This window comes from Phoxinus phoxinus, assembly GCF_949152265.1.
Source record: "Phoxinus phoxinus genome assembly, chromosome: 2".
Classification (NCBI taxonomy): domain Eukaryota; kingdom Metazoa; phylum Chordata; class Actinopteri; order Cypriniformes; family Leuciscidae; genus Phoxinus; species Phoxinus phoxinus.
The window spans coordinates 31,534,620-31,606,708 of record NC_136877.1 but is presented as its reverse complement, the minus strand read 5'-3'; the positions used below and the strand labels follow the sequence as shown (position 1 = coordinate 31,606,708).

Sequence of the window (72,089 nt, the reverse complement as noted above, 5' to 3'; positions counted from 1 at the left end):
AGGGGGTCCCAACTCACGAACATTGCTCCTGTCAACACAGCCCTCCAAGCATGGGCAACCGCCCAGCCTGAATACCTCACCTGTGTCCAAACCTGGACCGCAGCGGATACTGTCGTATCTTTCCAAGGTCACCGACCACGCACTGACACTCGTCTTGGCCTTCACCCTGTGCCAGACTCAACGAGATGTGAACATCCACAGCCAAGCTCACAAAGCCGTGTCGGCGGTTTCTCACAGAACCCCACACCATCGACCACCTCAACCTCATGTGGGCTGAACCATCAGCCCAGCAAACCACCTGTCATCCATTGTGCTAAGTTGTTGTTCGATGAAGTCCATCCTCTGACTTAATCGAACAAAAAGGGGGAATATGTAGCAACAATGACTCTCTAATACACTTCATTCGTTGTGTGACCAGATGAGAGCGTTGTCTCTTTCTCCATTACAACACACACACACACAAAGAGACATGTAACGTGACACTCACACATTCCGTTGAGACTGGAGCACACACACACAAGAGACTTTTCGTTGAACGAATCATATTTAAAACATTACCAAATGCATTCTGTGTTGCTATTTATGTGTCGTGACAGATTTGGGTTTAGTTTACAATTATAGCATGTATTAATTAAACTTTTAAATGTCTATACTAATGCATAATAATCAAATGTTGTATTCCTATCAATGTTAATATGATGTGTTTCGTACCTTTGTAATTCTCTAAATCTAACGGAGTTGAATCTCGATAATAGACTGCAATGGTATGATTATTTCGATATGAATTCTTGCCAGTCATAGAAATGACTGGAGCTCTGTCATAAACTACACAGACTGGGGTCGTGACAAGACAAAGGAAAAGTCTCCCGCTCTCAAATCACTGAAGGTGATTGGACCATCCACCAGGAGAAGGCGTTATCCTTACATTCCTTAAAAGCCAAACGCTCTTCCTGCCCTCCCCTTTCCTGCTCTTACTACCCGACCTGGTCATGTAAAGTCTCCGATCCTGGAACTCCTTCCAGGAGTTCCCTCCACTCTTTTATTTCCTTTATAAAGTGTTTTTTGTTTCCTTTTTAAATTCTCCTTTGTTCGTTGCCACCTACGAGTCGAACGAACGAAGCCTGAATTCCTTCAGCAACTTCCCTTCCAAAGAGACCTTCTTCAAAAACTCCCGCGAACAGCTTGCTCTGGCAACAAGCACGCACGCCTCAGCACGAGCGCGCGCACTCTGCTCCAAGAACACGCGCAGGCTGAACACAGCTCCGCACAAACGAACTTTGCAAGTATCAAGCTCTACGAGTTTTAATGTTTTAAGGTGTTTTGATTGATGTCTCTCTCAATGGTCTGTGATTTTAGCTGTTCTATGGCCACTCGTGACCATTCTCTCTCTCTCTCTCTCTCTCTCTCTCTCTACAAACTCCACGCGTGCTTCGGCACGGCGCGCCCCTCCTCAGAAATCTCTCTCTCTCAACTTCTCTCTCTTATCCGCTATTCGTGTCTTGTATTGTTTACTGTAAATTATGTACATAGATATAATCGGTGTATAATCAATATGTGTAATCCGTTATATTCTGTAGTTTGCATTTATTAAAACAATATATTCAAGACTGTGTCTGTGAAAAAACGCTCGTAAAACCACAAATGTCAATGAGATTAAAAGATCCAAGAGCTGCCAGAGCTCTTATTATTTACTAGTTTTAATTCTATAAACACAGGAAAATTAATGTTCACGGCCAGAAAATTAATGTTTCTTGGAGTTTATAAGAAAGGATAATTTTATTGAGAAATTAATCACTTAATCTGACGGTTGGTCGCCGGACGAACAACGATTTGATAATTACATTAATTTCCCTTAAAGATTATCTCATAATCGAAGTTAAGTAAGATTATTGATATATGAATGAGGAATTATAATTCGTTGTGATTGATTATTCATATATTCATATAATCCACCTTCACTTTCGACAATTTAATGTAACTGAACTATGCAAAATATTAATCATATTCATGATTAGTTATTAAAATTCCCTATGGATCATTTGAGCTGATTCATCCGGACCCAGAGTCCTAGGCATATAGATTACACTATATATCTGCCTAATTATCTATCTATCTATCTGTCTATCTAATTGCATCTATATCTGCTCCGCCAGACGGACACATTGACGAGAATATCAGTTTTGTACGTTATTTCGTTCTGTTTACCATATTATTTATGAGGATGAATTGCATAACATGCCAATATTATTGCAGAACATATTTAACTTTTCTTTTTGCAAATATGTTAATTTGCATTTCTGTTGTAATTTTCGTTTAATTTTGTTTGTTTTACACTGCAGATCGATCGAACGGGTGTTCGTGTAGGCTGTTAATTGTACGACTTGTTTTGTGAAATCTTCATGTTATTTATAATGAGAGGCAGTATTGCCATTTCTTTTACACAATGGTCTACAGTTTCACACACTTTCACGTGTTTCTTCCATCTGCCGACGGTGTCGCCATTTCTCATTTCACCCTTTTTTATGCGTACACCTGGGTCAGAGCTTGCGTGAAGGACCGCACATTTTCCCGTGAAGTTTGCTTTATTATTGTGTAGAGAGCGGCGTACGCCTTCTTTTGTGCGTATCCCACGTACAATCAACCCTGAATGTCTCTCTCTTTTTCTTAGTGAGACTTTAGCTGTCATGGTTGTCATAATAGCCTTGCTAAAGCAATGCAGAAGAAACATGCACAACCGGTCAAAAGTTTGGGGTTGGTAAAATGATTTAATGTATTGAAGGTTTTTTTTTTTTTACCAAGACTGCATTTATTTGACCAAAAAGCAGTAAAAACAGTACTATTGTGATTGTTATTACAATTTATAATTTTCTATTTTAATATATTAAAAATGTAATTTATGCCTGTGGTGGCAGCTGTATTCCGGCAGCCATTACTCAAGTCTTCAGTGTCACATGATCCTTTAGAAATCATTCGTATATGCTGATTTGCTGCTCAAGAAACATTTCTTCTTCTTATTTTTTTTTTTTGTGGAAATCGTGATACATTTTTAAGGATTCTTTGATGAATAGAGGGTTCAAAAATACAAAATTAGTTTGAAATAGAAAACTTTTATGTTTTATGTGTTATGTATTGTATCACTTCTTCCTTTTGTGAGAATTTCTAATGTTTAATTGTTCAGTGTTTAGATTTCTACTCACTTGATAAAGTTTGGTTAAAAATATCCCAACTAATAACCCAACTATGGATTTGTCACGACTGGTAGCAAGGATGATGGAGACGAACGTGGAATTAATCCTTTCTTTAATAAAGTATAGTCAGGATGCAAAGGAACAGGTGAGACAGCATGTGAAACACAAACAATACCGGACACTGAACAGATAACAGACAGGAACTCAAATACACTGTGATGATGACTACAAATGACAGGCAGCTGTGAGGAAGTGATCAGTGTCCATGGAAACAGATTGGTGGCGGGAAACAGACAAGGAACCACAGGTGAAGACAGGTGACACAGATGATGAGGACGAAGACTGTGACATAACGCCCCCCTTCAATTAGGCGCGACCTCGCGCCGTAGAACTACAAAGGGGTGGGGGGGTGGGCGCCCTGGAGGCTGATGAAGGGGTGGCCGATCTGGAGCAGGAAGCCTCCAGGGCGGAGCAGGACGTGCAGGTGGCCAGGGCGGAGCAGGATGTGGGCGTGGCCATGGCGGAGCAGACGGACCCTCAGGCGTCCAGGGCGGAGCTGGCTGTGGGCGTGACCACGGCGGAGCAGTAGGACCTTCAGGCGGCCATGGTGGTGAGGACCCTTCGAGTGGCCACGGCGGAGACGACCCTTCGGGCGGCCACGGTGGTGAGGACCCTTCGGGTGGCCATGGTGGTGAGGACCCTTTGGGTGGCCATGGTGGTGAGGACCCTTCGGGCGGCCATGGCGGTGAGGACCCTTCGGGCGGCCATGGCGGTGAGGACCCTTCGGGCGGCCATGGCGGTGAGGACCCTTCGGGCGGCCATGGCGACCGTGTCGGAAGGGCCTCCACGATCCCCTCAGAGGACTTATTGCCCCCCCCCAAAATTTTCTTGGGGAGGTCAGCACTGGACTGGACCCGCGGCGAAGAGGACTCTGAGCTGACCGGGGCCAGCGGCGAAGGCGGTCCTGGGCTGGACGGGACCAGCGGCGAAGGCTCTGGGCTGGACGGGACCAGCGGCGAAGGCCCTGGGCTGGACGGGACCAGCGGTGCAGGAAGCTCTGGGCTGGACGGGACCAGCGGTGCAGGAAGCTCTGGGCTGGACGGGACCAGCGGTGCAGGAAGCTCTGGGCTGGACGGGACCAGCGGTGCAGGAAGCTCAGGGCTGGACGGGACCAGCGGTGCAGGAAGCTCTGGGCTGGACGGGACCAGCGGTGCAGGAAGCTCTGGGCTGGACGGGACCAGCGGTGCAGGAAGCTCAGGACTGGACGGAACCAGCGGTGCAGGAAGCTCTGGGCTGGACGGGACCAGCGGTGCAGGAAGCTCAGGGCTGGACGGGACCAGCGGTGCAGGAAGCTCTGGGCTGGACGGGACCAGCGGTGCAGGAAGCTCTGGGCTGGACGGGACCAGCGGTGCAGGAAGCTCTGGGCTGGACGGGACCAGCGGTGCAGGAAGCTCTGGGCTGGACGGGACCAGCGGTGCAGGAAGCTCTGGGCTGGACGGGACCAGCGGTGCAGGAAGCTCTGGGCTGGACGGAACCAGCGGTGCAGGAAGCTCAGGGCTGGACGGGACCAGCGGTGCAGGAACAGTGGGCTCTGGCGCAGGATCAGCGGGCTCCAGTTCCTCCCACTGCAACAGCGAAATTTGGAAGCCACTAAGCTCAGGCACCGGCTCCTGAAGTTCTGGAGTGACAGGAGAAACTGTGAGGGAAGACCCATACATCAACAGGGCTTTGTCCAAAAAGTCACAAAAAGGTAGATTCAAGTCTCCCAATAGCAGCAACTGGTCCCGGGGATCGTCCAGTCCGCACCAGAAGCGCTGCTTCAACTCGTTCTCACTCCAGTACACATCTTGATGGAGGTGGAGGTACAACTCAACGAATTCCTCCATGGAACACCCATTCTGGTTAAACAGAAAGGCATCCATAGCGTCGTCCTCCATTACTTTTTGGGTCCGGTATTCTGTCACGACTGGTAGCAAGGATGATGGAGACGAACGTGGAATTAATCCTTTCTTTAATAAAGTATAGTCAGGATGCAAAGGAACAGGTGAGACAGCATGTGAAACACAAACAATACCGGACACTGAACAGATAACAGACAGGAACTCAAATACACTGTGATGATGACTACAAATGACAGGCAGCTGTGAGGAAGTGATCAGTGTCCATGGAAACAGATTGGTGGCGGGAAACAGACAAGGAACCACAGGTGAAGACAGGTGACACAGATGATGAGGACGAAGACTGTGACAGGATTGGTATAGCACATTCCCAACTGTGGGTTATTTTAACCCAATGCATTTGGTTAAAAGCTAGTTGGGTTAAAATTAACCCATCAGTTGAGTTTACTATCCATTTTTATTTATGACATTTATTTTAATAGCCTAAATAAAATACACTTTGATTTCAAATGCAGAATGTTTATTTGTGTACAACAATTCATACGTTTTAATAAACATATTTTTAAATCACAACCTAAGTAATAAAATTCAAAACTATGCAAAAACAGTACACATTTAAAACCTACACAAAGCATTTACATAGAGTAAACGTACATAAAAATTCTAAATGAGTACTAAATTTAAAATTACACGACAGTGTACAGTACAAATATTAAATTCAAAACCTATATAAATATGACACAAAATACACAAATTCATAACATTAAATCATGCAAGAAATAAACATAACTGTATTAAAAAGTCTACAATCTACTTTATCTGTATCTTAAGTAAAACTACAAATACCTGTTGACTACTGAACCTAATGATGATGATCAAAGATCTCTATGAGACAGAGGTCTTGAAATAGTTTTGTCATAGATGTAAAAAAAAAATCTGAAACGCATCCATTGCTTGAAATAAAGTCTGTTGATCAACTCCACACTGAAAATGATAAAAACTTGCGAGTTCTCTTTGTCCCCAAGCTTCAAGTCTTGTCTTGTCTTGTCTGGCTTGTCTCACTGTTCATAGTGCACCATGTTAGTTCCAACCTTAAAAGAATAAATAAAGTTCACTTGGCATGCACTGAGACAACATCATGTAAAAGTTACACAGAAGCAGTGCTGTAATTAAAATATAATGGTCACTCTAATTAGTCATTATTTGTTTTGTTTATGGCATAAGTCATTTCAAACATTGGAATAGGAAATCTATCTCTCTCTATCTTGCACTTATCTGTTTCATTGTGCTTCATATTTTCTGCTCCTAAAACATGCTTTTTTATCTTTATCTCTCCATTGATTAGCTCTCCAATTTCAGCTATGTGGGAGAGCTGAGAGTGTTGTAACAAGTGAGTTGTAACACCATCAGTTTAACCAATTAGAAATGAGCTACAAGGGTGAATTAATTATCATACATGACAACCATCCTCCTGAGGTGACAGTAGAAGTTGTACATGAAAAACTAATGGGAGAATAATGTGTTTTAAAAAAAGGATCTAGAAATATCTCTGTGCAGATGGTGAGACTTATATAATAACACACTTTGTGAATTGTGAGAGTGACTTAACATGTTTCCTATATGTTTCCCTTTTTTAATTAAAAGGTAGAGTTGCACTATTTGGACATAAATTTGAAGCTGATAAATATTTGAATATTATTAAAATAACAGACACGTACTGAAAAATGAGACATGAGAACAATGTGCTTTAGTGCAGTAATTTGTATTTAAAAGCCCCAATTAAATGCCAGATTTTCACATAAGCAATTTGGAGAGAAAATATTTATTGATAAATTTATATTGATATTTTATATGCAGGTTTATGTGTGCCTGCAAGGTAGTTTACATGTTCTCTCTTATGTTCTGCTTATTCCAAAAGAATGCTCAGTTATCAAAAGCACAATGAATCACATCTTTGTTCAATATATTGTCCTGAGATTTCAGATAAAACATATTTGTTTGGATTCATTATCAGTGGTCAGTCTTCATCAGATCTCATAGAAAACTCTTTAGGCATTTTACCAGTATCTCTGACAGGAGCAGTTGATCCTGAGCTTTTTAGCATCTTTAACAATAGAACATTGAAATGATCAATCTTGATACAAATAATAGATTAATGAGAGATAGCACTGATCTGTTGCAGGATCAGTAAGATAGCAGAAGGGTCAAATGTAGCCAATACAGTAACTCAAAAGGTTATCCAATTACACAGAATACACAGAATGAGGAAAACACTGAACATATGCAAATGTCAAGTCAAGTGAACTTTATTTATAGTAGTTTATACAATACATATTGTTTTATAGCGGCTTCACAGTGATACACAGGAAATGAATGATCAGTGATGAAAATATAAAAAACATTATGAAACTACTGGTACACAATATGAGCCTATGGGTATAGGTGAATGTAAATGTTTTATGGAGAATGGAGATAGGCCTGTCACAATCATGAATTTTGTGCTGACAATTGTCATACAAATAATTGCAATTAACAATTTAATGCTGTTTTGTTCACACTTGCAGTGTAAACCTATGCATTTGTTTTTTAATTGGAATCGTATATATAATAATACAAATTATAATAAAATAGGCCCACATGACTTACTTTGATGCTGTAAAAATGTATAACCCAATATGGTTGCACTTTAGATTAGGGTCCAATTCTCACTAACCAGTAGGGAACCGTCAGGGCCCTCAAGGCCCTCAGAGATGGCCTAAACTATTGTATCTTTTTTTATCAATCTTTTAAATAAGTTAAAAAAGTATAAACTTTCATCAGTTCTAATGTCTTTTTACTAGGCCTAATTTACATTATGACAATAAACATCTAAATCTTATTGAGGAAATAAACCCTTCAAATCTGCCGATTCAGTGTGTGTTGTGTTGTTTTCTCATGGTCTGTCCGTTTTCTCCAGCATATTTGGATTTTTCTGCCTATCGCTTTCAGCTCTGTGATTGGTGATCCAGCTGTGAAATTACAGAGGGCCAAAAGGCGAATTTCAAGTGACTGGAAAATTTACCAATCATATTGTTCTTTGTAATGGGTGTGACTTGTGATCGTTTCGCTAAGATTATTGCTGCGTCTCAATTCGACTACTTATACTACGCCCTAAAAGTATGTACTCTTTTTGTGAAGAAAAAGTACATACTTTTGATAAATATAAAACGGATAACATTAAATAAATATATATTTTTTATCAGGTTAAACTTTGATTAGTCACTCAAACCTTAATCTAACCTCTCACCGTGGGTCACGCATATCCTTTCACGACTCTATATAAATGCCTCATTCATTCATTCATTCATTCATTCAAACAATGAAGACTAACGAGGAGAACAAGGGGGCGGGGTTAAGTGACGGGACAACACAAGCACACAGCCCAAACAAAAGGCCATGTGTTTGCACACAAACCATGGGTCTGTCATGATCCTGCCTCAAGACTAGAGAAAATCAAGGACAGGAGGGCAGAATCATGACATATCTGCCATGTTTTGTAGTTTTTTAACACTTTTTACACTTTTTTGTGTTGGTAGTTCCTCCTCCAAAGCACAATGGGTTGTGAGTAATATTAGCCTTTAGAGTGTGCACAGATGCACACTTCGAAAATCAACCGGAAACAGTAGACCATCTGGGGACTTCTGGCATACTCCTTTCAACATACTGCTTTGGGACACACTTATTTTAATCTCACATACTGTTTAGGATGGATAGTATGCACATTGAGACGCAGGTGATTTCATTTGAAATAGGTGAATTATTTGAATAATTTGCAGGTGAAACAGATCATTTGCTGTTTGGGGAAGTTATTTAAAATCTAATAGCTTGCGTGATTTTATTTTGCCACCGCTGCCACTGTTTTATATGTTAACACTAGAAGTGCCAGAATTCCATAACTACTAGAACTGCCACAAGTGGTCATTTTGACCGCTAGATTCCAGACTCTATATCTTTAATGATAAATACCCAATTGAGAGATTAATGCATTTATTGGATTAGGATATCTTTTAAAAACAAAACAACACCAAACTGTACATTTAAACAAGTTTAATTATACATTTATAAATAATAGCCTAATATCATTAGTAGCCTACCGTAATTCTCGCATATTCACAACAGATAGGCTATATTTCCATATCCATTCAACATAACTCAGAACAAGATAATAACAAATAAAAGTATCTTATTTAATTATAAAACATTTTATTTTAATATAATAACAGAGAAAATAGTCTAATAACTCGTATATATGCCTAATAGAGAATATCTACGTAAATAGATAACGTAGTCAGGTATTATTAGCCTATTTCTGATAAACAAATTTAATCTAATGTACTTTTTGTTTGTAGAAATTAGCATATATGCAAACACTCAGGACCACTACTGACATTTTCTGTTGACAGTGAGAAAGACAAAGGTCAACCGCGGGAAAAACAAAAGAATAACGCAAAATTCAGTGCAGTCAATATGACCGTCTATGGCCGAAATATGTAAATATGTTCTTTTTTTTTTTGCCTTACGTGTAATTCATATGAAAAACATTTATGAAAATACAGACACTTTTAGGAAAAGTCAGGTACCAGCAGGATTTTTATTGAAGTTATTGCAGATATAAAATTCAAAACAATCAAAATGACCGTCATGGCCGTTCTAGTGTTAAATCAAAAGTTTTATGTTTTATATGTTATTGGTACCGGTATATATTTATATTGAAATCTAGTTCTTTAAATCTAATCTATTATGTTATATACATTGACTCACTGGGTACTCTAACCTGCAATATGCCCTTTACAAGTGAGAATTGGACCCTAAACTAAAGTGTTACCTATAATATTATACAATATAATATAATATAATACAGTCTGTTTAAACCCACAAACTTTTTTATTTTATATGAAGGAAGACATTGGCTTTGACTCTCTTTATGTATGGTCAACGCTTTAGTCGTGTCGGTCTTTCTTTATTAACAAACTAAAAAGGAAACAAAAACCTTTGATCTCTTGATTCTTAGGATCAAAACTAGAACAACAACCAACTAAATCTGATGAGAAAGGACATGGAACTGGACAAAACCAAGGCTATAAATATGAACAAATCAACAAAATAAACAACAGGTGTGAAAAATAACTAAGTCAATGAGAAACCATGGACACAAACCGTACGTTATTGGAGACGTACTGTAACTATTAAGCAGAACAGGTATTGGTGTAGATAAACCTAATGAGAACATGTTGCTCTGACAGTGCTTTAATTTTATAGTGTGTAGTTCATCTGATTCCCCTCTGGATCTGAGTTGACAACTGAGAACATCTGCCTTGTTTGACACACACACACACACACACACACACACACACACACACACACACACACACACACACACACACACACACACACACACACACACACACACACACACACACACACACACACACACACACACACACACACAGTTAAATGTAACACTGGATCACAGATAAAGTGTGTGAGAGAGTGAACAAGCTCCATTTAGATATCTTGCTCATTCTGTTGAGTGTTGACCCTGAGGCCTTGACAGTTCAAAAACCCATTAAATGTGTAGCGGTTGCCAGAGCTAAAATGAGAAGCCAGAGGCTATTCTGGATAAGGTGAAGTGAGAAAGAAAACGCAGGTAGGAATATGTCATAATACAACACTAGAGGTGATGCTACATCAGCTTCTGTTTACTACATAATATGCACATGAATGTAATGAAGGCAATACTGTGTATTAATCAGCCATACCAACAATATTCATTGAGCATGTTGTGTCCTAAAAGCCATGAAAAAAGTGCTTTTGTTTGAGCTTGTTTTGATGAAATGTGATTGTGTCGTTTGCCCGTTGGCCATGAGCACAGTTGAAACATTAGAGACTGGAGAAATCTATTCACTTCTCATTATTCACAGTAATACATATTTCCCCCATCTGTGGCACAATTGCATTTGCAGTGTTTATTATCTTTTTGATTGTGTTCATTGATAGCTCTGTTTCCACGGCTTCATTTGTTATCTGCGTTTTGTTTGGAGCTGTATGCGTTCTGCTCGGGAGCAGAGCACAAGTCATTTGGAGCATCCTGTCAGTTCTGCTGTGCTTTAAATGAGATGGAGAGACTGCATGAGAGTTAGTAGTAATGGAAGTGGGAGGCAATAGACTGTGAAATAAAAACCAATGCATTTCAATACCAGGCTCATTGTGACCTTTTCCACAAAATCACCAAACAAACTCTCACTGTAGAACTATTCAGGTGAAATCACCCACTTACCGACACATTCTTCTCATCTTTGTTTGGTTGTTCTGTAGGTTTTCTTTATGTTCGGTCGAGGGTCCTTTTCCCAAAATCATAGTTAACTTAAGTAATATGAATGGTTTCTACTGTGTACTTGGGCTTAGGGTGATGACACTTTGTTTCTTTTTAGAAGTAACAAAGCACAGAGTTAGTTAAAGTATAATGTTTAGTATAGGGAAAAACTGCAGACCTGGCGACTCTGGTTTGAACTACGTGTGATTTATAGGGTCAAATAGAGCCTGCACTTATGTAGCTGTTTTTAGCTGTTAATGTGTTTATTCTCGCATTAACTTGCCCTAAATTCAACACGAGAGATTTTCTTCACACACCGTTATTTGCAGTCGGACAGGTTTTTCCGCACCCTTTTGATAGACAGGATATAATCGGCCCTGATCATTGTCTGTTTTTAAACAATCGGCCGATGTTATAAAATAATAGCTTTTATCGGACGATTATCTTTTATCTCCGAGTGTCTGTGCCGGAGTGTCCGTGCCGGAGTCTCCGAGTGTCCGTGCCGTTCCGTGCCGGAGTCTCCGTGCCGGAGTGTCCGAGTCTCCGTGCCCGAGTGTCCGTGCCGGAGTCTCCGAGTGTCCGTGCCGGAGTCTCCGAGTGTCCGTGCCGGAGTCTCCGAGTGTCCGTGCCGGAGTCTCCGAGTGTCCGTGCCGGAGTCTCCGAGTGTCCGTGCCGGAGTCTCCGAGTGTCCGTGCCGGAGTCTCCGAGTGTCCGTGCCGGAGTCTCCGAGTGTCCGTGCCGGAGTCTCCGAGTGTCCGTGCCGGAGTCTCCGAGTGTCCGTGCCGTGCCGGAGTCTCCGAGTGTCCGTGCCGTGCCGGAGTCTCCGAGTGTCCGTGCCGTGCCGGAGTCTCCGAGTGTCCGTGCCGTGCCGGAGTCTCCGAGTGTCCGTGCCGTGCCGGAGTCTCCGAGTGTCCGTGCCGTGCCGGAGTCTCCGAGTGTCCGTGCCGGAGTCTCCGAGTGTCCGTGCCGTGCCGGAGTCTCCGAGTGTCCGTGCCGGAGTCTCCGAGTGTCCGTGCCGGAGTCTCCGAGTGTCCGTGCCGGAGTCTCCGAGTGTCCGTGCCGGAGTCTCCGAGTGTCCGTGCCGGAGTCTCCGAGTGTCCGTGCCGGAGTCTCCGAGTGTCCGTGCCGGAGTCTCCGAGTGTCCGTGCCGGAGTCTCCGAGTGTCCGTGCCGTGCCGGAGTCTCCGAGTGTCCGTGCCGGAGTCTCCGAGTGTCCGTGCCGTGCCGGAGTCTCCGAGTGTCCGTGCCGGAGTCTCCGAGTGTCCGTGCCGGAGTCTCCGAGTGTCCGTGCCGGAGTCTCCGAGTGTCCGTGCCGGAGTCTCCGAGTGTCCGTGCCGGAGTCTCCGAGTGTCCGTGCCGGAGTCTCCGAGTGTCCGTGCCGGAGTCTCCGAGTGTCCGTGCCGGAGTCTCCGAGTGTCCGTGCCGTGCCGGAGTCTCCGAGTGTCCGTGCCGTGCCGGAGTCTCCGAGTGTCCGTGCCGGAGTCTCCGAGTGTCCGTGCCGTGCCGGAGTCTCCGAGTGTCCGTGCCGTGCCGGAGTCTCCAAATGTCCGTGCCGTGCCGGAGTCTCCGAGTGTCCGTGCCGTGCCGGAGAAACTTCTAATTTTCTTTTCTTGGTTTCCTAGGCAAGTATTGCCACATTATTATGTTTTTTAATCTTCACTATTGCTTCAATGCAAATGAACAAGCACACCGTTATTTGTTGTGTAGTGATGTGTATGTTCAAGTAAGCCATATGCGCAGATTCTGCACAATACGCTGTATATAATATATCATGGTGACTCACAAGTTAAGTATTTACACTAAATCTGTGCAGATTTGGCTTACAAGAACTTCCCCAGCAAAGTGAGTAAACATGATAAGTTACCCTCCATATTGGCTACTGATTTGACAGCATTACCCGCCACAATGGATTTTTACCCGCATTGGCGGGTTGGTGGGTGTTAATTTCAAACCATGCTTGTGCCACAGAAAATATCTGTTTAAACATGAATCAGGTCAGTACAGATCAGATTTATGGTCTCCTATTAGATGAAGTCTGTGAGCTGAGAAGCTCTAAACTCAAACCAACAGCTCTTTTTAACCAGCCCCATGTGAGTCCTAACAGGTCAGTAGTATTATGAGTATTAGTTTTCTCTATGAGCGCTCTAGGAAAAGTGTAGGACTCTTTCTCAGGACACTAAGGTCTAAAATTAAAATGTACTCCTATTATGACCATCTCAGTCCCCTCATTCCTCAATGCAGCACTGAAAGATGTTAGTAATATGATGATAAAGACTCATAACTATTAGGAAATGAAAGTTTTTACGGTTTCCTGAGTAATGTATTGAAAAGTCAAAACTCAAGACTAAAGATTCAAACTAGTTTTAAATGTTATTTGTATTAAATTAAAGTTCAATATTGTTATTATTTTATGACTGTACTACATCATGAGCTGTCATTTGTTATTATTTGGAATGGATGTTGTGTCTCTGGGGCATCGGGGATCTTTCGTCGAGTCTTGATGTCAGATGTAGTTTTGAGGGTTGGACAAACACTGGGCAGACATCCACTCTCTGTTTGCGATCTTCCGATATGGTGGTCCTGTCCAGAGTGTTTTGATCACAGTGACCTGATTAGTGCCCTTGACCAGAAGGACACTTGTCATCAAGACTCTCGTAGATCGAGTTGGTCTGTACGTGTACAGAAGTCAGTCTGTGGACCCCCCGGGCTCAGAGACGACATTACCCCGTCTCCTCAGATAAACTCACAGAGCGTGAACCATGTGTTGCCACTCAGGAGAAACAAGGACAATGGCACATGAGCATAATGCAAGCAGATATAACAGAATACAGCGGTGCAATACGAACGAACAACACACCTGTTATGTCTGTTACAGTTTGTGCACTCTCTCCGCCGTTTATTCTCCATCCCTGATGACTCCATGGCAACAAGCTGGACTGAATCGTGTGTGTGTGTGTGTGTGTGTGTGTGTGTGTGTGTGTGTGTGTGTGTGTGTGTGTGTGTGTGTGTGTGTGTGTGTGTGTGTGTGTGATGAAGTCAGAATGTCTGAGGTCTGTAATGAGAGATAATGTGTTTATATTTGTGTAATGTTGTACTGATTGCAGTCTCACTGGACCCCGGCTAAATGAAAGCATCTCTTCTGCTCTGTTCACTGGCTCAAAATAATTACACAGTGAATTATTACATTACGACTCACTTTGTTATGACTGAAATTATTCCCATCTAGATATGCAGAGCAATTTGATGGACTTGTAATGACCCTTGATGGCTTTTTGTGATGTTTAATTCTGTAATTCAGATCATTATTAACTTAACGTTTGACTTCTGCCTGTTTTTTGTTTGGGAGTTATGTTATAATGTGTGTCTATTTATTTATTATGTATTTGTTTTTTAATGTCTGTATTTTTGAATATGTGAATCAATGATTTAGTCTGCTTGGTTTTTTTCTGGTTCTATCAGACTTGTGGTGGATTTGTATTCTTCAGTATTGTGGTCTTGTTGCTGTATAGAATATTTTTGAGAATAGGTTTGTTGTGACACATAATAGCTCATCTTCAGCAGGGCCAAATTTTGTAAGACAAAAGAGGAATCAGATGTTTGCGATAGAGAACATCGTCTGTAACATTGTGTTGTATTTTAATTAAACATCTTATTTGTGTATACTACTGTTCCATTTTTTTTACGTTTCTTATGTCACATTTTCGATCCAAAAATACAGTAAAACATTTATTGTAAAATATTTGCATAATTTAAATAAATTAAAATGTCTTTTCTACTTAATATATTTTAAATGTAATTTTGATCACACTTTATATTAGGGTCCAATTCTCACTATTACAGGTGCAGTCTGTAAGAATGACAGCTAGTGGTCGAAATAGGAACTGCATTCCAAATTTAAAATATCGGAGATCGTTGTTTCCCCCGCCCCCTCCTCCTTGGACTCGACGCTCACGCGGGTTGCCAGTTTGAGGACACACAACAGCAACGTGTGCAATTGATAATGAAAGCCGAGGATACTTACACACTGTAAGTTGATGAGTTGATTTATCCGCGGTTTAATATGCTCTAGTTCATAGATATTTTTAGATGGATACCGAGACTTTTTACTTTGGGTATAATCTGCAATCTCTGACCCAGTTTATTCACTAACTGCAATATGCTGTTTGTTTCCTGCCAACTGGCATCCCGGTGTGTCGAAATACTATTGGGTGAACTGGCAGTGGGCGAGATCACACAGACCAAAACAAAAACAGACATTACAATGCAGAACGCACATTTCAAAGTAAAACAACTGGCTGTAGAAGTGTTTTTCAGAGAAACGAGTATTTGAACTTAGCATGTTTTTGAAATATCTGCAAACATATTAAGGTATTTTTATGCTTTAGTAGAGGGAAAAAAGTTATATACAGCACCTTTAACTCACTATTAAAGGGGTCCTATAATGCCCTTTTCACAAGATGTAAAATAAGTCTCTGATGCCCCCAGAGTGTGTATGTGAGGTTTTAGCTCAAAATTATAGCTAAATTATAAAAATATTTTTTTATACCATGTGAAAATTGCAACTTTGAGAGTGTGTGTGTGTCCCTTGGTAATTTTTTCAGGGTTCACGAGTTATAATAAGTGAAATCCAAATTTAATGTATTGTTGCTTTTTCACTAAAATCCTTATTTTATTACTGCTTTATTTTAGTTTTTCTTTGAGCAATATATTGATTCTGCGATTCACTCTTTAGAGACTTTTATTTTGAAAAAAAATATGTTGCTGTCCTGGTGCCATTGGAAGTGTGTGTGCGCGGCCGCGCGCCTCTCTCCAGTTCGCATTGCACCAAGGGGGTAATCCATCCGCCGGAAACGTACTCGGTTACTAACCCAGTCTAAACAAATACGGTTAATCAAACCGATAATATCCTGGCCTGTAAGGCGGGTACCTCGAGGTTATAAAACCTGATAAATGTAGACGGTGAGGCCCAGCCTGCCGCCATACAAATATCCTGTAAGGCAATCCCACTCGACCAAGCCCACGAAGAAGCCATACTTCTCGTGGAGTGCGCTCTAACACTCAAAGGACATTGAATGCCTTTGGATGCGTACGCTAGAGCTATAGCGTCCACTATCCATCTGGATAGGCTCTGCTTCGAAGTGGCCAATCCCTTGAGACGCCCACTAAACGAAACGAAAAGCTGCTCTGTCTGTCTGAAAACAGACGAGGGCGACACGTAAGCTCTCAACGCCCTCACCGGGCAGAGACAATTCTCGTCCATATTCTCCCCAGTGACCGGAAGGGCAGACAGGGAAATTACCTGCGCCCTAAACAGTGTGTTTAGGGATTTTGGAACGTAACCATGCTTAGGTTTGAGCACGACTCTGGAGTCAATAAGCCCAAATTCCATGCACGACGCGCTCACTGAGAGCGCGTGTAAGTCCCCAACGTGCTTCACTGAAGCGAGAGCCAGGAGAAACACCGTCTTGAGCGACAGGTGTTTCATATCAATCTCCTGAAGAGGCTCAAAAGGAGGACCCTTCATGGCATCCAGCACCGTGGAAAGGTCCCAGATGGGAACTGTGGGAGGTCTGGGGGGATTAAGTCTCTTAGCTCCTTTAAGGAACCGTATGACTAAATCATTCCTTCCTATGGACCGGCCATGCGCGGTTTCGGAAAACGCCGCTATAGCTGCCACATATACTTTGAGCGTGGAAGGGGATCTCCCATTGTCCAACAGCTCTTGTAAGAAGGACAAAACCTCTGTCACTCCGCAGTCTGGGGGTGACACGCCACGAGACGTGCACCAGCCAGAAAAAACTGACCATTTAGACGCATAGAGCCGTCGCGTAGACGGAGCTCTAGCCTGTGTGATCGTGTTTAACACTCCCTGTGGGAGGTCAGCGGATACCCGTTGATGGCCCACATGTGATGGGACCATAGTTCCAGGTGAGGATGCCAAATCGAACCATTTGCTTGAGAAAGGAGATCCCTCCTCAGAGGCACTGGCCACGGGGCGGTGCTGGCTAACTGCATCACAGCTGGGAACCAAGGTTGATTCAACCAGAGCGGCGCTATTAGCAGCACTGAGCATCCTTCCTCCCTGATCCTCTCCACCACTTGGGTCAGGAGAGAGACAGGGGGAAAAGCATATAGAGGACGGCGCAGCCACTGATGAGCCAGGGCGTCCTTGCTTTTTGAGAAAAAATCTGGACAGTGAGCGTTCTCTGGAGACGCGAACAGGTCTACTTCCGCTCTGCCGAATTTCTTCCACAACAGTTGTACTGTGTGTGGGTGTAACGACCATTCTCCTGTCGGAACGCCGTTCCTGGACAGTACATCTGGTCCAACGTTCAGGTGCCCCGGCACGTGCGCCGCCCTTAGTGAAAGGAGGTTGCAGCGCGCCCATATCAGGAGGCGTTTGGCCAACCTGTATAATGGCAGGGACCTGAGGCTGCCCTGGTGATTTATATAGGACACTACTGACATGTTGTCTGAACGTATCAGTACATGGCAGCCCATAATCAGGGGACGAAAGCGCGTGAGCGCTTTGCTCACTGCTAACACTGCTAACACCGCAAACTCTTTTGCCAGTTTACTGTGAGACCGAGATTCTCGAGGTGACTCAGCAGCAGGGCTCTGTGCGCCACGATCTCTGAATGAGATTGGGCTAGAATGAGCCAGTCGTCCAAATACAGTAGTTCAGCACTCGAACACCCTGCAGTTTGAGGGGAGCGAGTGCAGCGTCCATGCACTTCGTAAATGTACGGGGTGCTAGAGACAAGCCGAACCGCAGGACTGTGTACTGGTATGCCTGGCCCTCGAAGGCGAATCTCAAAAATCGTCTGTGACGTGACGCAATATGTATTTGAAAATACGCGTCCTTTAGATCCACTGACACGAACCAGTCTCCTTGGCGAACATGCGCGAGGATTTTTCTGGTCGTTAGCATCCTGAACTGACGTTTCACAAGCGTTCTGTTCAGCTGCCTCAGATCTAGTATGGGTCTGAGACCCCCGTCTTTTTTGGGTACCAGGAAGTATCTGTTGTATAGCCCCCCTTCGCTCTGAGCCTGAGATAAAGGTTCAATAGCCCCTTTTCTCAGAAGTTTCTGAATTTCGGCTCGAAGTAGGTGTGCTACATTCGAATCTACCGAAGTCTCGACGCGCGCCGCATGGCGGCGAGGGCGTCGGCGAAACTGCAGCGAATAGCCTTCTTTTATGATGTTTATCACCCATTTTGAGACCCCGAGAAGCTTCTCCCATGCATCTGTACGTGTGGCTAGGGGCTGAGTGAAAAGCGCGCTCTGATCGACTCGCGATACATCGGCTTTCATGAGCTGTGACAGAAATGTCCCGCTCACAACATCTGAGGCCGGGGCCGCGCTGGTGACAGCGGGCAGAATGTCCGTGCTCGACCCCTCGACGGCGTTTAGGCGGGAGAGGGAGGGCTGGACGGGCTCCGTAGGAACCGTGATGCTTGTGTGGGAACGCGGGCACTGGGGACCGGGCACGTTTACCACCTTTATAGCATCGCTCGCAGGAGCGGAGCGCCTGCACGCAGGTTTCGTTTTTACAGAAACTGTGCGATAAACAGGAGGTAGCATTAGTGGGCACTGGGTAGTGGGCACGTGTGCTACTTTTGTGCTACTTGTGCTACCAGAAAATGCACTCTTTAAAGGATTTATCTGGGTAGCCGTGAAAACGGCTGTTGTGTGCAGGCAAGCGGGCAATGAGACAGGCTTGTTGGCTGCAATGATCACTGAAACAGTCACTTTGCTTGGGACTGGACGAGCGGTAAGCTTCGGTGAGGATCCGGCCGCAGCAGGACTTGAACACCGACGCTTTCCTAGCAGTGCTAGGATGTCTTCGGGGGCTCAGGTTTCAACGCTATCTTTGGTCGCGGGCCACGCGGCACGGGGCGGCGACCGGAAGAGCGAGAGCGCAGTCTCGAGCTCTGCGTCTGGCGGCGTTGAGATGAGGAGCTGGGCGGCTGCCTGGGCTGTGCACTCTGAGCAGGCGGTTTCGCACGGCCTGCTGCGGAGTTGGAGTGCTTCGGCAGGAAGTGCTTCATGGCCTGGGTCGCCTTCTGCACCTCAGCATACCTGTCGGTGAAGTCCTTCACCGATGTCCCGAAGAGGCCAGCAGGGGAGAGCGGAGCGTCGAGGAACGCGGTCCGTTCGGCCTCTGGCATGTCTGAGAGCGTGAGCCAGAGATGTTTCTCAGACACGGTCGAAGCGCGAAGAGCCAGGTCTGTAGCGCTTCTCAGATCTGCAACGCAGATCGCATCGGGCCCGCTCTCGTCCAGTTTCCGGAGGAGATCGGCCTGGAAGATCTGCAGCGTCGCCATGGAGTGCAGCGCTGACGCGGCCTGTCCGTTGGCGGCATAAGCGCGACGGAGCAGGGATGACGTCATGCGGCAAGCCTTTGAGGGCAGCGCCATCTTAGCACGCTGTCCAGCGGAGGGCGGGCATAAGTGGGTCGCGATAGGCTCTTCGACCGGCGGGAGGGAAAGGTAGCCTCTGTTCTTAGCATCGTCAACCTCGGAGAACGCTAGTGAGACAGAGGACCTCGTCCTCGTGGAGAACGGGGAATTCCAAGCTCTCGCGACCTCCTCGTGAAGCTCAGGAAGGAAGGGGGCGGGCTTGGAAGCAGGTGCTGACTTCTCCCCGGGCAGAAAATAGCCATCCAACCGGTTGTGGGCGGGCTGCTCGGGCGAAACCCACTCAAGGCCAAGGCTCGCCGTGGCTTGAGTGAGCACGCGGATGAGCTCCGCCTCGATGCTCGCTCTCTTCCCTTTCGGCGTGGGGGCAGGGGGCGCGAGGTCCGCAGAGCTCGCCCAGTCCTCGCTGCCGGACGCCAAAACAGAGCACGAGTCTTCATCTCTCAGCATAGCCTCGATCTCGTCCATGTCGTCGACGGAAGCGGCGGATCAATGCTGAAGAAGCCGGGGATAAAGCTTGCGGGCGCACCGGCGAACTTTGACGGCTTGGAGATGGTTCGGGGTTCCGCTGTGCACGGCGCTTTTTACGGCGCGGCACAACAGCGGAAAACACGGGCTCCTGGAACGACGCCAGGCGAGTCCGCAGAGTCGCCAATGGCAGAAGTTCTCAGTGATGGCAGCCGCCATCCGCAAGAGCGAGAGCCGCGTGTTGCTCACCCAGGCAGGAAGCGCAGATGATGTGGCGGTCCCCGTCGCTGAGTGTAGCTCGGCATGAGCTGCAGGCAGGCATCTTGAAAAAGACGCTGCTCTCTTAGATACAAAGTGTGAGTCGCGCCGGCGAACTCACACACTCAAAACACAAAGGTAAGTGAAAAGGATATAAGCGCCGGAACGCGCAGCTGGAAGGCGAAGAAGGCGGCGGTGCCAGCAGCTTCACGACTCTCCCGCTGAAGTGCTCACTCGACGGCGCAGCTTCCACTCGGATCAGCGATGAGGTGTCTTCGCTGAAGGATTAAAAATCAGAGTTCATAAGCCTGTGAGCAAAATATATAGCCCTAAGCCACGCCCGTTTTGGTGGGACGTGACGCAGGAGGGCACGAAGCGCCCTCATTGGGTGTGACGTCACTCAAGGGCTCGCACGATTGGCTTAAGCATTTGCCGCACAGCAGCCAATAGGCGGGCGAGCTGTCTCGCCTAGGTCTAGGAACTGCAGCTATAGTGTCCTCCTTGTACACAACGCAGACAGAGAGAAACGTAACAGAGGTCAGCTGCAGACTTATATTTAAGTAATTGAATGTGTTCTTGAATAAAGTATTAATTAACTTTTGGACTGTAGTTTACATTTCTGGTAAACATTTTAAAATGGCCGAGTTGCATGCTTTGTAAAGCTTGAACTTGAATATAGAGCTGTTTTACTGTATGTTGTTATAACATATGAAAGACATATTGCAGATGAGTAAATAACAGCCATCATCCAGACTAAAATGAGTATGTAACAGATATATTGCATATTCCAATACACTTGTGAACTGGTGTCAAAACCAGATCTATGTAACAAAATATTTGTTCTAACAAAATCAGTTGAACGATTTTTGATAACCAGTTGTCAGTGCTATCTTATTTGGTATGTATTCCTCTAAAATCCATCTAATATTCACCACTATATCTCTCTGTCTTGCCTGTCTTTTTTATTCAGCTTCATAATTCCCTTGCAATGTTTCTTTTTAGGGTCCTGATATGGCCATAGGTTAACATGCTTATTCATCGGCTATCTAGAGAGGAAAAATCAACATCTGTAGTCTGTATAAGAGCTGTCAGAACTTTGTGATTGAAGCATGGCTACATGCTGTGGTAGCTAGTGTAGAATGCTAATGCTAGCTGTCAGCCAAAGCAGAATTGGTTGGGATAGATGGAAGCAATCTGGCCATGAAGAATGAATGTGTGCTGAAAATGTATGCCAGAGAGACCACAATCAACTCTTTTTCTGCAACTGTCTGCTGAAATAAGCTTCACATGCTGTGGAATTTAGTAGAGATGTTCTGATAGGGAATTCTGAGGTATGAATTTGATACTTAAAGCTTTTCTCATAATGCAGGCTGTTTACTTGAAAATGTTGAGCATGCCTTACATACTGAAGATTGCCACTTCAACACAAAGTCGTATACTGTCAAGAGGAAATTAAGCTTGATATAAACACATGTTGTTTCTTCTATTAAAGAATTGGCTTCGCTTTCAAGTGGATCTCCACGCTGTGTTATTACGTTGTGACACTATGGAAACACCTGCGTGAGCCGATGTCTAAAACACGTGTGGGAAACGCTATTCGTCACCAAGACTATAAATAGAAGCCAGAACTATGCACCACCAGCTTCTTTGTGTGTATGTGGGAACTCTGAAGTCTGTGTCTCTATGTCAGCAGTTTATTTAAAGCCGGGTGCAAACTGCGATTTATTATAGTAATTTACAATTGTTCCATGTCAGACTGTACGAACCTGATCATTACTGTAAGCCATGTCACTGTAAGATCTCAGTTGTCATTTACCCTTTGGGGTTGAGAAACGCGCTGGCGCGTTTTGCTGGATTTTCTTCATAGTAGCAAAATAGACTTAAAATATGCTGTTATTTATTGTCATACAGACAATAGAAATATGAAAAAAAACTTTTAACTTTAAAAGGTCTACTTTTGTATGTGCCCACTTACAATCAAAACATTTTGCTTTTGTAAAAATAAAGAAAATAAACAGGGTGCACTTTCTGCCTCTCAGTGAACTTTTTTTCTGGAGCACATCTCTAAACTGAAACAAAACTCAGTGAATCGTGCTCTTTAAGATCGCTAAATTCGAGGCTTCTGGTCGTACCTAGGATAACTAAGTCCACTAAAGGAGGGAGGGCATTTTCACATCTAGCTCCTAAACTCTGGAATAGCCTTCCTGATATTGTCCGAGGCTCAGACTCGCTCTCCCAGTTTAAAACTAGATTAAAGACGCATCTCTTTAGCCAAGCATTCACATAATGCATCTCATACCTTTTATACTACAGTTAAATCAGATCAAATGCATTCATATTATGAACAGCAGCTACGCTAATTATTTCCCATCTGCCTCCTTTTGTTGTTATCTCGGGACGCCTGTCCCGAGATAACTCAAATAGAGTTCGTCAGCTCCAGTTACGTATCCAGCCCTTCATGGAGACTTCAGATGCCATAAAGAGACGACTCGACGCCTGTGACGAGACGACCCAACGCCGGCGATATGTTATGTCCTAAATTTATGATTAACTAACTGTATTTTTGTATGTACATTTCTGAAATGCATTTTCTGTAAAGCTGCTTTGAAACAATATGTATTGTGAAAAGCGCTATACAAATAAATTTGAATTGAATTGAATTGAATTGAATACTTGTTACACATACATGAGCAATATAGACTAGTGTTTACTTTTAAATGCTGTGTTCGTTGATATCTGCTCACACTTGGATGTTTATAATGTGCTAACAATAATTTTTCATAGTTTGGAGCTGTTTGATCGCTTCAATAATGTTCTCTGCACGCGCTGTGGCTTTGAAAAGCAAAACGCGCCAAACATTAGGCTTCATGATTTTACTCCAATCTCATTTCATAACGTCTAAGGAATATATATATATATATATATATATATATATATATATATATATATATATATATATATTTCCCTCTAGTGTAGTGTACTGAAGTGTTACTTTTTAACCATTTATAGGCCGCCTTCTATACTATCACAACAATCCTGGTGTTCATCACACACACACACACACACACACACACACACACACACACACACACACACACACACACACACACACACACATATATATATATATATATATATATATATATATATATAATAAAATATATGAAATTTTAACCCAATTCTAAAAATGTATTCCCAGATTCATGCAGCCCTTTAGTTTATCTTGACATCAGCATGTTCACAGTTTTTTTTTACAGGGACCAGATGCCACTGATGGAGTCCTGCTGAATTAAACCATGAACATGAAAACATGGTAAAATGAAAAATCAAACAACATGGAAATGACAGGTATGTACTATGTTTCAGGAATAGCACAAAGTGTGATCAGTCAGTGTGTTCAATAATGTGCTTTTTTGTGAAAACGAGAGTTCCAGTTTCTTAAGCGAGTGCTCATTATTTATAATGTGACCACACCCACACGGGCAAAATAGATTTACATGCAAATCGTCCATATGAAGGAACGCAAACCTGTAAACGCCCTCATTGCCTCAAAACAAAACAGACAACTTCATTCATCTGCTTTTCTTTGAGTTTGGAAGACACATTGTGAGTTTACCTTGAAATTACCTCAGAAGAAGAACGTGATTTTAAGATGACAAAAGATCGCCATCTGCATTCTGACTGGTTTTGAGATATTGAGCTTTAAAGTTTTTGCATTCCATTCGACTGTGTAGAAAGAACCTTTTTATTTTCTAAATAAAAAGTTCCAAAATGTACACAACTTACATGTACAAAACATCACATAATGTAAATAAGTTGTCACAGAATAAGAATATGTGAATAACTCAATTTTGACAAACATATCAGATAGGACCTTATAATTCCAAGGGGACGAGATTTTATGGCAAGACGTGTATTTTCACTTGTAGTAGTTAGCATGTTATTGTTGCATAAACTTCACATTGTACTAGTTGAACTGTTGCTATACTAAAATGAATGAAATCGACAAAAACATGTTGAAATATGAAATATAAACGGGTAAGCAACCTTTCAATGCTAAATAAATATACATGGACGACATAAGTCAAGTCAAGTCAAGAATATTTGTATAGCGCTTTTCACAATACAGATTGTATCAAAGCAGCTTCACAGTATTAATTAAAATAATAATAAAACGTCCATGTTTGGTAATGCTAATCAATAGGATTATTCATTGATTAATTAAATTGAATATCCCAACTGAGCAAGCCAAAGGCAACAGTGGCAAGGAAACGAAAAACTCCATCAGGTGACCTAATGGTGACCTAAAACTCCATCAGGTGACCTAATGGAGAAAAAAAAAAAAAACTTGGGAGAACCCAGGCTCAGTCGGGGGCCAGTTCTCCTCTGGCGGTTATGAACTAGAGGCCGGATTTAACTGTAAGATTAAACATATATGAATTTATATGAATGCCTGGCTGAAGAGATGCGTCTTTAGTCTAGTTTTGAACTGGGAGACCGAGTCTGAGCAACGAACAGTATCAGGAAGGCTTTTCCAGAGTTTTGGAGCTAAATGTGAAAATGCTCTCCCTCCTTTGGTGGACCTAGGTATAACCAAAAGCCTCGAATTTAGTGATCTTAAAGAGTGCGATGGATTATAGGGCGATAGAAGATCCGTTAAATAGACTGGAGCTAAGCCGTTTGGGGCTTTATAAGTCAGTAACAAGGATCTTTGAGACAGACAACACAGCAGTAGTCTCTTATAAATCACCAGGGCGGTCTGCGTTCATGCCCTCTGGTCAGGTTGGTGCAGCAAAATTTACGTCTATGTATATTGTTTTGATAGTACCTGTCACCTGTCCTGTTTATGTAACACTTTAAAAAGAAGCAAAAAGGTTAAATATAACTAAAATTTATTATGAAAGAAATGGCAAAATAACTTTGTACATAAAGTTATTTTGCCATTTCATTCAGTCCTATTCAGTGCTTCAGTCTACTTAGTGCTTCTCATTGTTTCTTGTATTCATTTAATGAAGCATGCCCCTGTCCCTGTCCAGCAGTAGTCTGCAAGCATTGATGGGCTCCATTAGTTCCATCTGAAGTTTTATGCACTGTTCACACAAGTACAAGGCATCTCTGCTTATTTTGGCTCAACAGGAATGTGTCCTTTTGCAAAATCAAACACTGACAAAAAAGAAAGCACATCACTGTATAACAGGGGTGCAAAATTACAGGTAGGCCTACTGTATGTGTGTTGGAGCGGGGTTGGAAGTTGGATCTAAACTCTAAAGGGCTGTGGCCCTCAAGGAACTGAGTTTTGCACACCTGTTGTATGATTTCTAGAGCTGATATTGGGCAATTTGTTCAGCAGAGTGATGTAAGCTTCATTGTGATCGAATCATCCATGACTTCTCGGAATATCATGATGCAATGCATACCATGTATGACAAAATAACAGCTTCAGATTGTATCATTAATTGTTTTGCCTAAAAAGCAAGTACTGCCCAAACCCAGTAATTGATTTATTCATAGATCCAGTCAAAGATGTATTTTAGTTTATTTCTGAGATTCCTTCCCTTTATTACTCCCTTATCCTCTGTCATTTCCAAGTCATGGGTTTTTTATACTGACCAATAGCATATCTTGAAAACTAGAGCCAATCAGCGATTTCTCAGTGATATCTCAGTGACTCCAAATTAGTTACGTTTGACTACACTTATTTGAGAAGCATTTTGGCTGTAGACCAGTGTTATTAGGATTAATATTGCTAAAAAGGGTAGGAGAAATGCAGGCCTTATACTTAAGAGCTGGTTAAGATAATTTTGCACCCGAGGCCAGAATATGTTCCAACGGTGCCATTTTTGACCGTCCATCCGGCCGTTCTCTTAGCTTTCTCTCGTCCACTGTTCAAAATGCTGGAACAAGAAAATCTTCACCTTTTGTGTCCAGTCAGGGCACTGAAGATTTGCGTTGACCACTCGGGCTTGTGGTGTAAATACAATCAGCTACTGGTCTGCTTTGGGGTTCGTGGTAGAGGTTCTCCCATCTCCAAGCAGAGGTTATCTAATTGGATTGTTGATTCCATTGCTCTGGTCTAGGAGGCATGCGGTATGGCTTCACCTATCAGTATGTATTAGGGCTCACTCTACTAGGAGTATCTCTTCTTCTAAAACACTAGCTTAAGGTGCACCATTGCAAGATGTCTGTGCTGCGGCAGGTTGGTCCTCCGCGCAAACATTCATAAGGATTTATAGTCTTGATATGGACTTGAACCCGGGAAAACCATGTCCTTTCACCTATCTATGTGTGGGTTTGCTGCAGGCTAGTCCTTTCCACACATATCCTCCTATTATTGTCATTTGATGGTTTACCCCAGGTTTGTCTCTAATGGGTAACCATTCGTAGACCATGGGGCTTGTGTATACTTCAAAACCTGATTGCTCAGGCATGCCTTCAGTACGGCGATGTGGGTATTAACATTCCCATAGTGTCACAACATCATGACGCAGCACATGGAGTTTCACTCAAAAAGGAACGTCTCAAGTTACGTTTGTAACCCGGTTCCCTGAGAGTGAACGAGATGCTGTGTTGGCTTGCTATACTTCATGCAATGCCTGAAAACTATACCCTTCGGACAATAGAAATCTGGTATACTACTATATATATATATATATATATATATATATATATATATATATATATTAGAGCCGGGACTTTAACGAGTTAATTAAGATTAATTAATTACACAAAAAATAACGCGTTAAACATTTTTAACACATTTTAATCGCACTTATTTTTGCACCGCGGAACGTTTCTCACTGGATGAGTTTAGGCGGACCGATTATACTGGAGCACCAACTAGCGTTCATAACTTCCATAGACAGTTCTAACTAAACGATAACTTCAGACAACAACAAACCACAGTGAACATGACAAAGAAGCTGACGAGACCGCTTTGGTTGGCCCCGTGGAGGGGACATTTTGTTATAAAAAACGAACGGATGGAAGCGTCGATAAGAGCATGGTTGTGTGCAAGCTATGCAACAAGGAATTCGGAACGGCTATTGCTACACTTAATGGCAAAAATAGCACTGGTCTGCTGGACTTGGTTGAACAAAAAAAACAATATTTTGTTGCTTAAGCTTATGTATTCAGTCATTATTCAATGGTATACTAAAAATCCATGTGAAAAAAATTACTTCTCACTGTTCTCAGGTCAAATATTTATATGCAATTAAAATGCGATTAATTTCGATTAATTAATTACAAAGCCTCTAATTAATTCGATTCATTTTTTTAATCGAGTCCCGGCCCTATATATATATATATAATGAACCCTTTCCAGCAGTGACTGTATGATTTTGAGATCCATATTTTTACACTGAGGACAACTGAGGAACTCAACCACAACTATTAAAAAAGGTTCAAACATTCACAGATGCTCCAGAAGGAAGCAATAAAGGGAAAACACCTGTGGTGATACCTGTCACAGAGTCAGCCACACCATCACAATACCAGTCATCTTCAAATCACTATGATCCGCCCACTCATTCCCATTCACCCGGTTACTGACTCGCTGCACCTGCACTCCCTCATCAACCCACACTAAAACTACCTGCATCACCGTCACCTCAGTGTCTGGTCTCGTCAGTCCTGCATAGACATCCAGACTCCTTACCTTAATCCCTACCTGTGTGTATTCACCTTAGATCGCCACTTCGGTATCCTGTCTTCCGTCTACCTTTTATCAGTCTTCAAGATCTAGTTTGCCCGCCGTCTCAACTCTTCACCATCGACACAGAAACCAAACATCAGTCAACAGCCAATTAAGTCACCATCTACATTCTCCAGTCACCATCTACTCACCATCGCCTGATTCCCACTGTCATCTCCACCCTCTGCTATAAATAAAGATAACGTTTTACATACGCTCACCTGTCTGTCTCTTTCTGTTGTGTGACAGAAGACCACACCACCATGCAGAGCACAACTGGAGCCAGCGAGGAGCGCGCAGTGGATTTCTGAAATATCTCACGCAGGTATTTCGGCAATCTCTCCCCTCTGCACCACCCGCTCCTTCGCCACCTGCCTCTGCCGTTCTCATGGCCCGACCAGCGACATACACCGGTGAGGCAGAGAATTGCAGTGGGAGCCTTCTTCAATGCTCATTATATTTTGAGATACAACCACAGCTCTTCTCCACTGAACACGCAAGTATAGCCTTCATGATTTCATGATTTTTGGACGAGCGCTGCAGTGGGGTCAATCCATCTGGCATTCTAATGGCCCGGTCACGAGTTTGTTTTCTTCATTCACCAACCACTTCAAAGAGGTCTTCGGACAAACCGCATCTGTGTTATCCATTCATGATCAACTGTTGATCAACTTCAATCAACGCATACGGTCTCCAATTCCATACATTAACCTGACCTCACGTTCGTTGTGGAAGTGGACGTCTCCACCACCGAGGTTGGAGCGGTACTCTCCCAGCGGCAGGGTGAGCCTCCTCGAATCCATCCATGTGCCTTCTGCTCCAAGAAGCTGTCCCCAGCGGAGCATAATTACGACATTGGCAATCGTGAGCTCCTGGCGATGTAAGCTCGTCCTGGAGGAATGGTCCCATTCATAGACGCCCCTGGTCTCACTTGGGTATTGACTTTATGACTGACCTATCCAATGCTAACACCTGTGTATTCGTGATTGTGGACCGATTCACCAAAGCCTGTAAGCTAATCCCCATCAAGGGCTTACCCACCGCGTTTGAGGCCGCAGAGATCTTGTTCCAACAAGTGTTTCACTATTTCTGCTTGCCCGAAGATATCGTGTCTGACAGAGGTTCCCAGTTCATTTCCCGTGTTTGGCAAGCATTCTTCAAATTACTCGGAGTTTCCGTAAGTCTCTCATCTGGGTACCAACCACAGACCAATTGCCAGACTGATCGGGAGGTACCTGCGGTCATATTGCCACCAGAACCAGGACAGCTGGAGCCGTTTTCTCCCCTGGTCAGAGTACGCCCAGAATTCCCTCCAACAATCCACCACCGTTGGATCTACCACCCAGCAACAATCGGATAACCAGGCCCGGACCACGGTCCGCCATTTGAATATGCCTGATTTATGGTCTTAGTGACGCGCTGACACTAAGTCAGACTGACCACGCTGTTGCCAATCAAGATTGCTGTTTCCTACTCGTGCTTCAGACCTCGGCTCACAGAGGGGCGTCCCATATCATTACAACATCTTTTTTACCTTCCTACTACAGTACTTGAGTAGAATGTTAAATGTTTAAAGATGAAAAGAAACCATTAATTAATTCATTCTGATCATTCTGTGACTTTGGTCTTTAAAAGGCAATTTAAGCAGTAACCATGTCAAATTTGATATATATGTGACCTGTGCTGGCAAATTTAAGGACTTGATACTTGCGCTTGACTAAATTAACAAAATGACTCGACTTGACTTTAACATGATTTCCAATGACTCGAGACTTGACTTGACTTATTTTACATGTGTATATACTTACATTTTACTCATATTTATAATAGGTGTCCAGACAATACTGATGATGAGGACTGGACTGCTGAACCAACATCATCATTTGCATCATCATCAGGTGCTGCTCCTAGCTATTTTGAAGACAGACTGAGAGCTACAACCAGTGGAACAAGGGAGAAGCAGTGTGAGAGGAAGAGAAAGAAGCAGTGAGAGGGGAAGAGGAAGAAGCAGTGTGAGAGGAAGAGGAAGAAGCAGTGTGAGAGGAAGAGGAAGAAGCCGTGAGAGGGGAAGAGGAAGAAGCAGTGTGAAAGGAAGAGGAAGAAGCAGTGAGAGAGGAAGAGGAAGAAGCTGTGTGAGGGGAAGAGGGAGAGGAAGAAGCAGTGTGAGGGGAACAGGAAGAAGCAGTGTAAGAGGAAGAGGAAGACAGACTGACTCAGATACCCTTTCTGATACTGAAGAGAGATGGCATAATTCAGACGAGCCTGACATTGTACCACCTGAGCCCATCTTCAAGCCAGAACGTACGCCTGGGCCTCAAGTTATCACCTCTGAAGATTACAGCCCTCTAGAGTTATTTCAACTCTTTTTTTTCTTCTGATGTCTGCCAGACCATTATACAAAACACAAATGCCTACTCTGCTGAACACCAGAACAGCACAAGGAGACTAAAGCAGGAGATGTGCCAAAAGGACTTGTTTGGTGTCCTTTCAGTTGTTCTGTAAATGGGTCTGGTAAAGCTACCAGCAGTGCCAGACTACTGGAATGGATCCAGGCTTTTCAATTTTAGCTTCCCGGCATCAGTCATGTCCTGCAGAAGATTCAAGACAATCTCCAATGCACTTCACATCAGCGATATAAAGGTGGATGTGGAAAATATGAAGAAAAGAGGTACCCCTGATTATGACCCCCTGTGCAAAGTGAAGCCCTTATATGGGCAGCTTCGTGACCGGTGCAAGAGCTTCTTTCATCCTGACCAAAACATCTCAGTGGATGAAAGAATGGTACAGTAGCTTCCAAAGCACGGATCAGTCTGAAGCAGTACCACAGGGACAAGCCAACCAAGTGGGGGTATAAGCTCTTTGTGCTCGCAGATTCACGGCTTGGCTATACGTAGGATTTTTTTATCTATGAGGGAAAATCCCCCACAACTCAAAACCCACAGAACAAGGGGCTAAGCTATGAATCTGTAGTAGCTTTAGTCAATCCCAATGTCCTGGGTACCGGCTACAAGCTCTATGTAGACAACTTCTACACAAGCCCAATGCTCTTCCGGGATCTCCTTGAAAAACAGATCTTCGCCTGTGGGACCATCAGAAGCAACAGGATAAGCTTCTCCCAAACCACCGAAAATAAACTGCCCAAAAAAGCCCCTCGTGGGTCCATTAGGTGGATCAGGGATGACAAACTTCTGTTTGTTGAGTGGAAGGACACAAGAGAAGTTATGATGTGCTCCTCCTTCCATTTAGCTAACGGAGACCAGACGGTGCAGAGGAGGGTCAAGACACCTGATGGGCAATGGGTAGAAAAGATGGTCCCCATCCCTGCTGCAGTGTCCGACTACAACAAGTGAGTAGAATTTATTCTCTGGTGTGTTGCAAGAAAATGTGCAGAAGTGTTTAGGTTTTATATATTGACTTGTTTTTATGTTTGCTTTTCACACAGGAACATGGGAGGTGTTGACATGTCTGATGCCCTCATTGGATATTATACCGTCCTTAGAAAAAACAGAAAGTGGTAACGGCCTCTCTTCTACCATTTTGTGGACATTGCTGTTGTAAACGCCTTCATCATTAAACAGCAGCTGGCTAAAATAAAACAAAAGAAGGCAAAAAGTCAGAGGGAGTTTCGAGAAGCTCTGGTCAGTCCGCTTGCTGACTGAATGCCACCACCTGCATCCTCTGCTACACCAGCACCTCCTCCTGACTCCTAGCATGCCTGCCACAAGCCAAAGCACATCTCTACATCTAAATGTGCTTTCAGAAGCAATGTGCCACATGAAAACACAAGTCTTCTGCCCTGCCTGTGTTGCTGCTCTCTGTTTCCTGCCAGAGTGGGATTGCTTTAACAACTGGCATGACAAGAACAGCCTGTAACACCAACACATGTAGAGTTGTAAATAGTTGTATATAGTTATATTCTGTAGTAATAATTAGGGATGGGGTATCGGTATCGGAGCCGATACCAGCGTAATTCACGTATCGGATTTTCCCGATCCAACCTGCGGAGAAATCTGATATCCATGAGCCATGTCTGCGCTTTAACGTTGTCTGCTGAAATAACCAAAAGTGATTCCCGCCGGCGAGTCTGCTAGCTGGCTGCAAACTGTGGAATGGATTTCCTGAACGGAGGCGCGGCTCAATGAGACACGGAGTTATGAGACACGTCCCCGCTCAGGAAAGCCATTCCGCAGTTTGCAGCCAGCTAGAGCAGTATAGCATTGAGCAGCATTGTGGCTATCCAACATGTCCGCTGTGTGGAAATACTTTACACTGGAAACACCGCAAAGCAAGACCGCAAAGTGCAATGTTTGCAAAGCTTTAGTTCAAAGGGGCGGAAGCTCCCTTGCGTCGTTTAACACAACGAACGCCATATAACATTTAAAAAAGCACCATGTTAAAGAGCACAATGATTTTTTAGCCAGGGGGCAGAAAGACAACGGGAGCCGTCAGGAATCACTTCTGGAGTCATTCCAGAAGCAAGATAAACTCCTGGCAGACAGTGTAAAGGCTAAAGGGATCACAGAGAAGTTGCTTAACTTCATCGTACTCGATGACCAACCGTTATCAGTGGTGGAAAACGCTGGATTTCGCAGCTTGATTGAACACTTGCAGCCACGTTATTGTTTACCATCCAGGAGATATTTATCAGAGACTGCGCTACCGGAACTATACAGCCGAGTGTCAACCAAGTTAGCTGAGAAGTTGAAAGGAGTTCCAGCCCTGAGCTTTACTACTGATATTTGGACTTCAGATGTCTGCCCAATGTCGCTGATAAGCCTCACAGTGCACTGGGTTGACTCAGATACACATGGCCTCTGTAGTGCGGTGCTTCAGGTAAAAAAGTGCAGGGGTTCACACAACCGAACTACAATCGCAGAGATTGTATTACTATTACAGAGATGTTAAATCACTGGGAGATCCCTCTGGAAAAAGTGCATGCAATTTTACGTGACAATGACCGTAATATGAAGGCTGCGATGGAAGACTTGGCAGTTCCTAGTTTGGGGTGTTTTGCTCACTCGCTGCAGCTCATTGTGCACGAGGGACTAATGTCACAACGCAGAGTTAGTGATGCATTAGCAAACAGCAGGAAGATCGTAGCACATTTTAAGCATTCACAACTCGCACAGTCTCGCTTGGAAGACCTGCAGCATGAAATGCAAGGTGCGGGAACCACGCTCACCCCAACTCGTCTTGTTCAAGATGTTCAAACAAGATGGTACAGCTCTTTCTATATGATCAAGAGCCTTCTGAAAGAGAAGTGACCTCTCTGTGCATATGCCGCCGACCACAACTTGCCAGCAACACTGTCAGCCAACGAGTGGGGTTTGCTGGAAAAAACATTAACGTTGCTGGAGCCCTTCGAGGAATTAGCAGCATCGAAAGTGAACCCCTCTATGCTGTTGCCACTTTAGTGGACGCTCGATACAAGGATAGGTGAGTCATCTTTTTATTAATGCCCTATTTATTAATGTCGGCTAAGTTTTAAAACTGAAAAAGTAAAATCCTGCTAAAACAAAACAAAACTAAACCAACTGTTGATTGAACTATCAGAATAAATAACCCACAGTGTTTCTATTTGCGAGAAGCTTTTAAAGTGTGGTATGAGCATTGATACACCACTATATGATTGATTGTGTGCGTGTGCGTGTGTGTGTGTGTGTGTGTGTGTGTGTGTGTGTGTGTGTGTGTGTGTGTGTGTGTGTGTGTGTGTGTGTGTGTGTGTGTGTGTGTGTGTGTGTGTGTGTGCGCGCGTGCGTACAGGTGAGTGTAGCTGTACACATTTCTGTGAACTTTTGCATGTATAGTTAGTGAACACATTTAAAGGGCACCTATTATGGAATTTTTTAATTTACCTTTCATGTAGTGTGTAACATAGATCTAAGTGAACAAAAACATCCTGCAAAGTTTGAAATATGAAAGTGCACCGTATATAAAGTTATTGTCTTTCAAAAGTAAGAGTCGACTCTGAGTCATTTTTATGAATCGTTAGAAGACCGAAGCTTTTTCTCTTACTAGATGACGTCCACTTGTCAAGTTATTTGAATACGATACGCCCACTTATTGCGCTCCAAGGCCAGGGAAAACGTGAAAACATCATGGCGACGAGACGCTGTGTTCTGAAGTGCGACTCAAAAGCCAACTTTTTTCATCTGCCCAAGGAGGAGCATTTGAAGACTAGTGGCTACAATTCATATATACAACTATACCACAGAAGTCTAGTCCGAGCCTTGTGCTTTGTTCGCGCCATTTTGAAGACGATTGCTTTACCAACTTAGATGCAATCAAACTTGGATTCGCGAGTCGGCTGATATTAAAGGAAGGTTCAGCTCCAAGTGTAATTGCATCAGCTTCCTCCTCCGTATCACAACCTGTAAGTGTTATTAATAATTGTTGCTTTTATGTTTTATGTAGCATGCTTAATAATTATTTAGTTTGCTGTGTAAGCACCGTTTAGCTTCTAGGTCTTCAATGACAATTGTATTGAGATGTGTGTTTGTCGTTGTTTTCGGAGTTGTCTTAAAGAATAGAATAATACCTCGTAGTAACGTAACTGCATTATTTTTTATTTTTTTGTAAAAACGTTATGTTTATGCATTGGGCTAACGCAAACAAAGACTGATTGTGCTTTTACAATATTAACTCTGAGCTATGCTCGCTAACATAACATTAAATTCTTTATCTTATTTTTAGTTTTTTACTACAAACTACAAAGCAGTGGACTATAATCATTATTATAACACAATTTAATTGATAAAAGCATCATTGTACTCCGTGTTAAACTATAAGTATTATCTCTGTAAACACTGCTAACATTTTACTTTACACACATTGGATACAATATGTGCACCAATGTTTTAATAAACTTGTTTTTGTAATTTTTACGTAAGTGATGTGTTTTTATTCCTTTTTATGCACCAACATTTCGTTAACAAATAAATTATTTGCTTTTATTCTTTCAGAGTACATCATATCAGAGCAGTCAAAGTAGAGTTTTACAATCTGATGTGGCTTGTCAGACTGACTGTCCACAAACTGTTTCTGTGATGACGCAAACAGATGAATTTCAGAAAAAATCTGTTGGAACCCAACTGTCCTCTAGTACAATGAAAAACGTTCACATTCGGAGTACAGGTATACATTTCATAAATGTTTTTTTATTTTATTTTTAATTTTTTTATATCACTTTTTAAATGTCTTTTTTTTTTTACATTTGTCAACAATTGTATGTTATTTTTAAGGTTCACAGGCTACGGTTGGTTATGTGACTGTTGGCTCAACAACCACATCAACCACCTATGATATACCATTAGCATCAGTAAAGTCTGGTTTCAGACCACCAAAAATACCTCATCTGCTGTTGGAAGAAGAGGGGGGAGAGGAGGAGGAAGAGTCAGACGTACAAATTCCAACAGAACCTCATGATTCAACTTTTAACCCCGCTGATGACACAACAATTTCACAAAAATCTGAAATGTCGTAAGTAATACACATCTATAAGTTCACTTTGTCACTAATACATGTTGTTGTTGTTTTTTACTTACACATATTTACTTATTTATTAGGTTTGGGCAAAGCTCCACATATGCAGACACAAAATACATTGTGTTTGAAACATGTTTGCGTGAGTTGTTCTCCAAGTGTCCAATTTGCAATTCACAATCTGATATAAAGCTACAACGAATGGGCACTTATGTTGCAATCAGGCAGCTTTGCCCCAAGTGTTTGTACAACCGGAAATGGCAGAGCCAGCCCATAGTTGGAAGTACACCAATGGGCAACCTCCTGTTATCAGCTGCTACATATTTTACTGAGGGATCATTCATCCAACTACAAAAGGTAGGCATGTAATCAATAATACAAGAAAAATATATAAATGTTTTTTTTTTTTTTTTTTTATTACAATTGTTAATATTATTTATAAATGTATGTTATGATTTTTTCAAAATCATAGATTTGCAAGGCCATGGAATTAAAAATGTACCAGTACGACACATTCAGGAGACATTGCAGGAGTTTTTTTGGAGCCAGCAATTGTACACAAGTGGAGAAGTGAACAGCGAACAATTATACAGCAGTTACAAGAGGGAGGAAAAATTGCAGTATCTGGAGATATGCGTGCAGATTCCCCAGGTAAGCTATACGTTTTTCATAAATTAGTAGTTCATTATTTTGTTAACTGATTTTTTATGTGTGAACATTATATCATTACATGTTTAAACATAATTATGTTTACATTTATTTGTTTTATGTAGGATATTCTGCCAAATATGGCAGCTATACGCTTATGGACATGCATAGCAATACTATTGTTGACCTCCAGCTTGTTCAGGTGTGCAACCTTTTTACAATAGAGTACATGATTGACTATTAAAATTAAATTAAATAATTATTTGTATTAAAAATGTATGTTATGATGCTTACTTAGAGCAATGAGGTTGGTGGTAGCTACCACATGGAGAAGGAAGGCCTAAAGAGATGTCTGGACCTGCTGGAGTCAAACGATTTAGAAGTGGATTACATTGTCACTGACCGTCATCCACAGATCCAGAAGTATCTCATGGAGCGTGACATAACCCAGTTCTATGATGTGTGGCACTTTGAGAAAGGTTAGCGTTTGACTTTCTAACCATATAGTTATTTTACTATTGATGTGGTAAATTATTTGTATGTGTTTTTCTTTTAACTTATCGTTCAATTTCTGTATATCAGGTTTGTCTAAGAAAGTAGACAAACTGGCAAAAAACAAGGACTGTGGATTGCTGAGGAAGTGGCAGCGTAGCATCAGAAATCATGTTTACTGGTGTCCCACTTCCTCGACATCAGGACCAGAGAACTTAGTGGACTTCGCTGGTCAACCACCTCCAGAATGTGCACACACATGACAATCCTATCTTTCCCAAGTGTGCACATCCACTCACAGCATCAAATGACCCAAAGAAATGGTTTCAACAAGGTAATTCTTAAAATTAAGTTTGTCTCTGTTACATTTTATTAATAATATTTTTAATATTACAAATGCAAAAATATCTAATACTGAAAAAAATTTGAGGTACTTTTTCATCATTATTATTTGGGTATTACTGACACTCTTTTCTAATAATGCAGGGTCGATGGCTATCCACAAAATTGAAAAAATACTTTGCAACAAGAGGGTGCTCAAAGATGTGGAGAAGCTCAGTCACAGTTTCCAGACATCTTCCTTGGAGGCTTTCCACAGCCTAATTCTACGTTTTGCACCTACAAATGTAGTGTTCCCTTTCATTGGAATGTTGTGCAGGTAATAGGACTATTAACAAAAAATGTAAAAAACATATTGTAGAGGAGCTGGCCTTTACGGTCTTTGTTGTTTTTGCAGACTGTAACTTGCTGCGCTTCATCACAACGAAAAGACCAACAGAGAACAAGCCACAACATCGGCAGGACAGGGGGTGTACAGAATGGTTTTCCCGAAATCAAAAAAAGGGCAATGCATAGCACGGCCATTAAAGACAGAGTCAACATATAGTAAGTAATACAATTTTTTTATTACAACCAACAAGTAAACAAACAAATTATAATATGTAATAAGTAATGCAAATAATATTCTATTTTTATTACAACCAACAAGTAAAAAAATAAATTGTAATATATTTTAAATATGTAAGAAGTAATAAAAAAATAAATTCTTACAGATTATGTTGATGAGCTACTGAAGCTCGTCTTTGATGAAGTTGTCATGGACCCCTCTCCATTTGTTGATGAACTGAAGTCAATCCCCATACCAAAGCCACTTTGTGCAGAGTATGACAGACCATCAAAGGATGAAGCAATTGCCCGCCGTGTTTCCAGATTCAGTCAAGAAGGGGTCGAAAGCCAGTATACTGACCAGCCGGATCTGGAAACGCCTGGCGTATCCGGGTTACAACGCAGCTTGGAATGACAACACGGACACTTCGACCTAAGTAGCCCCAGCACCAGCTGACAAAGCTGCGGTATGCAACATGGCGGAACTGTCTAAAAACTTAAAGACAAAACTTTACAGAAAGTTTACAGAATTTTAAAGTGTACAGAATTTAATTTTGTAAAAAAAAAATTTGGGAGAAACAATATTCAAATGTCTTCATTTACGTGTTCAAGTTATGCAATAAAAAATGTGTTATGATATTATATATATTTGATTATTTGTAGGGTTATCAAACTACACTTACTCCTCTGGGGTTCTACGCCTTATATGGCCATAGTCACATCTATAGATGTTTTGCAGTGTATAGGGATTTAGACAGTTAGGTTCAAAGCCTGGATGGTGCACCATGCATGTTGGTGGGACTGGAAGCTGGTTTATTCTTTTTACAACCTAAAGTGAAAAAAGATACGTCACCACAGAACAAGTAAAAGTGTGTGTGCTGTATACATATTATATATATATATAAATGTATGTACAATATTTTCACTTCACGTTATTATTGTTATTTTAATCTATTACATGTCATTTTTTTATTAAGCATTACATGTACTAGTGTCAAAGGCACGACAAGTATTGCATAAAAATAGATCAACACTAACTTACCTGTCGTACTTCCCTGCAGCAAAGATTTTCAGCCTCGCTTGGCATTTTGATACAGTGCCCACACATGCACCTAAAAAAATTGCCAATTAATTTGTCTGTTACTCACGTTACGACAGCAAAATGAATCCGATTACAGCACTTCACTTATCAGACATTATTACTCCGATTATGCATGTTCCATGGGCCTGAAGTGCCATAAACTACTGTACACTGACACTTACCATTGGGAAAGGTCCTGCTCCAGTCTTGTTTGTGATTGGGTTTCTGGTTCATCTGCATCTCTGGACATTTCCTCTTCGGACTCTGGATCGAATTGATAAGGCAAAATTGCTGCCATGTCTGTTCGGATACAATTTTCAACACTTGACAAGCCATAATCCATTAATGGTAATGGGCGTTCCGTTTCCGACAGTCTCTGCACAGAGTATACCAATCACAACTGACTGGGTCATCTGACCAATCAACGCAGATTAGCGTCGCGCAAAGGAGGGGTTTGGAAAATTAGTCGTTGAACCAATCATTTGGGAGTCGGTGAGCAAATCAGGTAAAAATAAATGCATATTATACGACAACAAAAGTGTTTTTTGTCATTGCATGCATGTAAAACTGTTGTTGGGGACTCCCAAAACAACATTAGGAACATTTTAAATGTCATAATGCCCTTTAAGAGAGAGGCCCAAATCACCAATTTTGCGTTGCAAAGGAAAGTGCTGTATTTTTATGCCTTAATTGTTTTCAGGTGTTTTTGTGTCTAAACGACTTAACGTTATTCAATTTGATCACGGATTGATCATAAAACCATCAAGTTCGTCACGCGGGAAACGGACTGCAATAACAGTTTGAGCAAAATGTATAACGTTATGTCTTATACAGTAAGTGCTTGTTTTTACAACTGATATGCTTGGATGTTATGGAAAGGAACCCTACAGAGATAACAGTTAACATTAGCCATTTTTGTTATCATAAGGTTCAAACCTAACATGTCAAATGCAGTAATTTTATCTCGCAGACCATCTTAAAACACATTGAATTAAAACTCGACAGAAACAAAAAACACCTACCTCGATTTGTCTTTCCACCGTTGCAACAATCACCAAGTCTGGTTTGGTCGAAATAAACCGTAAGGTAACGTTAATTCACGGAGTTAGATTTGAAAATGTCAGGACAAGCTGCGGGGTGAAAGAGCAGATCTAACTAATGGTTTTTTTTGCAACCATCGCTGGCTTCCACTGCACTGTCATTTCACATTAAAAGCTGTGTACACTATAGCGTAAAATCCTAAAACCTAATTATAAAAGTAAAAAATAACATACCAAATTTCCAGATATCCGCAGGGTAAGATATCCATCCAGTAAATGACCTGCTTGCAGTTGTGCTCTGATGTCAGGCAGGCGGCGCGCGCGCTCTCTTTACAGCAACCCTGTATTATTGCCTGGCATATTACAGCCAGGTTACAGCAACATTAAAATATACTGTAAAATGTTCCCGCCCAAACAAAATGACCCAGAATGCAATGCAAATTATGGTATTTTACTGTAGGTTTTTACAGTACTGTTCTGCTAAATCTACAGCGACATTTAGTGAACCATGTGAATGGGTTTTAGTGAGGATTACATTGACTAATCTTTGGACATCCCAGTTTGTGGCAAATTTGTAGTGATTAGGTTCTAATTTTTGATTAAGTTAAAATCCTGCCAGTGGATGGTGGAAGAGAACCCATTGCATTTTCTACTGGTAATAATCTAAGTTTAGATAAACTGAGTGAAAAGGAAGGGGGGTGAATGAAAAAGGGGCAGTGGTCTGGGGAAAGAGAAAGGTACATTCTGCTGTGCGCGATAATGAATGCTTTGTCAGGAAGAATCCATCAATGGTCACCAGGGGGAGGGAGACGTCAGGAAAAGTTATGGTTTGTTGGTTTTTTAACTCACGTGGTCTGCTATAGCGAAGTAATTCAGGAACAAAAACTGTCATGTTATTGTAGTTCATCTATTTGTAAAGCTGTCTGGTGGAATAGAGAGAAATATGCCGCTTGCGACACAATCCACAATAAATTTAGGCTGTTTTAAAGACAAGTTCTGCAACATTGCAGAGCTCAAAACGCATAAATACAGTCACACACCTATGCTCATACTGTGATCTGTCCGATTCATCATGTAGATCAGTTTTCTTTTTCTTATGTTTTCTCTGAAAAAGAGCATTTAGACATGGATATTACAAACCTGCACTGATCTTTTGCTCTCTATTTCTCTTAGTCATCTTCTGCATCTCTCTCGGTTTCTCATATTAACCTCTTTAGCTGTTGAAGCATAGGAACTCCTGACACTCCGCATCTTCACTACTGTCTGTAGACAAAGCTGTAACTGTCAGTCCTTCTCTCTCTCACTCAGTCTCTTCCTCTCCAGTAGCCCTAGGCTATCGTTCTTTATGTGTGTAGTAGTGTTAGCATTTGGAGAGCTCTCATCCCTTTAGCTGTTCTCTTGTTTAGCTAGCCTACTTTCTCTCACTATGTAAACCGAAGAAATTCTTCATGAAGTTCACAGGGGTCATTGGTGCTGTTTTGCCTGGGGAAGAAAAAGACGAAAGTAATAACACAGTGAAAATTTTCACTGCAGCTTTTCAGATTAGAGGGCAAATACATGGAGAGGAAAAGAAATCAAACCCTGGCAAGGCTGAGTCTGACCTGTCATGCCATAAGAATGTTCTGTTGACTTGTCTGTGTAGGTCTGGCCAGCGATGCGACGCTAACAAGAGAACGAACTGATCTCACTGTGAGAGGAGAGAGAAAAGAGAGAGAAATGTGGAGTAATTGTTCCAAGGAATGAAACTGATTCACACTCAGTGATGTGTGAAATGACACTGGCAGATGACATGGGCTGCAGTGTTGTTTCACAACATAAGAACACTGCACTATTTTAAAAGCGCTCATCAACACCATAACTGAGAGAAACAGCTTATTTTATGTTATCAGTAAAAAGCAAATTAGACTACCTACTGTGTCCGTTATTATAGTATGAGTTGATTTATAAAGATGAAGCGTAAAAAACTGTGGGTCTGTGTGAACATGATTAAAAGTGTGTGACCCTCATGTTTGTCTGAAAGATCTTGAGGCCATTTTAATAGCTTAAGTATTTATATAACATACTTAACATTCAGGTTGATACTTCATGGCTTGTCTTGATCTTATGAAACATGTTTATAAGCAAAATTACAGGTTGCTAACCTATTTTAACCTTCCTTCGTGAACAATGTAACCGTACATATCTTTGGGGTCTCAAAGACTGTAATGATTTTTACATCCTGTAATAGCGTTTTCAAATAACATTCACAACGTAGAGATGACAGTTAATTATTTTGATATATTTACCTCCAAACGAAAATTTTAATAAAATATCATATCAGTTACATTTCTGAAAATTGAGAACCCTTTGTGACTCGTTTGCAATTGCTCATCATTACCATCAAATGAAAGACTGCTGAAGAGCATGAGGACATGCAATAAATAAATACAGTTAAATCGATACAATACGGTAAACAGAAAGTTGACCATCCTGCTGCTCGCTCCTCTCCCTCCAGGCCGAACAATCAGATCACACGAAATAGAGCCGAAAACTGAAGTGTTCACCTGTGCACATGTAATAGTAGATAACCAACAAGAAATAACAACAAATAAATGCCACTGCCGTATTTATGATCTATTTATGTCCAAGTGTTAGTAACTGGGATTTTGCTGGTTCGTACCCTAAAGGAGCAATCACCATTGTGCCCTTGAGCAAGACACTTAACCCCAGGTTGCTTTGTTTAGACATTTCTGCTAAAATGACAAATTATTAATGCACAGGAGAGAGAGATTTATGCATAACCTTTATTTCATTGGAGAGAAAACAAAGATGGAAAGAGGAAGAAATGGAGAGACCAAGTGAATGTGTGTCCATGTGTAGGTGGGGAACACTTCTGCTGTGTGAAATTTCTATTGCCTCATGATTATTGAAGGTGTCATATCATACAAAATCTAATATTCTTTGATCTTTTGAGAGAAAATTGCTTAAAAATCTTGTTTTCAAAAATCAAAGCTTTCCCTGGTCAAAAAGAACTTCAGAGCAGCAAAACTCATTCTGAACTTTCACAACTTAAACAACTTTGCTCAGCAGCAAAAAACAGACTGTTTATTTCTAAAGGTTAGAGAGAAGGTGAAAATGAATGGTTTTGGCACAGAAATTTTTTATTATATATGAACCCCAGGGGGGAAATAAAAATATCTATGATATGACGACTTTAAATAACACTATTTTGTGTAAAGGGTAAAAAACAAAACAAAAACAGTGCAATATACATTAGTCATTATTCAAGGTGCCTTCGACCGTAAGTGGACTGCGAAGTGGACTTCACAGGGTATTTAGCCATCTTAAGTGAGATTCCAATCCGAAGGGAGTAAACATGTTCAGTTTGAAGGGCACTGCGAATGGCATAGGGAATAAGAGAACATCGATACATCACTTCACAGGAAGTGGAGAGGAAAAATCACCCAACTGTTATTATGCACCGTGTCACCAGTCAGAACTAATGGTGGAGCAGAGCCATGAAACAGTTTACATAATGGGTTTTGAGTATTCATAAATGTTGGCATTATTATACAAACTAGAGTATTTGTGAATGTTTATGGCGATGAATGTTACATTTACATATTCTATTGTATGAATAGGTATGACAAAGTAAAAGTTGCAAGAAGCTGCTGAGGTTCTGTCATTTTTTTTTTTACTTTACCCTCAGGAGTGTTTATTATGCAGCTGTGCAAGAAAGTGCATGAGATGAGACTGCTACAATTCTATTGTTAAGACCATGGATTAAGAACACGTATAGTTAACCAAATCAGAATTTATTTTCATATGAAAGTTACAGTACAGCTTCAAGTCAATTACTAGCTGCAATAGTCATACAAGTATATAATAAACATATAAGTTTGGATTGCATTACATTAGATACATAATGTGTGTTTTGTATATGTATTTGAAATTTGAAATTAAAGTAAATTACAATATTTATTTATGTTATATTATAATCTGTGTGACCCTGTCGTTGCCTTTCGTTGATGACGGTGTAGAGAGTTCCAAATGAACCATTATTGTCAGCGAAGTCAACTTCAACTGATAACCCATGTGTTAGGGAGTCGGGAGCAGTGAACACTGCATATGGACCCTATCAATCGAAACACACCTTTAGCGTGTAAATATACACTCACCAGCCACTTTATTAGGTACATCTGTTCAAGTGCTCCTTAACGCAAATATCAGCCAATCACATGACAGCAACTCAATGCATTTAGGCATGTAGACATGGTCAAGATGATCTGCTGAAGTAAAAAACTGAACAGAAATGGGAAGAAATGTAATTTAAGTGACTTTGAGCGTGGTATGTTTGTTGGTGCCAGACAGACTGGTCTGAGTATTTCAGAAACCACTGATCTGGGATTTTCACACACAACCATCTTTACAGAGAATGGTCAGAAAAAGATAAAAAAATCCAGTTCTGTAGGTGAAAATGCATGGTTGATGCTAGAGGTCAGAGTAGAATGGCAAGACTGATAGAAAGGCAACAGTAACTCAAATAAACAACTAAGAACTGGAAACTAAGCCTACAATTTACACAGGCTCACCAAAATTGGACAATAGAAGATTGGAAAACCGCTGTCTGGTCTTATGAGTCTCAATTTCTGTTGCAACATTCAGATGTTCAGAATTTGGCATAAACAACATGAAAGCATGGATCCATCCTGCCTTGTATCAACGGTTCATGCTGGTGGTGGTAGTGTAATGGTGTGGGGGTATTTTCTTGGCACGCTTTGGGCTCCTTGGTACCAATTGAGCATAATTTAAACAACCACAACCTACCTGAGTATTGTTGCTGACGTTGTCCATCTCTTTATGAACACAGTGACCATACCCATCTTCTGGTGGCTACTTCCAGCGTGATAACATGCCATGTTACAAAGTTCTCTTGAACATGACTTTGAGTTTACTACACTGGCCTCCACCGTCAACAGATCTCAATCCAACAGAGCATCTTTGGGATGTGGTGAATTGGGAGATTTGCATCATGGATGCGTAGCCCTCAAATCTGCAGCAACTGTGATGCTATCATGTAAATATGGACCAAAATATCTGAGGAATGTTTCCAGCACATTGTTCAATCCATGCCACAAAGATGTTCTGAAGGCAAAAGGGGGTCCAACATGGTACTAGTAAGGTGTACCGAATAAAGTGGCCGATGAGTGTATAATTTATATAGTGTGTTTGTGCATCTACAACAATATTAGCCAAGAGTCTGTCCATATAAAGAGAGAAAGAGAAATAGTGATCTGATTGTCTTCTGCTAATTCTTCAGGCTTCAGCTGACAGATGAAGAAAACATTTTATTTTGAGGAAGAGTCCTGCTATTGGGTGGAGTATAAATAATAGTGATTGGTAACTCCTACTAGTGACCTGTTAGAGTTTTCTACAATATAAATGTATCATGTTTTACAGAGAACAGCTTTGATCTCATCAGTGAAGCATGAGATGAGATTCAGATCAGTCTTATTATCAGTCTCTTCTGGAATCCCTACTGATTTCTGAGAGTGACTTTAAGAAAGTAGTTCACTCAAAAATAAAAGTTGTCATGATTTTTCTCACTCCTCACATTGTTCCAAACCTGTATAACTTACTTTTTTTTCTTCTGTGGAACACAAAATAGGATATTTTAATGATGACAAAATATTCATTTGTGGGTGACCAATCCCTTAAACACATACTGAATGCTAAGTCTGAACTCAATTTTGTGAGTTACAACATGTTTGGCAAACAACATGCCAATTTAGATAAAAAAAAGCTAATCCAGATTCCACTAATTACAAACTCTTTTGCTATAACACACACTTATATATAAACTAAACAAAGGCAGCTGTTCGGCTACAGGTATCCCATGAGGCTTTGCTACATTTTTATTTCTGTTGAAAATGAGTTGTAAAAGGAATTAAAAATGGAGGTTAATTAAGAGAAACCTTCTAATCAAAATCACTAATCTGAGTGACTTGAATGTACCACTATCTTGAGAGAAAGAGAGGATGCAAGGGAAGGAGTGTACAGCTTGATAGGGACGCAACTAAAGTTTGCAAGGCTTATCAAGTCGCTGACAGAGCTTTAATTTATTCTGTGCTGCCTAAATTGCTAAATGAAAGTAGCAGGAACAATACTATTTGAAAGTGACTTAGTACAAACTCAAGCTGAACAGTCATTGTGTGATAAAGTCTAAATTAAATATCTCATTAATGAAGACATTGCTATTCTGACCCTCAGTGCCTAAAGTCTGTGGGTAATGTTATTAAATTATCAAATGCACATATTGCATGACCGGTTGGTTTGAATCTCATCTAAATTGTGTTGTATAAGGAAAATCACTTTAAATCGTCTATAAAACATTGAAGTGGTCAAAATGTTGCTAAATCATTGTTTGCTTTTGATCTCCCAATATATCATAATGTTTGTGTGAGGTTTACTTTTAGGGGATTTTGTAGTTTAGCAAATACCGGTACCTTCACATCCTTTCTTAGTTGACCTCACTAATATAATTAAACCAGGGTGTGTGCAGTATGTGTTTGTAAATACATCGCTATACATTTGAGACAATGTTGTCCCCTGAAGTCATGTCAATGGAATTTCCCCATAAAACATGAAAATCCAACGTGTGTGTGTTTGTGTGAGAGAGAGAGAGAGAGAGAGAGAGAGAGAGAGAGAGAGAGAGAGAGAGAGAGAGAGAGAGAGAGAGAGAGAGAGAGAGAGAGAGAGAGAGAGAGAGAGAGAGAGAGAGTGGATCATGGTGTTTTAAGCATGCATTTGGCCGCAGGATATGTGTCTCACTGACTGTCAGTATTTATCTCTCTTAGATCAGGACTAAAATACACTGATATTATCAACTTCTGTCTGTGTGTGTGTTTGGAGTCTGATGTGATTTTAATCAGTGTGTTTGCTTTGGCGCTCATATTCTGTAAAAAGCACTCAAAAACTGTCATCAGATCAGAATCAGATTCATCCTCTGCAGTGATGCATGAGAACACAACAGGGACAATCATTTATGGAAAAAAAATATTCGAATCAATGATGTGAGTTTTGTGTGAATATGCGTCATAGTTTGAGTTTGTGGGGAAGTTTTGTGCCAAGGCTGACTTGACTTGCCTCACTCTTGCTTCTGCTTCCATGGGTATGCATGAATTTACATTTTACTCCATCTCACACTCTTGTTCTGACTTTCCCAATGTCCTCGATTTGTTCTCTCTTCAGTGTGTTAACTATGAAATATTGTTTGTATCTTGAATTTTATCTCTCAGTTTCTTTTAGTCCCCTAATTGACCCATAATCCCACTTTAATTAAGATCTGGGATTTTGTGGCAGCCTCAGTGCCCTTTTGTATCCAAACTCTAAGCTGATATGAAACCAGACCCTGGGGACGGTTCTGGTGTGAGAAGACATTTTAATGTTGACTATATAATAATGCAATTATTTGAGACAAAAAGCTTAGATCACAGTTCAAAATTCACATGCAACTATGGTGTTGTGTTCAAGGTGACATGAATGATTTATGAATCACACTGATGAACAGAACTGTTAAAAGGAATTTCATGGGGCAACCGAATAAAATCATAAATCTGGAGGTCTGTTTTGATCTACTCTGTTCTCCCCGAGCGCCACGTGCTTAGAATAGCTGATGTTCGTTGTTCTGACGGAAGCCTGTAGGGGGCACTAGAGTGTTTTTGGAATGAGGCTGATGCTGTTTGCTGTAGTTCAGTTGCTGAGCCAATTTATTAAGACAAGGAGAGGGAGAACGGGAGAGGGAGGGAGTAAATAAATGGAACTGCCCCCGTTGCTCCAAGCCAAACATCAAAGTAATCAAGGAAAACAAGCTTTTTTTTAATGGGATGGATCCAATTAGAATATTACTGCTCCATCGGATCCGTCCACTAGCAGAGAGATGGTTGCTCCTCACTGGCCTCCTCCATTAATGCTAATAACCTCTTCTTCATGTGCACAGCATACTGTACATGTGATGGGCAGAAGACTTCAATTTGAGCCAATTTGTTAAGTCAGACCCCACTTTTACTGTGTACTGTGATGATCAATCCCATTCAGACTGAAGAACTTTTAATTACAAATACCCCATTAGAGATATGCATTAGACATTGGTATATCATTAATATTTGGTCTGTTTGTTATCACGTCATCCTATCATGTTTAATTTGCCCTCAGGTTAAATTCAATTCAATCTATGTTGGTTATTAAATCAGTGAGACTCAAATACGTCATACATAGCAGCAGGGAATGATTCAGCCTTTTTCAGCTGTACTTTTACTCCCTCAATGACTGACTCACTCCTTCATTACTGCATTTACTCTCTGTTACTCATTTATTTGTTCTTTATCTTGTCATAGTGTTATTATTTCTGCTCGTTCTCATTCTATTGCTCTATTTCCTAATAGGTATGTGGTGAATGTCACAGTATAACTCGAATGATCCCAGTGGGACTCTACAGTCTTTAGGAAGCCAAAGATACTTGCTTTATTTCTATAACAGTTATAGCTGTTAATTTTATATTTGCGTTTCTTCTTTTGTCTTTGGAGAAAATTAAGTCTTACCTGAGAAATCCCTTTAACCCCTCTAAACTGAACTGTCAGTCAGACAAATAGGAAGTTAATTTGTCATGGACAAAAGTGAGTGCATGATTCAGCTGAGAGTCCTATGTATACCAGCAGGGATCATTCCTTATCTTGATGATTACTGGTTCTTGAACAACAGATAAGGAAGGGGTGTGTCTTTATATAGTATTTATACCTTTATGCTTTCCTGTAGCTCAAACAGTAGAGCGTTACCACTTGCAACGCCAAAGTCATGGGTTAAATTCCCAGGGAAAGCAAGAACTGATAATAATGTAAAATGTGTACCTTGAAATGCAATGTAAGTTGCTTTGGATAAAAGCGTCTGCCAAATGCGTAAATGCAAATGTAAAAAATATATATCTTTAATCAGATATTTAATTCCCTTTCAGAAGAATTGCCACACACTCACACTCATCGTTTGGTAAATGTAATGCCTTCTGCCATAGCCCTTCATGACTCTTTTAATTAACTACTCAATGTAGAGTACTTTCATCATTTCAGCAACCAACCGTTACATAAATCCAGAACTATGCAATGTCGTGTGTTTGACTATATGTGATGAATGTGTGTCAGTACCTCCTGGATTGCAATTCCCACTAAAATACTCAGGAACTCAGAAATACATTATTAACAAAAACAGACATGTTGTACCCTGTTAAAACAAAATAAATGTCTAATACTGAATCTGTGAGAAAATCATAATGTGAGGTCTTTTCTGTGCAAAACTGGAAGGTTAAATTTCCAAATGGTGTAACCTGGCAACAGAGTGCCTCTATCTGACTGAATTATGGGCCATTTGATTGCATCTCATCATCACACTCTTTTCTGCCCTGTTTTAATTCAGCATCTGCCATTTTACTATAATTTCCTGAATCACCACTATTGACCCATTTAGGACCTGGATAGCAGACTAAAGGAGGTTACTGCAAAAATATATGTTGTCAGTCACAGTTTTTAGAAATCCGATTCTGCACAGGCTGTATGGTTGTGAACCACCTATTTTTACATTTAAAAGACCATGAACTGTCATCTAACACTCATGCTAAGTTAATACTGTACATTAACTTACTGCACATTTTAATGATGCCTAAATTCACTTGTAGCATTTAAAACAATATTTGTTTGTATGTTTTATCTTTTGAATAAATAGTATATATGTTATATATCAGTTATTAATTGATAATAATTTTAACAATGGCAGATAACTGATATATATATATATATATATATATATATATATATATATATATATATATATATATATATATATATATATATATATATATATATATATATATAAATATTCATTTATCAGTATTTGGCAGTAATTTTAACATCTGTGTGCATGCATACATCATTATAAATGTTAGGCCTCATTACAATATTTCTGACAGACATTTCACACCATACAAGCACACCCAGTTTATTCACTAAATAAACTATTCACCATCATGTTATAGCTTTAAATGTGTTATAACTTTAAATGCTCTTTGAAAAGCTATTGAAACAGTTCTTAAGTCATAGTGATAACTATGTCTGCAAAACCTGCAACAGAGAAAATTTGTCATAACTACTGATGAAGGTGATTCAGATCACAGGGGTCTTTCCAACATTGTGTCTGACACTGGGGAAATTACACCTCTTTCATCATCACTTTAAGAACTCTTCACAGCTGAGAAGGTAGGCTGATGTGACTTAACATAATTTGAATAATGCCATTCATAGAAATACTCAGATTGATGAATTATTAATAAGGTCGGGAACAACAGCATATCCAAGCACTGTCTTTCTTTTCTTTTCTTTTCTTTTCTTTTCTTTTCTGTTCTATCTCTTCTTTTTTCTGTTTCTTTTTGTTTTTATGTTTTTTCTCTTTACTAATAGTTGTGACTCTCAGTACCGATATTAGGCTACTTATTTTATTCATATGAACTTAAGCATTTGATACAACATAACTGTAAATAATCTTGTCATATTTGCCTTATTTAATCTCTTTCCTTTTCAGATGTAGTATTGAGATTAGTTGGTATTCAGGAAAGTTTTAGATTGAAGTTTTTAGAAGCCTAAATCAATAATTTAAGCTGTGTAAAGGAGATTCGCTGGGTTGCATTTTGCATGTGATCTGTGTTGTTAATAATTTATTCAGTCATGAAGGGTACTATCTGTTAAAGTAAATACAAGATACGGCTCTGCGAGTGTGATCGAAGAATTCATATTTTGCTTGTAGGAACATCAGTATATTTCTGACTCTGTAGCAGCAGGGGTGAAACCATCACAGCTTTCACACCGATCCAAAAATCTGCACCAAAGTGGAGGCTAAATATCCATATCAGAGGGGAAAGGCAATCAAAATATTTGTCTCGTTCTGTTACACTGAACAGCCACATTTTAAAAACACCATGAAATATCCCTCTCAGCTGAACACTGGGAAAAATTCCCAATGATGCACATTTCTCAACATATGTTAAGTTTAAGCAGGAGCGGATTTTGTGGTTTAGGGGCCCTAGGAAAGGAAGATTTTGTCCTTCTCAAACCAACTTATTTACCTGGGTTTACTTTGTAGCCTACAGTGTGCACAGAAGTGTACTCAAGCCCCTGCCGTTTTTCAAAATGAATCAAAAGTGCCCCTCTGAAACAAATATCAATGTAATATTGTGATCAATAAAACAAAATGCATTTGATTATAATTAACATGACAACGTGTAGGCCTACAAAACTATAGCCTAAATTCACGTTTATTTTTACGTAGGCTATCTGTCAGTCTAAGGCGTTGTTGCCATAACGCGTAGCGTGACTTGCGTGTCTTGCTTCGGACTTGACTGACGGGGTCAGTCTCTGTTTTCGAGGGTCTAAAACTCCGGAGTAGTGTGCACAGCAGCCGTAACCGTAGCAAAAGTAGCAAAAATAAGTAGAAAGTGCACTAGTGTAATTAAATGTAGGTATTCCACAGTCTGCTCGGGAACAGATGCCCTCGAGCCAAATATGGTTCTTTCAGTGAGTAGGCCTATATGGCTCGACAGCAGGAAAAAAATAAACCAAACAATTTTTTTACTTTTTTACTTTTATTAAAGGTAGTGTGTCGATTCAATAAAAAATCCACATATCACATATTGTAAAATATTTCATAATTAATTGATGCCTGTTTGTCATGTGCACTGACCAATCTTCATCTGGGCACAAGAAGTTCAAATTTCATTGGACAATGTGAAATGGAGCGGTAATTTTCCGCTCATTCATAAATCGTTTGAAAATTACATGGACAGACAAATTTACATTTAGGAAGCAGTCTGAATCTGCGTCATTGTAACAATGGATGTTAATTGACTACAAAGCACTGCACAAAACCAGCACCAAAAGAATTAAAGCAACACCATGGAACTTTTCCTCTGTGGTCGCCCTACAGGTTGGAATTGTCCATTACCGCCTGTTATAAATAATTTAGCCTATACCGCAGCCTACTGTCGCACACAGGCTTGCTGTTTATCCAGCATCGGCTTTGGAACGAACGATGTCCACAGACAAGGTAGAGTATGATGCATGATTTTATGAAAGTATGATGTTTTATGTCTCATTCGAACTACAGAAACGCGACCCAATCTGGCAATCTTACATAGTGTGGTTATAGCAGGCTGAGGGGTCAGGCGGTGAGGTGGCGGCCATCTTGGCTGAGGGCTCAGACGGCAGCCATCTTGGCTTAGGGCGTGAAGAAGCCTTGGGGTCTGGTGGAAAGTTGCCCCGATCCAGAAAAGGACCCTTAGGGTCTCGCCGTCTAGAGAGCTGGTGGCGGCAAAACACATAAAGCGATTTACAAAATAAAAAAGGTTAGGGCTCTCCTCCTAAGCCAGGTTGATTATTCTTCCCCTATCGTCCATATTGGGCGGTCCGATCTTCTGTCAAGGTGTGGTGCAGGCAGAAGACAGGAGGAGAGAGACAGCTCTCAGATGTAATCAAAAATATCTTAATTTGTGTTCCGAAGATAAACGAAAGTCTTACGAGGTTGGAACAACATGAGGGTGAGTAATTACTGATTACTGAGATTTTTCATTTTTGGGTGAACTAACCCTTTAATGGCAAGTAGCCTAGTATTCAAGTCACTTATTTAGCCTATATATATTGATCCACCGTTTACCATTTGATCAAACTATCATAGTTGATTACATTAAGCCCTGGCGCCACCTACAGGTGTATTTTGTAAAGTGTAGGCTGACAACAACACGCGAAATGGTGACGTGAAAGGACTTTATTATTTTAAAATTTTTGATAATTATGCAGCAATAGTATATAATAGTAAAGTACTACTGGTCAAAAAATTGGACACATTACTACTTTTTATGTTTTTTAAATAAGTACCTTATGTGCACCAAACCTGCATTTATTTGATCAAAAATACAGAATTTTTTTTTTTTTACAATTTAAAAGAATGGTTTTCTATTGTAATGTACTTTATAATAAAATTTATATCCTGATTTATTATCAATGTTTAAAACAGTTCTGCTGCTTAATGTTTTTTTGGAACCTGTGATACTTTTTTCAGGAATCATTGATGAATAAAAAGTTAAAAAGAACAGCAATTTAATTAAAATAGAAATTATTTACTATCACTTTTTATCCTTTTAGCAAATATTTGCTGAATAAAAGTATTAATTTCTTTCAAAGAAAGAAAGAAAGAAAGAAAAAGAATGACCCCAAACTTTTGATTGGTATATTGGTACAAAAGATTTCTATTAAATAAATGCTGTTCTTTTTTAACTCAGAATCCTGAAAAAAGTATAAAATGTTCTAAGTATATTAAAATAGAAAACCACTATTTTAAATTGTAGTCATATAATATTTCACAATATAATTGTTTGTTTTCTGTATTTTAGACCAAATAAATGCTTAGTGAGCATAAGAGACTTCTTTCAAAAACATTAAAAAAATGAATATTTCCAAACCTATGACAGGTACTTTATATGCCCTTTTTTTTACATTTGAGCCCCTGCCCGGAGGAACTCTCTGCACGTTCCTGCATATTGGCCGATATAATTGTTTGAAAACATTTATCAATTTTTTTTATTTTTTTTTTTGTACATGCTCATTGTCATATTTAAAAGACATTTGTTGTCATTTAACACTCTTAAAGTTAATCGGTAACACTTTACAATAAGGGTGCACTAATAAGCATTAATTCATGTTTAACTAATGCACAGATAATACCGAATTAATGAATTACTAATGATTATCTAAGCTATTCATTAATGATTGCCTCATTAGCAACTAATGAAGAGTCTGTCTGGTTAATATATTAGTTCATATATGAATTGTTATTAATTAAATATGTAAGTGTGTATTAATTCCATACTACCTTATTTTATTAACTAATAGTGTTAATTAATTTGTCACATTGGAGTGGGAATAATGCTAAGAAAGAGAGAGAACGATAATTTGAGAAAAGTCTCTTTTGTATGTAATGTGTTACAAAACTGTTTGGTTGCTAACATGCTACAAGATCTCTTTTTTATTCCACAGAAAAAAAGAACTTCATACATGGTTGGTGAGTAAATGATGAGATAATTATTATCACTTTTGGCTGAATTATTTCTTGAAATATAATCTTGGATGTTCACTTTTTATATTGTACTTTATAAAATTTTGAAATTCACTTGTAGGTATTAAAAATTGTTGTTGGTTTTTTTTTTTTTTTTTGCTTCGTTTCTAATGAAATAGAATAGAATTTTAGCCATGTATCGATATTTTGGCCATAACATGAAAGTAATTATCAGCTTATCAATACTGCAGGATTTTTTATAGCAGCGCATTAACTATATGTTAAATACAAAGGATTTATGAATAAATATGTATAAATATAATATAAAAATAAATATAAATAAAACATGAATATAATGCAAGAAATATAAGCATAAGCAATTATCCAATATTGACTTTTACTGATAAATACTGTAGAAAATAAATATGTTATTTCAGCTAATAACTGATCTGAAAGTAAATATATTAAATGTTTTACTCAGGTTTGAGTCTTATATGTAGTTTACGTGGGGTGATTAGCCCTTCACTCTCATGTAATGGGGGGGGGGGGGGGGGGGGGGGGCAGACACAGTCTCTTCACTACACAAGTATACGCTGAGATAACACTACCAATTAATCTGTGGTTTCCTGACATTCAGCCTTCAAAGCTGAGAGGCAGGAGCTTTTATTCCAAAACATCAAAGACTATTATTTTTTCTTTTCTCTCTTCAAATCAACATCTAGCCCCAGGATCTAGCACCATCCCCCTCTCCACCCCTCCCTTATGCTGCGAGGAGCAGGGGTTTGACTCAGATCATAACACAAGCAGCAATGGAAGCCTAAGACAACAAGAGGAGCTGTTGCTCACACAGCAGATATGTCAAATTGTTTATTGTCTTTCCTTTAACTCTCCCTCCCTCTTCATTCTCACAGCCCTCGTCAATCTCACTGTCTTTACTGAAGCTGGTTATTGTGAAACAGCAGCAGCAGTATATGTGTGTGTGTGTGTGTGTCATGTTTCTGCTGCTGTTTCACAATAATATAAAACAAAAAAACACCAGAGCTCTCTCTCTCTCTCTGGATGGAGGATATGCAGGCTGTGTGCGCTATGAGATTTAAAAATGTATGATCCACATGCACAATTGGGAAACATATTTTAAATATAAGAGCTCCTGTTCCCAACTGAGATGGAGAGCTGTGTCTACTCTATGAAAGAGAGAGAAATGTGTTATATAATGGGCAAGGAGAACACATTTTCCCAGAGCACCGAAAGCAATATTTCTTTCACATTATTGATTACATGCACACGACACAACACATTATAAGAACCTTTAAATTCCATCATCCAAAGCGGTCTTGCATTCTGGACTGACCGCTTCCTTGTTTCTTCCTTTTGAATATTTTTGCTATATATCTCTGCTCTATTCCATCCATTTATACTGCAAAACAACTTTGCATAAATATAATGGCCTAAATAATAATAGTAAATTGTTTGATTCTTCTTATTATTGTTATTAAAATAGTTATTGATTGTCATTATTAAATATTCATATTACATATCCTGCATATTCTATTTACTTTTTTTTTTTTTACTAATTTCGTTTTAAAAAGTAAAAAAAAAAAACTAAATCAATTATTGAAGAAATAAATAATTAAAATCATTTCTAGCAATAGTTAATAAACATACATCTATAATTTTCTGCCATATTATTGTAATAGAAGACTTGTGACCCTGTCTACATCTCTCAAAATCTCGAAATCACTGCAAAACTGGCTCAGCATCAAAGCCTGTAAATTTTCTCCCTGTGTTTTTGTTTGATCTAGGCTGAATCGGGTTGCAGATGTTGAAGGCTCGCATGGCTTATTAAAGCATTGTACAGACAGAATTAGAGATGTTACAGGGTTTGTGTTGTAGCTGGACTACAAGATCATGTCGATACACCATTCTTCATTGGTTTGCTTCTAAACCTCATCTTACAGCATTTTAAGCTGAGCTGGCAGGCTTATCAAAGACAGGCTTCGGGGTTGGTACAGTAGGGATGGGAAGTCAATAGATCAACAGCTTAACTTGCTCTTGTTGGAGTTACACTGAACTTTGTTTCCTGTTTGGTTGCTGGAATTTTTGAAAATGTATTTCAGACACTTGAGTGCAGACCAATATACTGATACACTGATCACAGGGCTGATACTGAACTGTTAGACGTTGACCGATTGCTTGTGTCACAGGTGCAATATGCAAGATTTTTCGATTAAAATATTAAAAAACCACGAAAACAACTTGTGTACTTACATTATTCCAAATGCTTCCAAAAATGTTTAAATCCAGAGAAATCAGCTATTTTAACCAGTGTAATGGCCCGTGTCATTGCTTCGCCTGTCAGTGACGTCATATCCGTGCTACCCTTGATTTCCGTGTCTCGTAACAAGTGTCTCATACCAGCCACCGAGCGAACGCACAGAGTAACTGTCACATGGGTGGTTGCTGGCAAACAGACGAGGAAGACGAATATAATCCAACACAAAGTTTATTAACAATAATCCAACAGAAGGTCGATTGGGAAGCAACACATACTTAACATAGATGACAACCAGACAATGAACAGAACACAGGCAGGAGCTTAAATACACATAGATGATGACAAAACAATGAACAGCTGTGATGATTGTGTATGTGTCTGTGGCGAAGCGGAGCGGTACAGGATTTCAATAAGTTACTTTGCTTATGGTGATAATTGTCGACTACGCCACCCTGAATAAATCAGGGAATATCTAAGTAACCCAGCGGTTAGCATTAGGTCACACAGGTTCGTGTGTGTCAGGGAGGTTAGAGACAAGAGTACACATAATTACAAAAAGGTCTTTTATTGACATACAAAAATAGTTAAAAACAGTATCTTCTTTTAAAACAAAGGCGCACAGCGCTCAATGCACAAATGTCAAGGCACAAAAACAGGTGCTCACAAGGGGGCAATATGAGTGGCACACACCGACATAGTCCTCTACCCACGAGGGTAGGAGGAGTTTGTCAAACAAAAAGTAAAACAAACCAAAACCAGGCTGAGCTTACCGGCGGAAGGACCACTTAATGGCTTTTCCAAAAGCGTAATTCTACTCACACACACACGTCACCGTGCACTTGGATCATACACGCAAGCACTCCAAAAGGTGTCACTCACTGCAACACTACCACCACCACAAATGCACTCGGGGGTCCTCCCGCCTGGTCACCTCAGTTCCTGGGAGAAACAAGATAAACAGCTGAATTTGTTTATCCAAAAAAATATAATAATCAAGGTCCACAACAACACACAACAGTAGTTACAGAAACAAAATCTAAACAATAAACACAGCTGACCAAAAGAAAGAGAAAAAGAATCACAGTAGATAGAGCTGGTGCAGCACACACACACACATACACGCGCGTGTGCACACACACACTGGTTCTCGTACTAATAACAGTCAATTATTATTATTAATCAACTTTTCTAATCACACAAAAAAACGAAAGGAAGTAGAAGTAGACGGTATAATCCTGTGCCCTTATGAATTCCCGCCGGCACGATCAGCGCGACACGGAGGGACACTGGTTATCCAGGTGGACTCAAGTTCGTAGAAACACGGAAGAACGAGAGGGAGATTGTGCAGAGAACCAGCACAATGGTCCGGAGGACGAAAGGGAGGACCTGCGCCTCACGAACGCCTTAAAGAGAAGCAGCGGGATGTTAGTGCCTCTCTTTCCACTACAACCTTACAAACATCTTACATGACACTTACCAAAAGACGACATTACCCCACATGAAATCCCCACAGGCTACTATTTACCGCGATCATCACAACCACCGATTAACTGGGGTACAGGAAGCAACGCATTAACAGTGACATAGCGACTCAGTATACCACACGCCATCATAACCACCACTCAATACAGGGACAGTTTACATACCTGAAGGGTGGGCAAACACCTATTCTGAGCTGATGAAAATGCACCGTCAGACAAGTGCTTAAATGAAACGCTACAATTAAAAAGATAACATATCAGTGGCGTTCTAAACACATGATTTAAACCACCCGCTACCAGCACATACCTGAGGCGATAGTGGATGACGCAGGAGGGGGAGGACAAGACATGACGCATCTCAGAGTACAGCCAACCAGCGTTAAATAGACCGTACTCTTTCCTGATAGGACACCAGGACTGTCAGTCACTTACCTAATTCTGCCACAATCCACCCCTGCCTTTTGTATCGTCGCCCCGACGATAAGAGCCTAACCATACTCAAATCGTCTACCGGGAACAATGGATGGGCATCATCGTTCCTAAAATCGGCTACAGAGAACAATGGGTGGGCATCATCGAACTCAAACCATTTCTAAAATCAGTTACAGAGAACAATGGATAGGCATCATCGAACTCACAATCATATACACAGAGAACAATGGATGGGCATCATCGAACTCACAATCATATACACAGAGAACAATGGATGGGCATCATCGAACTCGACTCAGCTACAGAGAACAATGGATGGGCATCATCGAACTCACAATCATCTACACAGAGAACAATGGATGGGCATCATCGAACTCGACTTAGCTACAGAGAACAATGGATGGGCATCATCGTTCCTAAAATCATCTACACAGAGAACAATGGATGGGCATCATCGAACTCACAATCATCTACACAGAGAACAATGGATGGGCATCATCGAACTCACAATCATCTACACAGAGAACAATGGATGGGCATCATCGAACTCACAATCATCTACACAGAGAACAATGGATAGGCATCATCGAACTCGACTCAGCTACAGAGAACAATGGATGGGCATCATCGTTCCTAAAAATCATTAAAACCCCTGTCTGTGGGTGCCCCTGTATCCCGTGCTGGAGGCCATCAGCAAACAAAACTGAGTGGCCCCGAGCACGCATACGCCCAGGCGTTCCTCCCCACTCCCTGCGAATTGCCCCACTGCGGATATCCAACTTATCTGGGTCCCCCCTCTCGTCCTCCAACCGATACCGAACCTCCCCCTCAGCCTTAATTTTTCGTTATCCGCTTTTAACTGTGCTACCAATTCTCTCAATTCACCTTCCATAGCGGCAAACCATACAAATCACTTACCACTACGGAAGTAACTCTCAGAGGGTAACACCTATCCTTTGCGACAGGACCACCACCGTCTACTTCCTGCCACAGACACAAAGAGAAGAAAAGAAAAGCAAAAGCAAAAATCCCCCCCCCCAAAAAAACTTTTTTTTTTTTTTCAATCACGTCTCTGCCTTACACAACTGACACACAACCCTGCCGACTACGCCAAATGTGGCGAAGCGGAGCGGTACAGGATTTCAATAAGTTACTTTGCTTATGGTGATAATTGTCGACTACGCCACCCTGAATAAATCAGGGAATATCTAAGTAACCCAGCGGTTAGCATTAGGTCACACAGGTTCGTGTGTGTCAGGGAGGTTAGAGACAAGAGTACACATAATTACAAAAAGGTCTTTTATTGACATACAAAAATAGTTAAAAACAGTATCTTCTTTTAAAACAAAGGCGCACAGCGCTCAATGCACAAATGTCAAGGCACAAAAACAGGTGCTCACAAGGGGGCAATATGAGTGGCACACACCGACATAGTCCTCTACCCACGAGGGTAGGAGGAGTTTGTCAAACAAAAAGTAAAACAAACCAAAACCAGGCTGAGCTTACCGGCGGAAGGACCACTTAATGGCTTTTCCAAAAGCGTAATTCTACTCACACACACACGTCACCGTGCACTTGGATCATACACGCAAGCACTCCAAAAGGTGTCACTCACTGCAACACTACCACCACCACAAATGCACTCGGGGGTCCTCCCGCCTGGTCACCTCAGTTCCTGGGAGAAACAAGATAAACAGCTGAATTTGTTTATCCAAAAAAATATAATAATCAAGGTCCACAACAACACACAACAGTAGTTACAGAAACAAAATCTAAACAATAAACACAGCTGACCAAAAGAAAGAGAAAAAGAATCACAGTAGATAGAGCTGGTGCAGCACACACACACACATACACGCGCGTGTGCACACACACACTGGTTCTCGTACTAATAACAGTCAATTATTATTATTAATCAACTTTTCTAATCACACAAAAAAACGAAAGGAAGTAGAAGTAGACGGTATAATCCTGTGCCCTTATGAATTCCCGCCGGCACGATCAGCGCGACACGGAGGGACACTGGTTATCCAGGTGGACTCAAGTTCGTAGAAACACGGAAGAACGAGAGGGAGATTGTGCAGAGAACCAGCACAATGGTCCGGAGGACGAAAGGGAGGACCTGCGCCTCACGAACGCCTTAAAGAGAAGCAGCGGGATGTTAGTGCCTCTCTTTCCACTACAACCTTACAAACATCTTACATGACACTTACCAAAAGACGACATTACCCCACATGAAATCCCCACAGGCTACTATTTACCGCGATCATCACAACCACCGATTAACTGGGGTACAGGAAGCAACGCATTAACAGTGACATAGCGACTCAGTATACCACACGCCATCATAACCACCACTCAATACAGGGACAGTTTACATACCTGAAGGGTGGGCAAACACCTATTCTGAGCTGATGAAAATGCACCGTCAGACAAGTGCTTAAATGAAACGCTACAATTAAAAAGATAACATATCAGTGGCGTTCTAAACACATGATTTAAACCACCCGCTACCAGCACATACCTGAGGCGATAGTGGATGACGCAGGAGGGGGAGGACAAGACATGACGCATCTCAGAGTACAGCCAACCAGCGTTAAATAGACCGTACTCTTTCCTGATAGGACACCAGGACTGTCAGTCACTTACCTAATTCTGCCACATGTCCATGGTGACAGATGAGTGGCGGCAATTAGGAAGACAGAAATGAGGACAAAGTAAAAGTCCTAAAACTGAATACAACGGAACAGAATGGTGACAGTAACGTTATAACATGACGTTCAACACACTCAAACGTATTTTTAATATGATTGTTTTGACCAAATAAAACAGTGCTGCGCTACACCACAATTTTAATTAGTCAAATAAAGTGACCTGTATGAATAGTAATTCAGCCCTTGTGGCTGTTTATTTAGAATGAAATAAAATAATATCAAGCGTAGCGTTAGTTCTGGCTGGTCACGTTAGTCAAGCTCGCATCAGCTGACTCTCAGCTGATCGACGTCTACCTATAGGAATACGACGCCTATCACTGTATACATTTGGGGTGGAACCATGCCGAATCGGTACGGGAGTCACGGTTCGGTGCACAAATTTACACGGAGAATACACGGTATAAAAATAAATAAAACTTGCGTGCAAATTAATTAATGTAATGCGGAACTATTGTTAGAAACGCGGGTTCTGTAGCCCTGCAATTGCAGTGACCAACTGTGGCATATAAGTATAATTAAAGTCCGGCCCCGCCCTGCTTTATGCCACAGTAACGTTAATTTAAAAAAACCTGAAAAGGGAATGAGATGTTGCGTTGAGATGCTGTGTGAACGCCTCTGCGTGATTGCGTCATGAAGCACATATACAATCAGTCCAATGGCGTGACGGAACGTAATGTGACGTCATCGACCAGGAAACTATAAAGTATACCTGGAACAGACAGCCACTAGCTTCTGATAGGCTTAAACAAGTCGCTCACAGGCATGCAGGGAGTGTGACAGGGCGATGCAGCATCTCCTTCAGGGAACCAGGGTTACAGACGTAACCTGAGACCTTCCCTTTCAAGGGTACTCGAGCTGCGTCGAGACGCTGTGGGAACACTATACCCACGACGCCATAGTAACAAGTGCCTGTCCGTGTGAAATCTCTGTGTACACCAAGATGAAAGCACCTGTGCCCCTGGAGTCGTGCCGAGGTCAAGGTCATAAAACCTCACTAATGTGTGCGGCGAGGTAACATCCCGCCACATCACAAACATATTGGAGGGAAACTCCTGACGATAATGTTTTAGAAGCAGCCATACTCCTAGTCTCTTGGTCTTTCTCCCCAAGTATACACCACTTAAAGGGATGTGGTAAGCAGCTATGGCCGCCATGTACACCTTTAGTGTGGAGGGGGATAGACATGCTAAGAAACGCTCCTGCATGAACTACAGTACTGCACTCACTAGGCAGATAACTGGGTCCAGCTGGTGCTCTCCGCACCAGGAAGTGAAAAAAAATCCACTTCAAGGCGTAGAGTTTCCTCGTGGAGGGAGCTCTGGAGTGAAGGATGGTCTGAACAACCTCGGTTGAGAGACCTAAACTTATGAGCTGGGCCCCCTCAGAGACCAAGCCCAAAGTTTCCACAATTCTGGGCGGGGGTGAAAGATCAACCTGCTCACCTGAGAGAAAGGTTCCCCTAAGTAGAATCTCCAGTAGAGAGCCGTTGAGGAGAGACACTAGGTCCGAGAACCATACAAGGGCCTGCCAAAATGGGGCTATTAACAGAAGCCGGGCCCCGACGAACTCTCTCCAGAACTCCCGGGAGCAGAGCGATTGGGGGAAATGCGTACAGTCGTGACCTCGACCCAGTCTACACCATAGCGTCCAGCCCCAGAGGAGCTGGCTGACTGAGCGAGAACCACAGTGGACAGTGTGTCGTCTGTTAAGATGTGGACAGGTCTACTTCCACTCAACCAAGTCTCCATTCCCCGGGCTTCGGTCCCTGCCTCGATAGGATGCCTGCTCCCTGATATAAAAATCCAGGGATGTAAATTGCCTTTAGAGAGAGCAAATTACCTTGGGCCCACAGGAGGATCTGGCGAGCCAGTTTGCATAAGTGCCGTGACCTCAGACCTCCCTGATGGTTGATGTAAGAGACCAGCGATGTGTTTTCCATGCGGACAAGCACATGATGGTTTGGGAGGAAGAGCTTGAAACAAGAAAAAAGAGCTCCATCATTTCTAGCTGATTTATGTGCCAAGAAAGTAGATGGTCCTGCCACAGACCTTGCGCCGAGCTACCACTCATGATCGCCCCCCAACCTCTCATGATGGCCCCCTACCTGTGAAGGAAGCATCTGTTGTTAGCAATACGCGGCGACAAGAAGCCCCCAACACTGGGCCTTGGGCGAGGAACTAAGGTTTCTTCCACATGACTAAGGCATCGCCACGTGACCTTGATCATGCAAAACGGATTTCCCCTCAGAGAAACCCCCTTGGTTCCAAGCCTCCACTGCAGGGGTCTCATGCACAGGAGGCCAAAAGTTATTACGTTGGATGCAGTTGCCATGAGACCCAACAGTCTCTGAAACTGTTTCACAGTGAGTGACTGGCCTAGTTTTACCCCATTTATGGCCGAGCCACGCCTAGACCTTCTTCTGGTCCTTTGAGCTGGAAGGAGCACACTCTTTCTGGTGCTGAGCCTCAGCCCCTACTTTCTCATGTGAGACATAACGACATCTCGATGCCGAACCGCCATCTGCTCGTATTGAGCTAAAATCAACCAGTCGTCAATGTAATTCAACACGCGAATGCCCTGGAGTCTCAGTTGAGTCAGAGCTGCCATCCACACATTTTGTGAAAGTGCGCGGTGATAAACCTAGGCTAAAGGGAAGAACACGATATTGGTACACTTCTCCCCCGAAAGCGAACCTCAGGAACTTCCTGTGATGAGGATGGATGGCTACATGGAAGTACGCGTCCTTCAAATCTATTGTGACAAACCAGTCCTAGGACTGAATCTGTGACACGATCTGAGTGTAAGCCTCCATCCTTCTTTGGAATATTGAAGTAATGGCTGTAAATCCCTGACTCGCTGCTGGGATGAGGAACCCTTTTACAGAAGAGTCTGTACTTCTTGCTCCATAACCAGAGCCTGCTCGGGGTCCACCAACATAGGAAGTAGAGATGCGCGGTTGGTGGTTACAGCCGTGGATAAACCGCGGATCGGGCGGATGACGTGACGAAAAATTTAATTTTAATTAAATTTGGGCGGGTGGCGGGCGGTTGAACTAATCAAATGAGATGTATACATTGTTAAATATTGTTATCTGACTATACCTACATCCAAAAAAAGAAAATAGGGGAATGATATTATATGCGCTTCATGAGGCACACGCGCGCGGTCTCTTGCTTTCTCTCTCCCTCTCTGCCATGCACGCGCTACGCGGTTTGGAGCACAGTCTCTGTCTCGCGGGCGCGCTCGCTCTAGATTCCGGGATATTTTAACTAATTCGCGGGCATCAGTGAGCCGCTATCAATATGCGGGAGACTCCCGGAACTTCCGGGAGACTTGGGATGTCTGCATTTCTATACTGAAATAATATCGGCATTATAATTATTGATTTTTCATTAGGCTATTTTTTGGTGCTCCCTCAGCTCTTGGTGCCCTACGCACAGCGCGTGATGCGCGTGGTGGGAGCGGCGGCGCTGTCCTATAGTCGTCACCCTGACATGACGTGTGTGCGTAGAGTTAGAGTTTGCCTATAATGTAAATGACATATTTTATTCGAGCTTTCTATCTATTTTCTAAAAAACATAAGAAATAGCAGCATGTTGAAATTATGTGCCAAAATGCGTTTTCTATTAGGCTACAATGAAAATATTGTACAGTACCCTATCAGATAAGGTCAGGTTTGCCGAAGTGCGTTTAATTTAGGCTATTTATTTATTTTTGTCCCTGTGCGCCGATCGGAGAAGGAGTTCACTGCTGATATTCCGAGGTAAGAGCTTTCTAGTCTCGCGGCTGTCATCAGCAGCGCCTTGCATCGCCCAATCAGCGGATGGCGGGCGGGTGCGGTTTTGAAAATTGGTCAAAAACGTTGGTGCGGATGGATGGCGGACGGATGATGAGTTTTGTGATGCGGTTGCGGATGAAATAATAGCCCATCCGTGCATCTCTAATAGGAAGGACCCCTAGAAATCTAGGCGGACGATCACCGAACTGAATTCTTTAACCCTTTTTTATTGTGAGCAGGACCCAACAAGATATATTTTGCAGGAAGGATCTTTGGGGAATGCAGACACCTCGGCGTCCTGAAGCGGCGAACCGGCAAGGAAAAACCAAACTGACTGTTCTACGACTCTCCTCTGAGGATCGTCGGGGAACGCTGACACCTCTGTGCCCTGAAGCGGCGAACCGGCAGAGAACAACTGAACTGGCAGGACACCCCCTAGAGGGTACTGAAATGAAACAGGCACCATGTAATGAGGAGTCTGATGGCCTCTGCGTCAGGACTTCTTCTTAGTCGAAGCCTTCTTCAAGATAATGACTGTCCTCAGATCTGTCTTATCCCAAGACGACTATGGCTAAGACTACTAAAGGAACCAGCCTCTCGAGACTGGTCTCTAGTATAGCTTGAGAAGCCAATCCAGTGTCCTGAAACGGATGACCGGCAGGAAACAACCGAACTGACCCCTCTTAAACCCTCCTTCTGCGAGTCAGACACTGAGACTAGAACTCGCTGGAGACCGCTGCGCCCCAAAGCACACAAGATTGTGGAGTTGGCAGAATGGCCCCTGAGGCCACCGAAGGGAGAGGTGCACCGTATAATGAGGTGTTATCCATTTCCCCCAGGGAATTCACAATTTATTTCCTCAGAATTAAATGACTCTTCAAAGATCAGACGACAATAAATTAAATTTTCTCAAAAAATAAATGCAGCCAAATATCAACCAGACAAGTAAAAACGGTCTGGATGAAAGGCTGAATAGTATATTAATACAGACATCTAACTCCTCAAAGATCAGATGAGTACATATTTAATTTTCTAAAAAATTAAACGCAGCCAAATATCAACTAGACAAGTAACGCTCTAGGTGAAAGGCGTAATCTACGCGCTGCCTCGGTACAATAATCTTTATTGACTTTCTTCCCTCGAGAAGAAAGCAAACGGGAGCAGAGCCAAAAGGGAGGAGCAAACCACAGACACAATGGGAGTTGTGTCAAGCCTCGGAGAGGCATTTATTAATAGAAATAAACATAAAATGTCCAAAAATGGAGAAAAAAATGTGTTAAAATAAAAGGGGATCAGGTTCCTCGTTGTGCCAGGGAATCGTGAAGGACGGGTAGTGAAGAGATGGGATGGGTCCAGGTCAGGGGGCGGTGTCCGGTGGTCGCACGTGCTCTCTGGTCAGAGGCACGAAGGGCGGCGGCTTCAGCATCGCGGTTATGAACATCTTCATGATGGATGTCATGAACATCTTCATGATGGATGAAGATTTCCTCTTCATCCATGATAACTTGAGGAGAATAGCAGCCCGGCATCCTAGCCTGTCAGCGGCATGATTCAACGCATGATTCTCCATTCGGACCGCGGGTCCGGCGACTCACAACTCCGTCGGTGCGGGAATCCCTCCGTACTCCCTTCCTGGACCCACGAGGACACAGGTGTGCATGCACAGGGAAGAGACCATTCTCTCGAGGAGAGACGCGCTCAGCATTTAACAGCGGCGGTGATGAGGCTTCATATTCTCCTCTTCAGCGCCCCTCCTCTCCAAGAATCACACGCACTCCAGTCGGGAACCTGGCGAAGGGCGGCAAATTAAGGGACGTGGTGGCGCTAATTACAAGGGACTTACAAGGTAGTCCATCTGTCACAATACGTGCTTCATGAGGCAATCACGCAGAGGCGTTCCCACAGCATCTCGACGCAGCTCGAGTTCCCTTGTAAGGGAACTCTAATACATTAGCTCATTCATGAACACAATTTCTGCCTAAATCCCATCGGATTGCTTTCCATCGGCTGTGGAGGTGAAGACGACAACTCCCATGATTCTACGCTCATCTGCGTGGTCATCAAACGACACATTAGTTATTGTTTCGAATAAGAGACCTCTAGCGGCGAAACTTACATACTGTGCCATTAACATCTTTAAACCCTAATGTTCCACAGACATGGGGGACAACTGATGAGATTGAACATGATTACCGAAAGACCAAAACCTGCATATTCCCACCAATCAGAAGGTCAACTATTGATAATCTCTCTCGCAACCTTTCAGATGTGCATCAGCAATGTCAGACACAGGATGGTGACCTATGACATGAGGTGAAAAGGCTCAGGCGATCGTACAGCTTTGTGATCCATAATGCATAAACATGTCATACAAATTCGGAAAATGCATAAACGCCATCTTTACTAACCAGAAAATATCAAATATTTTTTTTTTATAGAGACAGGCTGAATTAAGCAGACAAATCAATACATAAAAGGACTGATTATGAAAAAGTATTTGTATTTGTACTTAGCACTTAGTTTTTAGTTTTACTTATGAGCATTGGTCTATACTATATTGTAACATTGGCTCAAGGAAAAAGGAGGCAGGAACCAGCGAACATTCAACAAAAAACTTTAATCACAAAATAAACAAATAACAAAACAAAAGTAAAGTGTCACCACTGCCACATAAACTAAAACAAAAACACCAACATAAATGTTATATTATATTAATAACCATGACATTTGCAACTGCAACTATTCCATTTTGAACACTATCTCCCTATCTATTCCACATTTAGTATTCTAGTCTTGAAGCTAATAACCCCCTCATAAGCCTCAAAGGGCAAAAACTCTAGCACTATATGTTCTGATTAAATCTGATGACAAACTACTCTAAGTCATATTGAAGACTAGTGGATGTTTGACATTTTTGGCTAAGGTCAAGCTTTGCTCTTTCTCTCTTATAACACAGAGATTCTTTCTTGTTAGGCAAATTGTTCTGTGCCCAGGTTTCTGCCCGCTAATGGTGGGGGTCACCCAAAGAACATCATGTTGTACTCTGTGTGAATACAAATGCGCTTCTATTGTGCTCTTAAAGGGGCAGGTCGCTTATTCTGTGGCAGTGGGGCTAATTAAGGGAATGGCCATTAACCTATCCAGCACTAAAATTTGATTATAGACACACATACATACACTCAAAAGAATGTAGGCACCGTTTTTTCATTTCCGTGTCCTTTGTAAACCTGAATTGTGATGCTAAGCATGAGACTGTTTATGTGTGTGTGTGTGTGTGTGTGTGTGTGTGTGTGTGTGTGTGTGTGTGTGTGTGTGTGTGTGTGTGTGTGTGTGCGCGTGTGTGTGTGTGTGTGTGTGTGTGTGTGTGTGTGTGTGTGTGTGTGTGTGTGTGTGTGTGTGTGTGTGTGTGTGTGTGTGTGTGTGTGTGTGTGTGTGTGAGCGTGTGTGCATGCCTGTGTGTGTGTGTGAGTGAGTGAGTGGTGGGAGTTGTCTGTAAAGACAGATGACGTGATTGTGGTATCACTGTTCTTTTGTATCATCTCTCCAGGGCATTTACAGCCCCTCAGCATGTCTAAACCTGTTTATTAAACTAATATTATACACAGTAAATCATAATGACGATTGAATTGAAGTGTATATGTTAGCTATGACACAGGTACTTGTGATACTGTACATATTATGTGAATGGATAAATACACACACCAGTTTATTTGAGCAATCGCATTATTTTACCATATTGGACACCTTAATTGTACTTTACTACTGAAGTATCTTCTTTCTCTTCTAATGTAGCCCCATGCCGTTGTACATAAACTCTATAACATTGTGTGAGAGCTGAAAGTCGCACTGTGAATGGGAATGCTGAAGGTTCGTGTATGGAAGGTTTCCAATGATAACCTTGTAGTTTATAAAGAACAATTAGTCTCTTTTGACTTAATTACAGTTGATTGATGCAAATAGAAGGAGGCACAGAAAAAAAGAAAGGTGCGCTAAACCTTGAGAGTGAAGAAAAGACGGGGAAAAGAAAAAAGACAAAAGACATTTAAATGCCTGACTATCACCATGACTACAAACTCATGTTCCCTGCAGTTTTTCTACAGTCAGTCATTAAATAAATGTCATTAGCTCATGTCATTTCAAGCCTTAATTTAATTTATGCAGTTAAAATATAAAATATGATGATGCCTGAAAATGAACATAGCTACTTGGTAGTTGTGTTGCATTCACTCTATCATAAAATAACCAAGCACACAAATTAAGCATGATTGCAATTATAATTTAAATATACAATATTCACAATTACTTTGAGTTCAATTGGAACCATTTTGTTGGTGCAGTAAAAATAGACAAAGCAGAATCAACTGTTGTCTCTTTGCTATAAACAGCAGTGTTTCATTCAAGCAGGGATACATTCACTTGTTTAGTTTCTGAATGACTCAGTGTTTTTGAATTGTCAATCGCATAAATGATTCAGTGACTCACTTATAAAGACAGTCACTTTCGCCACCTGTTGGTGTGTCAAAAAAAAAAAAAAAAGAGACTACGACAGATAATGAAAATCTCAAGCGTTAAGGCTTTACATTTTTCTCTCACCTTCAGTTTCCTTTTAAAGACAGCAGAACTTACGGTATTATAGAAGACCATCAAATGTTTACCTCTTAGGAACACAAACCCTTAATCAGACAAGTGTACCCGCAGGCTGCTTCAACCTGCCTCCCTCTATCAGAGAGCTGTATCCTACACAACACATAATATGATGAAATGTGTTTAATATTGTTTGTACACATCTCAAAGATGGCAAGGGGCCTTTCCACTGCGGCTGTATCCAGAAGAATTCACGGCTCAGCTTCTACTGACAGTAATATTAAGTGCGGCAGCTGTGGCAATATGGAATATAAATGAGCTTATTTTACACTGCAGAGTCGTAGAAAGCGACGCACAGACTTCTTACTCTGCAATAAATCATTCGTATTCAGACAGCTGTGTGCTCTTAGGGCATTGTTTAATACTATCTGCATTGGTGGAAGGAGAGTAAATTGGTTTACATTGCACAAAAAATGTGCTGTAGATGAACACAGCGACGTGATGGAGAGAAATGCAATACATTTGACTTATTAACAATAATGAACTTGAGAATTGGAAAACACGTGTGCTGACAAGGGACTTATGATAAAGAAAATGCAGTGAGAGAGATTGAAGGAGAGAGAGAGAGAGAGAGAGAGAGAGAGAGAGAGAGAGAGAGGGGGGGGGGGTGTTAAAGGAAGAGGAAGATGGGGGGTTGGTGAGAGTGAGCGAGGGGAGTTAGAGAAGAATGGAAAAAATGGGGTGTAATGAAAGAGGGGAGAAATCCCAGGCAAGCAGTAAATGGTCAAGTGTGATTTTTCTGGAATGGCATTCTGGTCCCTTCTTGGTACCTCAATAAAATAACACTGAAATACAATCTACATGCCAGAGGTTCTTTGAGCTACGAGAGAATAATTTCTTTAAGCAATAGAAGGCAGTGGATAAAAAGTCAATTTTGGGGAGCTTTTCTTTCCTCTCTGAATACTGTTGTTGCATGAAGAGGAATAATGAAACCGTTTTGACTCTCTCCATTTATAGTTGCATGCTTATAGGTGTGTATTATATGCATTTGTGATAGTGTTGAGTTTGCATAATTAAACTGTTAAACTGTAGCACAATAAAGTTAACATTAGTTAATAATGAATTAGGTATCATGATTTTTTCCCTAAGGTTAACGTTAATTTATTGTTCAGTTGTTAATGAATTGTTCGTAATACATTGATGTTAATTCATACAACTTGAAATGTTAAACATGAATTTATTAATGCATGTTGTAAAATTATTTATTGTTAGTTAAAGAAACCCAATGCATAATGTAGAAAAATTTAACCTGGTTGTGAAGTGTTACCAGATTTGGTTCAATTGCAGATGTGTAATGTTCCTGTAACTCAGCTGTGAATTTGATTCCCAAAGAAAGCATGTTGCTTGAATGCATTGCGTGGCACTTTGGATAGAAACGTATATAAAAAATGCATAAATGTAAAAGGAACAGTTCCCCCAAAACTGAACATTATATCATCATTTACATACTTGCATACATGATTTACATATTTACCCTCATGTTGTTTCAAACCTGTGTGATTGTGGAACACAAAAGAAGATATTTTGAAGTATGTTGGTAACCAAATAGCTTTGATTGCCATTGACTTATATTGGATGAAAAAAAAAACAGGAAAGACATGAGGGTGAATAAATAATGACAGATTGTGTGTGTGTGTGTGTGTGTGTGTGTGTGTGTGTGTGTGTGTGTGTGTGTGTGTGTGTGTGTGTGTGTGTGTGTGTGTGTGTGTGTGTGTGTGTGTGTGTGTGTGTGTGTGTGTGTGTGTGTGTGTGTGTGTGTGTGTGTGTGTGTGTGTGTGTGAACTTTCTTTAAGATAATAATCTCAAATCTTTGTTTTGACCTAATGGAAGTGAAGTAAAAAATTAAGACAACCTATTTCCCTCAGCTATGGGCTGTCTTATCTGCTGTAGCTAGTTAAACATGAACATCTGTGTGTACTCTCTCTCTATGGCCCATTTGCAGTTATATGGATGGGACTTTAAAAAGTAGATTTTGTTAAGTGTGTCTGTTTGGCCGTTAAATACAGTAGTATCTGAATTCTCAGGGTACAATTTGGCTGTATAGACAATATTTTATTAGAACAGAACAATATTCAGCTAATGAAACTATAAGACAAATGTTATAATGCAGCTGACTAGATATCACTCTGTTGGTCCTGATCTAAAACACAATTAACACTACAGTACATTCAGTATTCAGTGTGGAGTTCAGAGTGTATTAGTTAGAGGTTACGGAACACAATCCCAAATTTCATTTTGGGATTTTCAAGTAAGCTATTTCTATTTATTAAGAGACAAATTCATGGAAAGGTTGTTTTTGTAAGACTTGTAATGAAGAGTTTAAAAATAATAATGAGTCTCAAGTGTGGTCTTTTTATATAAGAATAAAACATACTGTAAATACCACTGTAACACTCACTAAAAAGAAAGAGGTGGAGAAAGAGAGAGAGAGAAAAAAATCACATCTCACAGAAGTGTGAGATTAAATTTGCACCATCAGACATGTGTGATATAGAAGTTGGCATAAAAGTAACTGTTTCCCTGAGGAGAGGGAGCCAATATCATTAAGATTTACACAGCAGGGTGCTGTGGCTCACCTCTCCTCTCCCTAAGAGTATACGCTGCTGTAAATAAGATCTGTTTAAAACAGAAAAACCACGTTTAGAAGAGACGGGAGAATGAATTCTGTATTACAAGTGGAAATGTGCTAATTTTTACAGAAGCTGTAGGGAGAATGTTAAACAGAAGTGACAACTT

At 41.3% G+C, this 72,089-nt stretch overlaps 1 protein-coding gene and 2 long non-coding RNA genes across 4 annotated transcripts; 1 reads left to right on the top strand and 2 right to left on the bottom strand.

Moving 5' to 3' along the window:
• The first annotated feature begins 31,021 nt into the window (after nucleotides 1–31,021).
• On the top strand, nucleotides 31,022–38,601 carry LOC306991541 (uncharacterized protein). 2 transcript variants are annotated; one of them, XR_013796121.1, is made up of 12 exons: nucleotides 31,022–31,623; nucleotides 31,720–33,713; nucleotides 35,240–35,411; nucleotides 35,519–35,756; nucleotides 35,843–36,116; nucleotides 36,232–36,410; nucleotides 36,533–36,609; nucleotides 36,706–36,886; nucleotides 36,990–37,233; nucleotides 37,386–37,557; nucleotides 37,636–37,784; nucleotides 37,952–38,601. XR_013796121.1 is itself a non-coding variant. In XM_079599489.1 (12 exons), the coding sequence occupies exons 6-9, from the start codon at nucleotides 36,392–36,394 to the stop codon at nucleotides 37,160–37,162; spliced, it is 450 nt and encodes a 149-aa protein (XP_079455615.1). In that variant the 5' UTR covers nucleotides 31,022–31,623; nucleotides 31,720–33,713; nucleotides 34,296–35,411; nucleotides 35,519–35,756; nucleotides 35,843–36,116; nucleotides 36,232–36,391; the 3' UTR covers nucleotides 37,163–37,233; nucleotides 37,386–37,557; nucleotides 37,636–37,784; nucleotides 37,952–38,601. The 2 variants fall into 2 exon arrangements, 1 of the variants encoding a protein (XP_079455615.1); XM_079599489.1 differs by having other exon boundaries at nucleotides 34,296–35,411.
• An 18,254-nt stretch (nucleotides 38,602–56,855) lies between these two features.
• Nucleotides 56,856–58,094, bottom strand: LOC306994366. Its single transcript, XR_013796667.1, has 3 exons — nucleotides 57,951–58,094; nucleotides 57,782–57,854; nucleotides 56,856–57,707 (listed from the first exon to the last, which is right to left on the bottom strand). It is a non-coding gene; the product is annotated as an uncharacterized lncRNA (long non-coding RNA).
• A 1,041-nt stretch (nucleotides 58,095–59,135) lies between these two features.
• Nucleotides 59,136–60,789, bottom strand: LOC306994367. Its single transcript, XR_013796668.1, has 4 exons — nucleotides 60,742–60,789; nucleotides 60,600–60,669; nucleotides 60,431–60,503; nucleotides 59,136–60,356 (listed from the first exon to the last, which is right to left on the bottom strand). It is a non-coding gene; the product is annotated as an uncharacterized lncRNA (long non-coding RNA).
• Between the last annotated feature and the right edge of the window lie 11,300 nt (nucleotides 60,790–72,089).

Bases quoted from the DNA above. Each gene is read 5' to 3' on its own strand.
- LOC306991541 (XM_079599489.1), top strand. The intron at 36,610-36,705 runs GTGTGCAACCTT...ATGCTTACTTAG, and splicing joins TTGACCTCCAGCTTGTTCAG to AGCAATGAGGTTGGTGGTAG. The intron at 36,887-36,989 runs GTTAGCGTTTGA...TCTGTATATCAG, and splicing joins TGTGTGGCACTTTGAGAAAG to GTTTGTCTAAGAAAGTAGAC.